The 69,758-nt window shown below is 49.2% G+C and overlaps 2 protein-coding genes across 15 annotated transcripts in view; one reads left to right on the top strand and one right to left on the bottom strand.

Annotated features, from left to right (window-relative positions):
- The window catches only part of JAK3 (Janus kinase 3), a 25,138-nt gene extending 2,328 nt beyond the window's left edge, over positions 1-22,810 (bottom strand). For 2 of the 10 annotated variants that reach the window (XM_083483655.1, XM_083483656.1), the window contains exons 1-22: positions 22,556-22,807; positions 20,485-20,822; positions 20,087-20,210; positions 19,599-19,710; positions 19,271-19,416; positions 17,499-17,790; positions 16,745-16,867; positions 15,902-16,059; positions 14,058-14,169; positions 12,725-12,911; positions 12,452-12,576; positions 11,944-12,108; positions 10,448-10,532; positions 9,289-9,422; positions 8,727-8,865; positions 8,081-8,232; positions 7,022-7,172; positions 6,097-6,221; positions 3,991-4,180; positions 3,113-3,237; positions 1,609-1,781; positions 271-388 (exon numbers count right to left, since the gene is read on the bottom strand). In XM_083483655.1, the coding sequence (XP_083339781.1) occupies positions 271-388; positions 1,609-1,781; positions 3,113-3,237; positions 3,991-4,180; positions 6,097-6,221; positions 7,022-7,172; positions 8,081-8,232; positions 8,727-8,865; positions 9,289-9,422; positions 10,448-10,532; positions 11,944-12,108; positions 12,452-12,576; positions 12,725-12,911; positions 14,058-14,169; positions 15,902-16,059; positions 16,745-16,867; positions 17,499-17,790; positions 19,271-19,416; positions 19,599-19,710; positions 20,087-20,210; positions 20,485-20,692 (3,144 nt within the window). In that variant the 5' untranslated portion in view covers positions 20,693-20,822; positions 22,556-22,807. Of the gene's footprint in view, positions 1-270; positions 389-1,608; positions 1,782-3,112; positions 3,238-3,990; positions 4,181-6,096; positions 6,222-7,021; positions 7,173-8,080; positions 8,233-8,726; positions 8,866-9,288; positions 9,423-10,447; positions 10,533-11,943; positions 12,109-12,451; positions 12,577-12,724; positions 12,912-14,057; positions 14,170-15,901; positions 16,060-16,744; positions 16,868-17,498; positions 18,398-19,118; positions 19,417-19,598; positions 19,711-20,086; positions 20,211-20,484; positions 20,823-22,555 lie in introns of those variants that run through there. The other 8 variants (XM_083483653.1, XM_083483657.1, XM_083483654.1 and 5 more) reach the window with 7 other exon arrangements.
- Positions 22,811-34,585: 11,775 nt separating this feature from the next.
- SLC5A5 (solute carrier family 5 member 5) lies at positions 34,586-69,468 on the top strand. 5 transcript variants are annotated; one of them, XM_083483829.1, is made up of 16 exons: positions 34,586-35,103; positions 40,611-40,722; positions 55,726-55,791; positions 56,210-56,261; positions 56,577-56,644; positions 58,449-58,603; positions 58,723-58,863; positions 60,832-60,961; positions 61,447-61,535; positions 62,741-62,853; positions 63,283-63,353; positions 65,297-65,383; positions 65,715-65,920; positions 67,036-67,139; positions 67,575-67,678; positions 68,187-69,468. In XM_083483829.1, exons 2-16 carry the CDS (start codon positions 40,615-40,617, stop codon positions 68,379-68,381), a joined length of 1,689 nt encoding a protein of 562 aa, XP_083339955.1. In that variant the 5' UTR covers positions 34,586-35,103; positions 40,611-40,614; the 3' UTR covers positions 68,382-69,468. The 5 variants fall into 5 exon arrangements, with proteins under 5 accessions (XP_083339955.1, XP_083339958.1, XP_083339957.1 ...); XM_083483832.1 differs by lacking the exon at positions 40,611-40,722; XM_083483831.1 differs by lacking the exons at positions 34,586-35,103; positions 40,611-40,722 and adding an exon at positions 45,152-45,239.
- The last annotated feature ends 290 nt before the right edge of the window (positions 69,469-69,758 follow it).

The following is a 69,758-nucleotide window of genomic DNA, read 5'->3' as shown; positions in this document are numbered from 1 at the left end:
CAAAAGACCTTTAAACCCACCCCCACTCCCACCCCCGTTTCCCTTGGCCAATTGGCTTGTCCACCACATATGATAAAACGATGATCTGGAACATTCTGGTGGAGCCTCCAGGACCAGGTGCAGTCTGTCTGGATTGCCAGGTTCTTAGATGCATTTGGCCATTGCGAGGACGGGAGACTGGGCTGGGTGAGGCACTGGCCCAATCCAGCAACCTCTTTTTGAGTTCTTAAAGGGTTGCACACACAAACACACACACTCTCTCTCTCTCACCTCTGAGGGGCTGCAGCTTTTGCTCCCGTAGGTGAAAAGCTCATAAAGGACAACCCCAAAACTCCAGACGTCCGACTCCTGGGAGAAGACGTTGTCGGAGAGTGATTCTGGTGCGTACCTGGGGAAAGAAGGGGAGACACCCACTCATGGGCCTTAGATGCTGGTCCTCCTGGTTATAGACAAGGGACTCATCTACACCCAGGAAGCTGCAGATCGTTGGTCTCCCAGAATTAGGAGAGGCATGAAGGGGGCAGAGAAGAGGTTGGCTGCCCTCAGGCACAGCCTCAGATCGCTGGGGAAATGCCTGGGAGAGGAGGAGATGTAGGCAGTTTGTAGAGGAATGGTGAGAGGAACTGGCTGAGGAAACCCCAAGGGAAGCCCCAGGGAAAGAAGGCACAGAGCCCAGGGAGTGTGTGTGGGGGTGTGACAATCAGGGGTCAGAGGGAGAAGCCAGGGAAGTGGCAACAAGGCTTAGTGAGCAGGGAGAGTCTGTGGCAGAGAGAAGTCCAGACTCGGAGGCAGAAGCTGAAGCAGGAGAGGAAGGAGGCCAAGAGGCAGGGAGGGGAAGAGTCACGGCTGTCTCCCCCTCCTGCTGCAACCAGCTCCCCTCCCCACTGGTCTCCCAGAATTAGGAGAGGCATGAAGAGGGTGGAGCAGAGGTTGGCTTAGTCTCCAACTGCTTGGGGAAAACTCTGGAGCAGAGGTGGGGGGTGGATTTAGACGGCTGTGGGGAGTTGGGAACTTTTGGACTCGACAACTGATTTCATGGGGCAAGACCGACCAGAGATGAGGCTCTCTGCTCCTTAGGCCTCAACACCCATGAAGAGCCTGTTTTTGCTAAAAAACCAGTTCACTCCAACTGGCTTTGTGCCTCACTCCTGACATCTACACTGACTGGCAGTAGTGGCTCTCCAGGGTTTTCCGATGAGGGGCATTCCCAGCCCTACGTGGCATTGCCATAGGGGACGTCTGGGGACCCATTTCCCCCGACCAAGACCTATTCAGGGCAGTGGCGGAGCTTCATGCTCCAGCACTGGGGGGCAGAGAGCAGGGGGGGCGCGTCCTGGGGCATGGCGCCCAGCGCGGGGGGTGTAGCCACGATGGCATCCCACTGGGATCGCGCTGCCGGGGGCGGTGCGCTCCCCCTGCCCGCCTCTTCCTCCGCCAGTGATTCAGGGTGGACCCATTGAAAAGCATGGACAAGACTTTGCTGCGATTCCTGCGTTGAGGGGTTGGTCTGGATGACCCTCGAGGTCCCTTCCAACTCTGCAACACATCTCTGGCCAGTTGGGAGGAGAATGAAACACGCCGGCCCACTGATCTCCCGCCCCTCCGTACCAGAAGATGGGGCTTTGGCCCGGCTCCCGCACAACGTAATACTCCTTGTCCTGGGGGAGGATCTTGGCCAAGCCAAAGTCTCCGATCTTGACGTGGTTCTCGTTCTCCACGAGGATATTCCGGGTGGCCAAATCCCGGTGGATATAGCGCTGAGAACCCAGGTAATCCATGCCCTGCAGGGACAAAGGTGAGGGTCAGGATTCGGCCCTGCTCCCCAGGATTCATCCCACTCACCCAAACCTCTCTGCAGTGAATGAGGACCATCTTCCTTTGGCAAAAGGGATATTTCTGCCAACTGCTTAGAGGGCGGTGCGTGTGTGCACATATTTTTAAAATTTGTCTATAAGTCTGGTGCAGCGGTTATATAGTACAGTGGATGCTCGGGTTGCGAATGTGATCCGTGCGGGAAGCACGTTCGCAACCTGCAGCATTCGCAACCCGCAGCGCCGCGTCTGCGCACGTGTGGGTCGCGATTTGGTGCTTTTGCACATGCACCCAAACCTGGAAGTAACCTGTTCCGGTACTTCGGGGTACAGCGTGGTGCGCAACCCGGAATCGTGCAACCTGAAGTGCCTGTAAGCCGAGGTATGACTGCACTGAACTTGGACCTGGGAGAGACCTGGGTTGAAATCCTCACTCAGCCACAAGCTCACCTTGGGAGCCAGTCGCCACGCCTCTCAGCCTGACCCACCTCACAGGGTTGTTGCAGGGGGGAAATGAGGAGGGGTAGGAGAACCAGGCTTGCTCCTTGGAGAAAAGGTGCATTGTGGTGGGGGGGGGGCTGTGTGGGGGGGGCTAGATGAGCCTCCATTTCCCTTCCAACTCTGCATTTCCGTCATTCTTTAGCTGCGGTTCCTGCATTTCAGGGGGTTGGGCTGGATGACCCTTGGGGGTCCCTTCCAACTCTACGATTCTACAAAAGACAATAAATAAATATGAATTTGCCTTCAGAGGCCAGATGAGAGCTAAGAGGCAGAAATGTCCAGCGAGTGGATTTCATTTTGTGAAGCTCCTCGAGATCAAGAGTCATTCACAGAATCAGAGAATTGTGGAGTTGGAGGGGACCCTGAGGGTCATCTAGTCCAACCCCTGGCAAGGCAGTGGTGGAAGGAGCACCGTCAGGAGCGGGAGGGGCGGCTCTTCCGCTGGTGGTTTGCACAGCCCCCCTGCCAGGGATGTTGTGGTTGAGCAGGGGGGTTAGGATAGATGAGCTCTATGGCCCCCTTCCCACTCCAGGATTATTGTTTTTTAACCTTTGGAAGGCTACAGGTTAATACTACTACTATTATTATTATTATTTGTAGTATTAGTATTCATTTCACCTCTCTCTACCGCTTTATAATTTTAAGAACAAAATCTCAAACCTCCATTAAAACATCAAATGAAACAGCTCGGAAAAACACATTGATGAAGAAAGCCGTTTGCATCCAAAGCAGCAGAATTAACAGGAAACGAGGATGTTCTCTCAAAGGCGTCAAAGGTGACATTGCAGAGGAGGCCTCACCTTGCAGACCTGCCAAGCGTAGAGGAGGAGTTTCCTGAGGTCCAGCCTCTCTCTGTTCTTCTGCAGGTAGTTCCGCAGGCACCCGTTGGGCAGGTACTCCATGACCAGCCGGAGAGAATTTCGGCCTGAAGTTGGGCGGAGACACAAAAGGTTTGTGCTAATTTGGGGGGAGACAAACAATGTCAGTTGTGGCCTTGAAAGAAAAGGGGGGAATAGACAGGACCCAGGGTTACGAGAGGCAGGCCAGGCATCGTTTGATGAAGCCTGAAGGCTCAGTGGGAGGAGACTCTGAATGTCAGGGTCATGGCTTCAAGCCCCATTAATTCCATGATTTCATGATAGCTCAGCCAGGAGAGCACAAGACCCTTAATCACAGAATCACAGAATGGGAGAGTCTGAAATCTAGTCCAGCCCCCTGCAATTCAGGAACCTTTTGCCCAACATGGGGCTTAATCTTAATCTCAGGGCTGTGGGTTCGAGTTCCACGTTGGGCAAAAGATTCTTGCATTGCAGTGGGCTGGACTAGATGACTCTCGGGGTCCCTCCCAAGTTTACAAGTCTGTGATTTATTCTATGATTTCATGACAGCTCAGTCGGTAGAGTATGAGACTCTTAATCTCAGGGTCATGGGACTCAGCCCCGTGTTGGGCAAAAGATTCCTGCATTGCAGGGGGACAGACTGGATGACCCTCAGGGGTCCCTTCCAGTTCTATGATTCTATTATACCTCTGTGACCATGCCATCTCTCCCCCACCTTCCCTCCAAACTCAAAAGCCCCAAGCGCTGCCAACTTCCTCGCAGGGCAGTCTCTGCATCGCCCTCTGCTGAACCTTCCCCAAGCAATCGGCTGCCCCCCCGACCCCCCCCCTCGGGGTCACCTCGGTTGCAGCAGACGCCCCGGTAGGCGACCACGAAGTCGTGATGCAGCGAGCGCAGGATGGCGATCTCCCGCTCAAAGTCGGCCCGGTGCTCCGATGAGCTTTGCTGCAGCCGCTTGACAGCCACCAGCTCCCCAGTGCTGTCGCCCAGCGGGTCGTACCGGCACAGCTCCACGCTCCCGAAATTGCCCTGCCCACAGCAATGCACAGATTTAAGGACACGAGAACTGGAGAACCAACTCCGAGCCCCCAAATTTGTGATCCCCTCCAAAAGTGTGCCAAGGTTTTGCAGTGGTTTTGCATTAATAATAATAATAATAATAATAATAATAATAATAATAATAATAATTTATTTATACCCCGCCCATCTGGCTGGGCTTCCCAAGCCACTCTGGGCGGCTTCCAACAAAATATTAAAATACCGTAATGCATCAAACATTAAAAGTTTCCCTAAAGAGGGCTGCCTTCAGATGTCTTCTAAAAGTCTGGTAGTTGTTTATCTCTTTGATATCTGGTGGGAGGGCGTTCCACAGGGCGGGTGCCACCACCGAAAAGGCCCTCTGCCTGGTTCCCTGTAACTTAGCTTCTCACAATGAGGGAACTGCCAGAAGGCCCTCGGCGCTGGACCTCAGTGTCCGGGCAGCAAGATGGGGGTGGAGACGCTGCTTCAGATATACTGCTAGCTTTGCAGCGCCCCACAAACCAAGGAACCGATACATCAAATGTGGAGTTTGTAGATAACACCCCCAATTCCAGCCGTGTCCAAATCACTTCAAACCAGTGACAATCTTCTGACATTCAGCTGTGTTGGATGTGCACGAGTTCCAGTCTTGTGAGAGAGGGAGAAAAACTTTTCTCTGGCCACTGTCTCCAGGCCATGCCTAGTTTTAGAGGCTCCCATCACACTGCCTGAGACTGGAGTTTCATTCACCCCCTCTTCCCTCCTCCTCCCTTTTTCCTTGCCTGCAGTGCGGTTTTTCGATGGCAGGGACTGCCTCGCCTTAACTGGGATTGGATGTAAGCCTCTTTAGGAGCCATTTCGGGGTGCAAATGCTCTTCATTAAAAGGAATGAATCAATACACTTCTCTGACACACAATTCTCCCCAAACTGATGCTGCGATTCCTGCACTGCAGTGGGTCGTGTGATAGGAATTTTGAGGTTTTAGATATACGGTATGTTCAAAGTTCATAAGTGTACTAACCAAGCACGTACATAGATCAGCACAAGAGGACCAACCTGGAACCATTTTTTATTCCCAAACTGTCCCAAACTGACCAAATGTTTTCTCTGCAAGGTCAAAGGAAAATGGAAAAGCCTCCCCATTGTTTTTTCCTTCACAAATCCTGTCTTAAGGGTATGTCTGTGTATGAATAGGGTGAGCCTGTGACCTGACTCAGGAACTAAGTATTTATCATTACAAAAGACTGGCCAGGCTCCCCAGGGTATCCAATCAAGTGAGCATTAACAGGTGACCTGCCAGACAGGAGATAAACAACATTCAAATTTCTGTTTTAGACCGCCTTTTCTGTGATGTATGTATGATGTTTCTGGGGGTGGTCTTGATCTACAGGGTGGCAATTTCAAAAGTCTTTATAAGGCCTTGCACACCGTTTTTCGGGGTTCCTCCACCCTCCTTCATGTGGTGAATGAGGACCCTGTTGCAACAGATCAATAAAGATCAGGCTTCCGAGCTGCTTTGCTTCTCAATATTCTCTGGTTGGCCTCTGTTATTTTCTCCTACCAATAGGGAACCTACGTAAGGACTCTATATGGGCTCTTGGATACCCCATAAGGGAAAAGGGCATTTTTGTTTACAACAGTTGGGCTGGATGACCGCTGGGGGTCCCCTTCCAACTCACTCACAAATCCATTCCCCCGGAGTCTTTGCCCAAATCCATGCATGCAGCAATGAAACTGCTAACCCACTTGCACAGCTAATTAGGGGTCTGGTGTAGTTTCAAATAGGATGGATGGCTGTGGGTTGGGATTCCTGCGTTTCGGGGGTTGGGCTAGATGATCTTTGGGGGCTCCCTTCCAACTCAATGATTTTGGGATTCAACTCCTGGTCCTCTCCAAAGGCCACTGCACTGCAGACCCCGCCTACCTTGCCAAGCACGGAGATGTATTTCAGGTGGCGCTCCTCAAAGAGGGTGGGATCCTGCCACAGCGAGACATCCAGGTAGCCTCCGGGGGTGTCGCTGGTCGGGAGGTCCGAAAGGAGCTCGTAATCTGGGGGAAGGAGAAGTTGAGGACCACTGCTCCGCGGAGAACACCTGCTTGGCCTCAACCCCCGGCAGCAGCTCCAGGTGGGGCAGGAGGCAGCAAGGAGCTGCTGCTGCTGCCAGTCAGTGTGGGTGATACAGGGGGCCAAAGGCATCTTGGTACAACACTACAGTGGTACCTCTGGTTGCGAATGGGATCCGTTCCGGAGGCCTGTTCACAACATAAAAGAGCGCAATCCACAGCGGCGCATCTGCGCACGTGCGGGTTGCAATTCACCGCTTCTGCGCATGATGTCATTTTGCGCTTCTGCGCATGCGCGAGCGGTGAAACCCGGAAGTAACCCTTTCCAGTACTTCTGGGTGCCGCAGGACGTAACCTGAAAGGACGTAACCTGAAGCGGACGTAACATGAGGTATGACTGTACTTGCCGCCAAACCAACAATTCATGTTTTGCTAGCTGAGCCTCAGCCTAGGCTCACAGAGTCAAACTTGCTAGAGAGACAACTCTGTGAGATCACTTCCTTTGTCTGCCTTGGCAGGAAGCTGCAGGGCTACATCCTTCCTTCCTGCCTGGCCATCTCTCTCTGTCGTTGCCGCACTTCCAAGTTGACCACACAGACGCCATTTTTGAACTTAGATTCTGTACTTTTGTAACTGAGATTGCAGCTCTGGACCCGACTCCATTTTGCTGCTGCAACTCCTGCTTTGAGACCCAGACGACGGTAAGTAAATCCTGCTTCTACTTTATCACAAAACATTTCATACTTTTGCACCTTGCACAGCGCTTCTCAGCCGCTGGGACTCACCAGAAGTGATGATCTCGTTGAGGTCGCGAAGGATGCTGCGGAAAGCGGGGCGCCTCCCAGGGTTGTAATCCAGGCAGGGAGCCACCAGGTTGGCCAGCTCTGCCCATTTGAGAGCGGGGAGCTGCTGCCGGTCCTGGTAGAACTTGAGCTTCTGCAAAAAGAAAGAGGAGTTCACAGAGCTGGGAAGGCCCCCAAGGGTCATCTAGTCCTACCCCCCACATTTTTATGTTTGGTGTTTTATCCTGTTTTTACTAGTCTGTTGGGAGCTGCCCAGAGTGATCGGGGAAATCCAGCCAGGTGGGTGGGGTATAAATTACTGCAGGAAGCACAACTATTTCATTCAGCTAAATCTGCTGCTGCCGTGCTGTTCCTTCTTCCTTACTGTGGCAAGGAAGATGGACCCCTTTGAGCCAGAATGGTTGCTTGGGATGAGCTTGGCAAGAGCTCAGCTGCCCATTAGGCTGAGCTTTGCAAGAGCTCAGCTGCCCATTAGGCTGAGCTTTGCAAGAGCTCAGCTGCAGAGCAGGGCGAAAAGACGACATATTCAACCCCTCCTGCAGGAGCCGAAATATTGGTTGGTTTGCTGAACCCTGAAGCGATTTACCATAGAATTGTAGAATTGGAAGGGGGTCCCACGGGTCATTTAGTTCAACCCCCTGCAATGTATGCAACCATGTGGCGATCTCTGGACGCTGGATTGGAGACTGAGGAAAGCCAAATGTCACTTAGAGAAGAATCTGAAATATTTTCCTTAAATTTGCTTTATTCTGGATTGTTTTACTTGGTGTTTTAATGTTTTGAAAACCGCTTTGAGATATTATATAAATATAAAGTGGTATGCTGCTGCTGCTGCTGCTGCTGCTGCTGCTGCTGCTGCTGCTGCTACTACTACTACTACTACTACATTGTGGTGACTACAACCTCGGTTTAAGGTGCCATTTGGCAATTAAGATTATATATCTGAGTTTCTAACACTGCAGAGGCTTTGCAAAGGGTGTCTGCTGGTGTAGACCCCCCTCCTGAACCCCAAAAGTCGGGGGTGTCACCCGGGGAATTTACCCTTTTGGGTTCCATCAGCCTCAGGGCCATGATCCCGCCATTGAAGATCTCCCACAAGGTGGCGCCAAAGCCCCACTTGTCCGACTCGGGCGCCAGGTTCTTGGGATCCTCCAGGCATTCGGGTGCCACCCACGGGATCCGGTCGATCAGCACTGGGGTGCCAGACAGAGAAAGAGAGAAATGAGCAGGATCCTCAGAGATCTCGGGGTGTCTCCTCGCATCCAAGTGCTTGGTCAGCCTTGGCAAGCAGAAACGGGCATTTGTTTCAGCCTACAGTCCAGTGCTGCTTAAACTTTCTGCATGTTTGAAATCGCCATAAATTTCCTTTCGTCTTTTTTCTACAGCAGCCTTGAGGTTCCCCTGCAACCCAGCAGCATCTTAAAATTATTGTTATTTAATTAAAAGTAAAACCAAAACTAAAGCAAAAGCAAACCTTGTGAGAGAAGTAAATAAAGTGTTTAAATATTATTTGGAATAAATGTGTTTTTAAATCAGAGTAATGTTTTTTCTAGGCCAGGGGTGCACCCAGTAGGGGTGGGTTAGGGGGCCAAGGAGACAGCTCCCCCCATTCTTTTGGGAGTCCCAACGTCTCCTGTGAGCGCAGTGGGAGGAGGACGGAGAGGAGGAAGGAGACTCAGCCACTCACAGTCTGTGGGGAGGACGGCGGCGCTGACTCCCGGGTCGCTGAGTTTGATAAAGGGGAGGCACCCGCTGGCAGCGTCCCCCTCCCTCGCCAGCAGGACCTTTTTGGCAGAGACATTCCCGTGCACCAGGGCCTTGTCCTCCTGTGGCCGGGAGAGAAAAAGCAAGGATGTGCCTGCAGCCACCACCCAAACAGTGGAACTCCCTGCCTCTTGACATCTTCAAAGCACCTCTTTTCAGCACCCACTCTGACCATTTGAACCTGCAACCCTGGTGTCATGCGTTGCCACACTCTGATCAACAGAGTGCTCCACTGCTGCCTTCTTAATGACACAGGAGGGGGAAAGCCCTGTTTGGTCCGCCAAAGGGACCCTAGGCTCTGACTGGCAGGCTAAAATCCTAGAATCCTAGACTTGTAGAGTTGAGAGGTACCCCAGGGAACATCTAGCCCAACCCCCTGCAAGGCAGGAATCTTCTGCCCGACGTGGGATTTGAACCCACAACCCCGAGATTCAGAGCCCTGTTCTCTACTCACTGAGCCACCTCTCCTCTGCTGAGGGACCTACCAGGAAGTTGAGGGCATAAGCCAGTTGCCTGGCGACGTGCAGCTTCCAGGTGGCCGTCACTTTGCCACTCGCCTGGTTCCTGCGCAGGTAGCTGTCTAACGTGCCGCACCTGACGTACTCCTGCACCATGACACCTGCCGGGAAGGAAAGCGGCCAGATCAGACCGCGTCCTAAGCACCCCCTCCTTCCCTCTCCGCTTCCCAAACCATTCCCCAGCCGCCTCCCCAAGCTAGGCACCCTTTGGATGCTACAACTCCCATTAGAGGTCTCCTGGTTTATGGAGGGGCATTGTAGCCTAGTGGGTAGAGCACCTGCTCTGTATGCAGGGGGTCCCAGCGTCTGTCAGTCAGTATGGACTATGCTGCAGCTGAGTTCGCAAAAGGCTGCTTCCTTACTCCAGCAGCCTTCTTACAACCCATGAAGACTAGAACCTTTATTTTTAAAGGAATGGCTGAGGATCATGGAAGAAGGTCCCAGCTTCAGCCCCCTTGGGAATGCCTCCTGCCCCAGAGAGCGGCTGCCAGTCAGTGCTGACCAGCTGGGTGAATGCTCTCCGAATGTTCTGATGATGGGAGTTGTAGCGCAAATGACCTTGAGGGTGCCTGCCTGGGAAGGCTGACTCCCCCTCCCCCTCCTGAAGATCTAGGGATGACCAACGGGCTCTCCATGGCCCTCGCGGTCCCTTGCGACTTCTATGCACCAGCTCCTGGGCTCCCAAGCGAGGAGGGTTTTCCTCAGGCCCTCCTCGTGGGCTCCTTCCCAGTCGGCTCCTGGCTCCCCAGGGGGGCCTCTGCTGGCCTCCTCTAGCAGTCTCTTCTTAGGCTCTTATGGAACCTCCAGGGCCAGAGGCAGTCAATCTCCATTCCTAGGTTCTATGAGGCATTTTACTGCTGTGAGGAGGCTGGGCTAGATGCCCCCCCCCGGCCTGATCCAGGCGCCAGGCTCTCTCTAGGCCCATCCTAGCCTCCCCCTCTTTAATTCTTTCCACCCTGCATGCAAATCAACCCCCCCCCCGAATTGCATAGCTTTTGTACCTTTGGGGGAAAGTGGAGGTTGGTGACACAGACTGGAGCGCACATACAGACGAGCAAAGCAAGTTGAGGAGTCCCGTGTGCAGACTGGGGGGGGGGATATGGGGTCGGGGGGGCAGGAGACTCACTTTCTTCTCCCACGCAGACTCCATGGAGCAGGACCAGGTGCTTGTGCGAGAGTTGGCCCAGCATGCTGGCCGCTTCGAGGAAGGGCTGCGGAGAGGAGAGCAGACGCTGCTCTGGTTATCTCCCGCTTGGACTACTGCAATGCGCTCTGCGTGGGGCTGCCTTGGAAGGCGACCCGGAAACAGCAACTAATCCAGAATGTGGCAGCCAGACTGGGGACTGGGAGCGGCCGCCGCATAACACCGGTCTAGAAAGACCTGCATTGGCTCCCAGGACATTTCCGGGCACAATTCAAAGTCTTGCTTGTGACCTTGAAAGCCCTAAATGGCCTCGACCATCTGAAAGAGCGCCTCCATCCCCATCATTCAGCCCAGAGTGGCTGGGGAAACTCAGCCAGATGGGTGGGGTATAAATAATAATAATAATAATAATAATAATAATAATAATATCCTCCCTCGGCGCCTCTCTGTGATCCTTGCACACCTGGAGGGTTTTTCCGCAGCGGCAGCGCCACCTGGTGGACGCTTGCGAAATGACACCCGCTCCCAACTGAATGTGATTTGCCAGAGTGGCTCTGCTGGTGAGGAGAGCAGAACAGAGGGCGGCTCCGGGACAGAGCAGCTGCTGTGCATGCAGAAGGCCCCAGGGCCAGCCTGAGATGGCTACCCATCATGGATAATTTAGTTGAGATTGCTGCATTGCAGGGGGTTGAGCTAGATGACCCTTGGGGTGCCCTCGGCTCTCCTTCCTTGGAGGGTTTTAAGCAGAGGTTGGAGGGCCACCTGGCAGGGATTCTCCATCTGTGATTCCCGCCTTGCAGGGGGTCAGACTAGATGACCCTGGGAGTACTAATTTTTGTATTTTTTAATTAAGATTCCTTTATTTTGAATTAAGGAGGACTCGCACAGGAAGGGCACAGGTAGAGGTGGGAGGTACCTGCAAGAAGGTTTTCTCAGGATGAGAGATTGGGAAGAGAGGTAGAGAAAATACGGGAGCCTGCCTTTCTATGTGCAGATAAATGACGAGAGATGCATGATCTAATTGGGATAAAGGGTCTTTTCAGTTACACTTCCTCTATTCCTTTTCCCTCCCCCCCCCCTGCACAATTGTAAGGATTGTTTCAGTGTTTAATATGTTAAAACAAAACAACTTTCAGTAAAAGTGTTTTACCCCCCAAAAGAGAAAAATGAATTGTTGGAGATGCGACGGAATTGCTACAGATTTAACACATTTGTTTGGGAGTTGTTCTGCCCTTCTGGACAGACGTATGGAAGGTGCAGGATATGACCTCCCAAGAAACCTCAGTTCCCCTCTCCTTCTGATATTTCGCACTGGCGTCTAGGATGGAGCCCTGCCGGATGCCCTGCTGCTGCCGGCCTGTGCAGAGAATACTGAACTATATGGAGCCGGGGCCCTGACTCTGCAGCTTCGTCCGTCTGGCTCAGCTTCTCCCCGTCCCCATTTCCCGGACTCCCCCCTTCCGCCCCCTGGGCCTCACCTCAGCCCAGCTGCAGTGGGCCACGTCCAAGACTTTCATGGCCACTTCCACCTGGCGACTCCTCGAGTCGTCGTCTTCCTCTTCCTCCTCTTCTCTGCTTTCCTTGGGATCTCGCTTGAAGCCCCGGTAGATCCTGGTGAAGGTCCCTTGCCCCAGATTCTCACACTGCCGAGGGGGAAAGAAGATTGGGCACTGCCAGGGTGCAGAAAGAGGGCCACTGGGGGCTGCCAACTGACCAGGAAAAGCTTATCCTTGACTGCGCTTGTGACTTAATGGAGGGAGAAATGATCCATCACAAAGCAGACAGACAGGTTCCTGCCAGCCCGAAAAAATAGAGGTTTGAGGTCAGTTGGCCCCTGCCAGAGATTCTGGGCATTGCAGGGGGTTGGGCTGGATGACCCCTGGGGTTCCTCCCAACTTTGAAGTTCCCAGGATTATTAATTTTTTGTGCAGGCAGATTTATGTGTTTCAGACACATGTCATGTAAGTCCACCTTTCTCCCTCTTACCTGCACCAGATTCTCTGCCTGGATTTTCGGGAACATCATCTGGTTGAGGGCCCTCCGTGAGGCGGATGGTGAGCTGGGCAGCTGGTGGCAGGTGCCCCCCCGGACGACCAAGAGGTTGGATTTTTCTACAGAGAAACAGAGGCAGAAGGAGTCTATGGGACCAGGAAGATTTGGGGCACCCCAGGGCAGAATGGAAGAGGGCAGGATCCCCAAGGATGGGATCTGTGGGGCTGCTGGCTGTACAATGCCATGGTTTCCCTTTGCAGAGCCTACCTTTGGGCTGTGGGGGGCGCTGTGGGCCCAGCTGGATGGCGGCTCCGTCGGCCTGGAGGCTAAAGCGCTGGCAGACACCCAGCATCTCCCGGAGGCTGCAGAATTTCTTGGCTACCCCAGCAGTGGAGAAGGTGCCATCGCTGCCCTTCTGGATCAAGAGGCTTTTGAAGTCGTTGCCGATGTCCGTCTGTGGGGTTTGGGGAAGCGGGGTGACCCCGGGCAGTGGGCAGAGCGGGGCGGGGAGAAGGTCTTTGTAAAAACGGCAATTGCTTCCAAAATTAGTGTACAATGGAAGTTGCAAAAGGGTTTGCAATGTTTTCTGTTGCTTTGGGTCACGTTTTGGAATGAGTTTTAATGGCAAGTGATGGCAAGTGACCCAAGTCACTCAGCTTTCAGATGGGTGAACCAGCAGAACTCTCTGCCACTAGATCCAAGTGCCAAATGATGAAGGCTTTTAGAAAGTATGCATCTGTTGACTTCCCAAAGTTTTCGGATTCTGCCTCCAATGATGGGGGATTCCGACTGGAGGCAGAATCCTGTAAAATACGAGGAAGGGACCTGTCCTTTGAGGAGGGGGCAGGGGGACAGATAACCCTCGTATTTCAGTGGGTACTCTGAAGCAGACCCAGACTCCATTCTGGAGTTGTGCATTCAGGACAGAGCAGAGTGGGGGCCCCCACCTCTGCAGATGGGCTGCAATGGAGCATATGCAGAGTGCCCTTCCCTTTGCTCTCATGGGGTGGTCTCATGTTATATCCAACAAGTGCACACAGGCAGTTGGATCTGTGCACACTCGTATGGCTATGCGCAAGTAATGCTCAAGTAGTATACGGTCAGTGCACACGATATGAGATTCTTAATCTCTGAGTTGTGGGTTCGAGCTCCACATTGGGCGAAAGATTCCTACCTGCATTGCAGGGGGTTGGACTAGATGACCCTTGGAGTCCTTCCAATGCCACAATTCTAACCTGTATGTCTCAACTGGCATGCCTGAATTCACACAAGTGGATGTGTAAAGGCAGCTTGCACATGCAGGTCAGTGTAATGTGTGAATGTGTTAGGGTGTTGCCAGCGGCTCCCAGCTGGTTGCCCAGGAAAGTATAAAGACAAGGAAAAGTTTCCTCCAGTCCTTTTTTATTTCGAACTTTACAGAGCGGCTCTAGAACCGAGCCTCTTGGCTAATGGTGTCCCAAGTGAATCTCCACCCCCCCATCTCTCCCACTTCCTCATTCGTCATCCTCCTTGCCTCCTCTGTGGGTGCCGCTAAGGGCCAAACAATATTTGCACCCCAAACCTCACCTGTGGGACCAGGCTAAGCAAGGGGGGCCCCCACCTTGATGCAGATGGTGAGCAGGTAACTGTCGAAATCTTCTGGGCTTCGTCGAAGGACATGCGCTACGCCTTCGTTCTGAGACGCTTTCAGTCTGTCTTGGGCGAATTCTGACCTGCAATTCAAAATTCGACGTAGGCATAAATTAAAAATAAATAGATCATAGAATCATAGAGTTGGAAGAGACCACAAGGGCCATCGAGTCCAACCCTTGTCATCATCATCAAATGATGATAATCTGCATCATTTGAAGCTGGGATCTAGTGGCAGGAAATTCCGTCAGTTCGCCCGTTTGAAAGCCGGGCGGCGAAACCTCCTCCCCACATTTGACACAAAATTCATGGTTTTTATCTATTCATTTATTGAGTGTGTGTTTCCTTTTCAAGGCGGCAAATGCAGAGCTGCCCTTGGGTGCAATGCGCCCCCCCCCCATAACAGGTTTCCTTTAGGGGCAGGATTCCCTTGGGAGCGCAGGGTGGCTCCCTGTGAGAAGAGGGTGCTGGTCTCCCTTGGTGAGAGCCAGGACTGCAGGGTTAATCCCCGAAAGGGACAGCTGCCTCTTTCTGGACTGCAGGAGGCTGGACTAGCGGATCTTCAGGGTCCCTTCCAACTCTAAAGGTAAAGGGACCCCTGACCCTTAGGTCCAGTCGTGACTGACTCTGGGGTTGCAGCGCTCATCTCGCTTTACTGGTCGAGGGAGCCGGCGTACAGCTTCCGGGTCATGTGGCCAGCAGGACTAAGCCGCTTCTGGCGAACCAGAGCTGCGCACGGAAACGCCGTTTACCTTCCCTCCAGAGTGGTACCTATTTATCTACTTGCACTTTGACGTGCTTTCGAACTGCTAGGTTGGCAGGAGCAGGGACCGAGCAACAGGAGCTCACCCTGTTGCGGGGATTTGAACCGCCGACCTTCTGATCGTCAAGCCCAATTCTATAATTCTAATTCTATAATTCCTTTGGCTCTTCTGGGGCTCTTAGGGAGCTTCTAGGCCCAGAAGCAGACTTCCTGGATCCCGAGGTTGCATGGGGCTTTTGTCCACTGGGGCAATAGGGTGCAAGTGGCCTGATCCTGCAGGCTCTTCCGACATTCTCATGAGTAAAAACCTTTAACTCTCTGTGGCTTTTGAGACGTGGGAGGGATTTTTAAAATGCATTTCCCCCCTCCTTAGTTTTAATGTCTGTATGTGGGGTTTGCTTTGGATTGCCCTGGGCAAGAAGGAGCGGCTAGCAAATTTAAGAAAGAATAACTTCAATTTCGTAAGGCCCCTTGAGCACAGTTTGAACTGCAGAAAGGCAGCGTAGAAATAAAATGATGAGTGCAATAAATTGCCTGGAGAGGGTGTTTCAGAAGGCAGGGCAGGGGGTTGGACTAGATGACCATGGGGACCCCTTCCCACTCCTACCATTCTACAATTCTTTCAATAGCCCTGCTAGTTAATTCGAAAGCAGATCCTGCCCAATTTTGGCCCCGAGTCTTGAGGTGCCTTTTGGAAGACTTTATAATTCCGGGCGAGGCCCACAGCCTTTTTCACGTTGCCCTCAGAGGAAGGAAGAGCGTCATGCGGTTTGCAGGCTGCTGCGGCTCAGAGACGATCTGAAGACATCGCCAGCCCAGCCCTGCCTGACGTCCCGTCCTTCCTCCTTCTGCTGGTGCAGAGTCCCACCTGCTAGTGGGGCTTGGAATCTCTTCCGCCTAAGCGGGGCTGGCTCAGTTGTTACAGCACAAAGCTCCTCCTCTCAGGGTCGTGGGTTCCAGCCCCACGTTGGGTGAAAGGTTCCTGCGTTGCCGGGGGTTCAATTCCATGACTCTATGACCCCCCCCCACTCTGGGGCTTGTCTGTGGCTCACGTGATGGGTCCGTGGCACTGGTTTTCCAGGTCTTCTAGAAGCCTCTTGGGGGCGACCTCCCTGCAGAAATAGTGTTGAGCATCAACTGTCAGGCGGAAGTATCCGTCAACCAGGGAGACAAACGACAAGGCATCTGCCAGGCTGCCAAACTCCATCTCCTGCGCGAAAAGAGGCAAAACCACCATGCCCACCTTTCAATGGATGGACAGACAACAGGAAAGTTCAGCCACGTTGGCATTTCCAAGATGGATTTTTCATGCTTCCTGAAATGCCGCACAGCTGAATTTTTCAGGATAAAATTTGCGATTTTGCCATTTCTTTGGCTACGCAAGCCATTCCAAAAGGCAGTGGCCAGGGGTAGAACGGCAGCGTGAGCCTTGGGAATTCTCTGTCTGTTGACACCAGACCATTTTGTGGATTAAATGTATTTTTTGCAAATGAGGGGAGGGGTCTTAAAAATATGTTTTTGGAGGAATAAGTTAGGAATAAGGAATGGTGATCCTTCTGCATGCCAAGCGAGTGCTCTGGCCTTCAGCCATGGTCCTTCCCTTAACAAGGAAGCAAGATTGCAGTCCTCATGATATGAATATAAGGCTAAATGAAGCTTCCTTGTACAGAGTTCATCTAATTCAATATTGTCTGCACTGACTGGCAGCAGTATTCCTGCTCCTATCCAGAGATGCCAGGACCTTCTACATGCTAGGGAAGCTCACCCCTCTCTGTCGCAAATGAGCCCACGATGAACGTGGTGCAGGGGGTTGGGCTGGATGACCTTTGGGGGTCCCTTCCAATGTCACGATTCTAATTCCATGATGAGTAAAAGCAACATGGTGGTTCACCTACCAGCACCCAGCTGTCTGTCTTCGTCACGCTGACCAGACGGCTCTTCACAGGTTGACCATCGCGGACGGGTTGCTTGATGGTGATGTCGGCAATTTCGGGGAAGTCGCAGAACAGGTGGGTTCCCTGAAGGATTGCAAGGATTGCAAGGGGGGGCACATGCGCCAAAAAGGAGAGATATATCTGGTTACGCTCACCTTGAGGAGACAGGTGGGCTCTGCATATGAGAGGCAGTATGGTGTAGTGGTTAGAGCACTGGACTACAATCTGGGGCAGCCCAGGGTTCGAATCCCCCAACTCATCCCTGAAGCTTGTTTGAGGGCTGGTCTTATCCCACCTCGCAGGGCTGATGTGGGGACTGAATGAGTTGGGGGGGGAGCCTAGTCCTCATTGAGCCCCCATGAGGCCCCTGCGAGGTAGGGAGGGCCGATAGCCAGCGAATGGCCAGAGGTCCCCCGGATGACTGAGTAGGAATTTGAACCCTGCTCTCCCGGGTCCTAGTGCAGCGCTCTAACCACTATGTCATACAGGCTACAAGCTGGGTCTCCCTTTGCCCGGCAGTAAGTGTGGGAAATCTGTGTGCAGTCAGTGGAGTTATTGCCTTGGATTGGACTGGGAGGTAGAGTGCGCCTAGCGCTGGAGGCCCTAGGAAGGGGGTTGGGGCAGGGTCTTGAAAGGTGTTGCTGTGAGAACCCTGTTCGGAGTCTGGGGTCAGACTAGATGGCCTCTGAGGGTGCCCAACGCAGCCTGACCTCACCTTGGCACCGCTGTGACTTGTCAAGATCCCCTTTTCACTGGAGACGTGGATGGTCCAGGCAGATCCTGTTGCTGCCTGTGCAGGGACCCAGGCCTGGAAGGTCTCCTCAGTGGTGGCCCCCTGCAGACCCTTCAGCTCCATGAGGTACTTCAGCTTGAGGAAGCGGACTTCGGTCTGCAGGCTGCTGACCTTGTGCAGCGACTGCCCAAACTGGCGCCGGATCCGCTTCCGGGTGACAAAGTTCTGCGCCTGGAGCTGGAGCCGCATCTGCTCTGGGAGGCACAACTTGTAGCTGCAACGGAAGACGGGAGGGGCAGCTGCGCGTGGGCTGACTGGAGGAGATGCTCCAGGAAGGGCTGAAGGAGCTGGGTGGGCAGCTGAGCTCTTGCACAGCTCAGCTTAACGGGCAGCTCAGCTCTTGCAGCACACACCCAAAGCCACAGCTTCAGCTCAAGGGGTTCGTCTTTCTCGAAGTCCAGTGACCAGATCCTATGGAGTCATATTACTCTCTGCTGCCTTGGTCAGGCCACACCTGGAGTACCGTTCTGGGCACCTCAGTTTAAGAAGGGGATTGGCAAGCGGGAAGGTGTGCAGAGGAGAGCGACCAAGATGATCAAGGGCCTGGGAACGAAGCCTGATGAGGAACGGTTGAAGGGATTGGGGATGTTTAGCCTGGGAAAGAGGAGACTGAGAGGAGAGAGCCATCTCCAAATATCTACTCTGGCGGGAAGGACCTGAATCTATGGGTTCAAGTTCCAAGGGGATTCCAGCTCAACATCAAGAAGAACTTTCCTTCATTTAGAGCTGCTCCGCAGGGGAAGGGCCGCCCTCAGGAGGTGGTGGACCTTCATGGAGGTCTTGAAGCAGAGCTTGGCTTTGCCGGGCTTGGACTAGATGACCTAGTTGGACTTGGGTGACACCTGTCTTGAGAGCAGTACATGTGAAAAGGATCTAGGAGTCTTGGTTGACCACAAACTTGACATGAGCCAACAGTGTGACTCGGCAGCTAAAAAAGCCAATGCAATTCTGGGCTGCATCAATAGGAGTATAGTATCTAGATCAAGGGAAGTAATAGTGCCACTGTATTCTGCTCTGGTCAGACCTCACCTGGAGTACTGTGTCCAGTTCTGGGCACCACAGTTCAAGAAGGACACTGACAAACTGGAACGTGTCCAGAGGAGGGCAACCAAAATGGTCAAAGGCCTGGAAACGATGCCTTATGAGGAACGGCTAAGGGAGCTGGGCATGTTTAGCCTGGAGAAGAGGAGGTTAAGGGGTGATATGATAGCCATGTTCAAATATATAAAAGGATGTCACATAGAGGAGGGAGAAAGGTTGTTTTCTGCTGCTCCAGAGAAGCGGACACGGAGCAATGGATCCAAACTACAAGAAAGAAGATTCCACCTAAACATTAGGAAGAACTTCCTGACAGTAAGAGCTGTTTGACAGTGGAATTTGCTGCCAAGGAGTGTGGTGGAGTCTCCTACTTTGGAGGTCTTTAAGCAGAGGCTTGACAACCATATGTCAGGAGTGCTCTGATGGTGTTTCCTGCTTGGCAGGGGGTTGGACTCGATGGCCCTTGTGGTCTCTTCCAACTCTAGGATTCTAGGATTCTATGACCCTACGACTCCACGGCTCTAATGGTCTGGCTCAGAGTGAGGCAGCTTCTTGCCTCTTCCAGGTTTGGCCACAACGGGCCAAAGAGTCCTCCGCTTTTTCTGGATCCCTCCTCCCCTGACCTGCTTGCTGGGAGAGCTTCCTCTCCTCCTTACCTGATACTTCGGAAGGTCTCCTCCAGGCTCTGCTTTCTCTCCTGGGAGATCCGCAACATGTCCAGCACAGCGAGGCCCAGGCAGGTCTCCTGGTTCTCCATGCTCAGGGATATCTCCTCCCGGCCGCTGAGGAAATCACTGCGGGACTGTGAGGAGCAAGGGGTCCATGGGAAAGTAACGTTCCCAGGGTCCCCCTAAATTCCATGCCCCTTTCCCAGGACTCCCAGTTGCCTTGCCTTTGGGGAAAGGGGTTGCTGCAAATTTGTCATCTCCAGACCCTACAAGTTGTTGCTCCCGCCCCGAATCTCGCAGGAGGAGTTGTACTCACCTGGGCGAAGAGGTAGTCTATGGTTGGGTAATCCAGCACCGGACTGACTTGGTCACTGGCCAACCCACACCGGAACGATTTCTGGGACCCGAACCAGTTGGGGAAGAAAAACCTGCGTGGAGAAAACAAGACTCTTTTGTGGGGAGGTTGGGAAGGTGTTTCACCAGGGCTGATGGGAGTTGTAGTTCAGGCGGCCATATTGGTTGGGGGCTGTTGGGAGTTGTAGTTTAATGCGGGTTGGTGGCTGATGGGAGTTGTAGTTTAATGCGGGTTGGTGGCTGATGGGAATTGTAGTTTAATGCGGGTTGGTGGCTGATGGGAGTTGTAGTTTAATGCGGGTTGGTGGCTGATGGGAGTTGTAGTTTAATAGGGGTTGGTGGCTGATGGGAGTTGTAGTTTAATACGGGTTGGTGGCTGATGGGAGTTGTAGTCCGAAACATCAGGAGGTGCTGGTGGGTCATAGCTGAGTTTCGACAGCTGTGCCCTACCTGATCCGGTAGAGGAGCACTTGGCTGAAGGACTCGTCCACGGTGAAGACATGACTGGGCGCATACCACCCCGAGAGGTCCTCTCTGGCCAGCGCAAAGAGGGAATGGCAGACGGGGAGGATTCCTGAAAAAGAAGAAGGCAAGGTGTTAGCAAGGCTGGGTTTCCCAATCTGTGTTTCCCCTCGGATTTCGATACTGCTGCATGTGGAAATGTTAAAAGTGGGAGAGTAATGTTACTGTTGCTCACTAGGAATCTAATAAGTCAAAATAATAATAATAAAAGGGCTTCTTAGGAGATAGTCTCCTGATGGCCGAGAGACTCTCTCTGTGTTTTGGAATGAGACACCCATCAGAGCTGGCGGAAAGTGACGCTCCAGCTGAGAAGTGTTCAGACTCACCGCATGCTTTGGCCGCTGCGATGCAGAGCTCCTCCGCCGTGTACTCCCCCCCTAAGGGGAAGTTTAGGGTGCCGGCTGAATCCGAGGCCGAATGTGCCGCGTTCAGCTGGTGGTAGAGATATACCTGGAGGCCGTCTGCCTTGGAGAAGGAGAGGGTGCTGCTTCTCTTGCTGATCAAGGGGGTTTCTTCTTCCTTGACGGGAGGCATTGCTGAGGCCTGTTGGAGGGGACAGACACCCCCCCCCAGCTCTCAGTCACAATTCAGGCTCAGAGCCTGTGCAGAGGGGAAGTGAAGTCAGTGTTTCGCCAAACTTTCTTCGGCTCCCATAAACTCATCCCTGTGGAAAGCATGATTCAGAACAGCCGTCTGTACGACCCACTGAGGAGGATAGTACAATAAAACCCAAAACTTTTGCAGTCAATTTATTCAAAATCACTTTCAAGCTCTTAATTTGGGGAAACAGACGAACTTCAGTCATTAATGCCAGCTTTTCAAATACATGCAATGACTTTGTCAGGATCCCAGCGTGGAACGATGCAGCTTGGCAAGAACCAACAGTCTCCCTAAGATTTTACTCACTTGTAATAAGGAGTGGGCAGCACAACACCCTCCCTTCCTGGATCTGAAATGCCTGCAGGGTCCTCTATCTTGGCAGCCCCCAGGCGTTCCCTTCGCCTCTTGAAAAGTGTCTCCGTTTTACCTCCTGTGTGGTTTTTATGGGGTGGGGCGTTCCTTGCATTTTTAAAACTATGGATTTATCTTGGCCTTCTAATAGGATTGTTCTGCTGTGTATTTTAGTTCAGGATATTTATGTGTCAACATTTGTGATTTTATTTTATCATTGTAAATCACTTACAAGCCCTTTCTGTCATTAAGCAGTAAATAAGTGAATATTAATGAAATAAAATGAATAAAATCTCTGCTGCTTTGTCCAAGGGCTAAGACTGGAAGCAGATGCTTGACTTGGAAGAAGGGTAAATATACTGAGAAAGGGAACCCGATTATCCTTCTTTGTTACTGTAAATTTGAATACCACCAGGCATCCGAAGATCAGAGTGGTTCATAAAATTGCAAAATGAGATCATAGATCACATAATAAAACAAAAGCAAAGTCCTCCCCCCCCCCCGGCCCACAAACACAGAATGTTGATCATCTCAAGGCTTGATTGCAGAACAATATTTTTGACTGGTGCCAAGCGAGCTTCCCTGGGGAGCGCATTCCACAAGGGGAGAGACGCTGTGGGAAACGCTCCTTCTGGGGTTGCCATTCTCATGGAGGGGGCACACAAAGAAGCGCCTCAAAATAATAAAATAATAATATTAATAATAATAATAAATGTATTACTTATTACTTATCTGAATGGGTTGCTCCAGCCACTCTGACATAATAAAAACACAGTAAGACATCGAACATTAAAAACTTCCCTATAGGGCTGCCTTCAGATGTCTTCTAAAAGTCGGGTAGTTCTTTATCTCCTTGACATGTGATGGGAGGGCATTCCACAGGGCGGGCGCCACCACCGAGAAGGCCCTCTGCCTGGATCCCTGTAACCTCACTTCTTGCAGGGAGGGAACCCCCAGAAGACCCTCGGAGCTGGACCTCAGTGTCCGGGATGGACGATGGGGGTGGAGACGCTCCTTCAGGGATCCAGGGCCACGTTTATTTAGGGCCAGCACCAACACTTTGAATTGAGCTCAGAAATGTACTGGGAGCCAGTGAAGATCCTTTAGGACCTCCATGGCTTCCCTCCAGAGAATCCTGGGAAGAGTAGTTTGTTCAGGGCGCTGAGAGTTGTGTTAGCTGCGAGGTTTGACTGCTCAGCCACTCTTCTAGCTCTGTGAGGAGGAATGGGGTCTCCTGGCAACTCTCAGCACCCTGTACAAACTACAGTTCCCAGGATTTGGCTGCAATTCCTGCACTGCAGGGGGTTGGGCTAGATGACCCTCGGGGTCCCTTCCAACTCTACCATTCTGTGGTTTTCCATTTGTTTTGCAGCCTGTTTTGCCATTTCAGCACAATCCATTCATTTCATAAGCCACCTCTCTTTGGTTGGTGTCTCTTCCTCTTACCTTTCTGGGAGTTCTCATAGGAAAGTCTTCCAGGATCCCAGGAGAGTCTGGGGCCAGCGCTGGGCGCCCGGTTGGGTGCAGAGCTTCCTTCGAGGGAGCTCAGAGATGGCGCAGGGCAACCTCCCAACGTCTGGTTGCGGAGATGAGATTTGCTGGTACGTCAAAAAGCACCTGACCCCATTTCCTGTTTTCAGAGAATTTCAGAGGCCTGTGAGCCATTTCCTGCTGCTGCTGCTGGAGAAGATGCTGAGGACCACAGTCGAGGCAGGGGAGGGCGAGGGGAGGAGCCGATGGTTTTATTTTATTTTATTTTATTGATTGATTGATTGATTGATTGATTGAATTATATACTGCCCTATACCCATAGGTATATCAAAATAAAAACAACCCAGCAACCCCCCCCCCCAAAGAGCCACATTTTAAACAGGGCAGAGGATGTCAATCAGATCAACCAAAGGCCTGGTTAAAACGGAACAGTTTTGCCTGGCGCCTAAAGGTGTATAATGAAGACAGGGATGCGGGTGGCCCTGTCGTCTAAACCACTGAGCCTCTTGGGCTTGCTGATTGGAAGGTTGGCTGTTCGAATCCTCACGATGGAGTGAGCTCCCGTTGCTCGGTCCCTGCCCCTGCCAACCTAGTAGTTTGAAAGCATGCCAGTGCAAGTAGATAAATAGGAACCGCTGCGATGGGAAGGTAAATGGCGTTTCTGTGCGCTCTGGTTTCCGTCAGTGTCCTGTTGTGCCAGAAGCGGTTTAGTCCTGCCGGCCACATGACCTGGAAAACTGTCTGTGGACAAACTCTGGCTCCCTCGGCCTGAAAGTGAGATGGGCGCCACAACCCCATAGTCACCTTTGACTGGACGTAACCGTCCAGGGGTCCTTTACCTTTTTTTTACCTGTAATGAAGGCACCAGGTGAACTTTCCTGGGGAGAGCACTCCCACAGACAGGGAGCCCCAACTGGACAGAGCCTGGAGACAGAGAGAGAATCTCATAGACCACAGCAACTCCCCCTCCCTGACCCTCGAATCTGGTCTGTGGCTGCACTGAGTACCCAGGTGGGCACAGCTGGATGAGACCCACTCCACCCTGTTCACCCACCCAGGTTTCTTTTTTTAAAAATTAACGTTCTTATGTCACATATGTATACATTAGCATATTACATTACAGGGCATATTATAATATAATTTCCAACATGTATACAAAGTTTATATACCAAATTTATGTACCTAAAGAAAGAAAAAAGAAAAAGAAAAAAAAGAAAGGAAAAGACATAAAGTCATTTCAAAATAACATTTGTACCAGCACTACGAACTTCCTGTCAGTCTCGTATATTCTTTTTTTTACAAATGAATGTACTCTTATTATTGTATATTTCTTTACATTTTATCTAATACATTCCTATATCAATATGTAACCTTAATCTTGTTTCTCAACTCAATTTCTCTCCAATGTCAATTGAATGCTAGCATAGATAGCGAACCTTTACTATATTTTTGAACATATATCTTATATCTATCCCATTTTTCAGTCCCACGGTAGTCAATGGAGCTTACGACCAAGTAATTGGGTATAAAGATTGTGCAGCTTCACACTGCAAGCCGAATCTGATTTCCATAACCTTTCCCAATCTACCATCTGTATTTTATGTCCAAAGTCCTTTGCCCATTTTATCATTAACCTGTTCGCCCTTTGGATGCCACTCACTTGGAATCTAATAAATCTAATAAATAAAAATCAAAGGGCTGCTTAGAAGACAGTCTCCTGACAGCTGGGAGTCTCTCTCTGCATTTTGGAATGAAACACACATCAGAGCTGGCGGAAAGGGCATCTAGCTGTTAATTAAGAGCTTGGTGGTTCAAGCCCACCTCAGGGATGGCTGTGGACAGGATTCCTGCATTGCAGGGGTTGGACTAGATGACCCTCGGGCTCCCTTCCAGATCCACCATTCTATGATTCTATGAATAATTTCCTTTCTCCAGGTTCTGGCAACCCCTGCTATGCCACTGCCCAGACGCCATACTCTCCTTGTGGGAGCAGAAGCTCATTTGCCTTCCAGATGAACATATGCAGCAAAGCCGGAAAACAGACACTGAATTTCTCGCTGGGGTTTTTTGGGGGGGCGGTATTTTCTTCTGGAGAGTTGCCCGCTTGCTGTCAGCGTATTGGTTGCTGTGGCCTCAGGATGAAGCAGGATGAGGCTCTTGCCAGCTGCTCCACAGGTGCAAGAACCCCTTTGCCCTGACCCAGTTACCCATTGTGCCTGCAGGTTTCGCCCTGGGGTGGCGTTTGGGCGTTGGCTGCGAAAGCCAACATCTCCAGACAAAAGTCCCTGTTTGCTTTTGCATCCTTAGCTTTGTGGAAACAAAGAGAGAGAGTGAAAAAGGATAAGAAGGAGGCCTTTACTTGGAGAGACATCAAGGTGAGGTGAGAGTTGTCTCCACCTCCTGAGGTGCCAATCTGAAGATTGAAGAAGGAAGGAACATGCAGAAAACTGTCCTGGGGACTCCCCTGGAAAAATCCTATGGGGAAGAGCGCTTAATCCCACACTGAAAACATATGGGAAGAGATACGTGGGCGAGAAATCATTTTGGGGTTTTCTTTTGCTTTTTTGGATATTTTTTTTTGTAAAACTTTCCCCAAACTGACTCCATTAAGCTGGAACAATCCAGCATTTGGTTTCCACCCAGTCAGATAGGCGGGTGAAAATAAAATTATTATTATTATTATTATTATTATTATTATTATTATTATTATTATTATTATTTCTGGGTGGCTGATGAATAATAGAAGTGGGTCACACAAGAATGAGTTTGCCCAGATTAGCACAAATGTTTTCAGTCGTAGCCTTTGAAGGGTGATTTTCGGAGTCAGTTTGGAAGGGAGGAATGAACATAAGCTTAAAAAGTTTGATGAAGTGCAAAACTTGGTGGTTCCAATATCCTCAGTTAAATGAAATCGATAAAAGGGTTTTAAAGAATGGATTTGCTGAGCAAAGTTCCAACTTTGAGACAGGTTTAGGTGAAAAGGATGAGAAATGAATTTCTGAAATGTAAAGTTTGCTGCTAGCATGGGAAACGAAGGATGAAAAATTTAAAATAACAATGGTTAAGTTAGCTAAGTATATAATACAGATATGGCTGCCTAGGAAAAGCTTGGGAAAATAGGAAGGAAATTTATAGCGTGTCATGGCTTAAAAAAAACTATTACAAGATGCTTTATAGATGGTAAAGGTAAAGGGACCCCTGACCATTAGGTCCAGTTGTGACCGACTCTGGGGTTGCAGCGCTCATTTCGCTTTATTGGCCGAGGGAGCTGGCGTACAGCTTCCGGGTCGTGTGGCCAGCATGACTAAGCCGCTTCTGGTGAACCAGAGCAGCGCACAGAAACGCCGTTTACCTTCCCGCCAGAGCAGTACCTATTTATCTACTTGCACTTTGATGTGCTTTTGAACTGCTAGGTTGGCAGGAGCAGGGACCGAGCAACGGGAGCTCACGCCGCCATGGGGATTCGAACCGCTGACCTTCTGATTGGCAAGTCCTAGGCTCTGTGGTTTAACCCACAGCACCATCCGTGTCCCTTTATAGATGGTATTTACCCCCAAAGAAGCTGGCTCAAATTTACAAAAATGTATCAAATAAGTATTGGAAATGTAAGGCCAGTGAGGGGTCATTTTATCACATGTGGTGGATCTTACATTAAGCCAAAGGCATTTAGGGGCATAATACTTAATAAAATTAAGAAAAGAATAATGTGACTTTCCCCAAGAGGACAGAATCCTTCCTGATGGATGTGATCTTGGGGACCGATCGCTGCCTTTCAGCCCAACCAACCTCACTGGGTTGTTGTGGTGATTAAATGAGGAGGGAGAGAACCATGTGGGTCACCCTTGAGCTCCTTAGAAAAGGAAAGGTGCGCTATAAAGGCAAATGCAATAATAACAGACATATGCATGCAATAAATAAATATAAATCAATGATGCTTTCCGGTCATGTCATGAACTCAGTGGTGGTGGCTCCTCGCTGCCCTCCGTTCAGGCAGGGGAAAGCCAGGATTTATGAGGCAAAAATCCTGGCAGTGTTCCCTAGTGGGTTCTGAGGAGCTCACTGCATCCCGCTGTGCTGCTCAAGCCCGTGTCTGCCAACTTGAAATGCACAGCGGGTGCGACCTGGGAGTGTGTCCTTCCATGTCCAACATAATTTGTGGTTGGTTCCTCCATAATTTGGACAATTGTCCTTAATAAAGAGGTGCTCCTGGGCTGACATATGCTAATGGGCTGTAATCAGTCAGCTGCCGAAAGGACTGGGCTTGGCTCTTTGAGGTATCTGAATGTTTTCATTGAAGCTTGAGAATCGTGACAGCAGCCTGGGAAGGAAGGGGAGGACAAGGGGGGAGGCTTTTGATTTATGCTCAACAAGGAATTTAACAAGGTTTTACTACCCCCCCCCCCGCGACCGAGGCTGAACGGACTTTATTTAAAATTATTCTTGGACTGCACCAGGAATGCTGATGGAGCAATGTAGTGAAAAAAGAATGTACTGCTGCCAAACAGATCTGGCAAAGAGGCTGAATTTGAGGGGAAAAACCTTGTTTCTAACTGTGTGCCAAGGAAGAACTCCAGAGCGGAGTTTTAATGGCGGAGACTGGAGATGCACTCTGTGGGTTATTTATGGCCGCAGCTCATACACTAGTTGGTGAACAGCGGAAGGAACAGAATGCGACCTTGTACCATCCAGATAAACACTGCAAAGAACTGGACAGTGGAAGATAGTAATGAACTCTCCCAGCACACCAGGTCTGGAACAACAACGCATATGAAGGACTACACATGCGAAATGGATCGCTTATTTATAAAATGCAATGGAGGTGCTGTTTGTAAGGTGGAAAAAGCGGCCAGCTGGAAGAATGGTTTAACAGCAAGTGAAGGATGTCAGCTGGACTCTAAATAAGAAATGATGCGGCAATGTGAAGAAATGATGATGGAACAGGAACGGGAAATTTAAGGAACTGTATAAAATTAAATTGATTTTATTTGTAATAATTTGGAAAATTAATAAAAATAATGTGGAAAAATATATAACTCAAGAAAACTCCACCAAATTTCTTGCTCTGGGAGCAAATCCTGCTCCAAATCCATCATAAGCAAACATTACAATTCCTCTGTCCAGTTCAGAGGGATTTTGTTCATTTTTGAGAGACAGAGAGAAAAGTTTAGAGGTGTTTTCTGTTTTAACTGCATTTCTGCAAATTTCAGGGCTTCCGAACTTCAGGGCTGCAAATTTCAGGAGCTTGATTTGGGCCCCAAGTGGTCCTTCTGCCTGATGCAGCAATCAAGGACCCCCCCAACGCCTCTCTTTTCCTGCAGAATGATGTGGCAGCAACACTGAACACCTTTGGAGATGAAAAAGGCAACATAATCTTTGTTCTGTCAGGCTAATGACAGCACCCTTTGTTTGGCTTTCTTCTGCGCTTTTGCATAAGAGATGCAATCCATCATCTTTGGGGAGATTGCCCTTGGGGAGATTGCCATTTAAATACTGTATGTAGTACAAAACCCAGGCTTTTTTAATCACCTGGGAAATGGTGGAAGGGAGGGGAGCAGACAAGAAGCCTTCTGCAGGCTTACTCAGGAGTAAGTCCTATTGGACTCAGAGGTGCTTTCCTCCATGGAGAGATGCATTGCACAGAGCCTCTGTTTTGTTTTATTTTTAGTGGCAAAGAGACTAACTAGTCATAGAATCATAGAATTGTAGGTGACACCCCTTCATATATTTGAAGATGGCTATCTTATCTCCTCTCAGTTTTCTCTTTTCCAGGCTAAAGGTAAAGGTAAAGGGACCCCTAACCATTAGGTCCAGTCGTGGACGACTGGGGTTGCTGTGCTCATCTTGCTTTATTGGCCGAGGGAGCCGGTGTACAGCTTCCGGGTCCTGTGGCCAGCAGGACTAAGCCGCTTCTGGCGAACCAGAGCAGCACACGGAAATGCCGTTTACCTTCCCACCGGAGCGGTACCTATTTATCTACTTGCACTTTGATGTGCTTTCGAACTGCTGGGTTGGCAGGAGCAGGGACCGAGCAACGGGAGCTCACCCCGTCATTGCGGGGATTCAAACCGCCTACCTTCTGATCGGCAAGCCCTAGGCTCTGTGGTTTAACCCACAGCGCCACCCGCGTCCCTTCTTTTCCAGGCTAAACAGATCCAGTTCCTTCAACCGTTCCTCATCAGGCCTGGCTTCTAGGCCCTTGATCATCTTGGTTGCCCACCTTCCAGCTTGTCAAGATCCTTCTTAAAACATGGTGCCCAGAATTTGAAACAGGATATTCCAGGTGTGATCTGACCAAGGCAGAATAGAGCGGCACTATGACTTCCCTTGATGTGGACACTAGGCTTCTGTTGATGCAGCCTAGAACAGTGATAGCTTCTTTTGCTGTTGACTCATGTGCAGCTTGTGGTCCACCAAGACCCCTCGATCCTTTTCACATGGACTGCTAGTAAGCCATTGGCCTGATCCAGCAGACTCTGCTTATATAGCTATATAAAGATGGCTTCCACCAATTGAGGGGCTACCCCAGAGGAAACCCTGCTCCCCCCGTGACCATGGCTGTTGCATTCAGACGGTCCTGCTTGCCTGCTTCCTAGAAGAGGCATGTGGTTGAGGTGGGGATGCTGGATTCGGTGGGACCCATTTGGCCTGATCCGGGTGCTGCAGGCTCTCTCCTGAAAGTCCTACAAATTGCTGTGCATGTGCCAAGGTGGAAGGAGAGAGGCCAGAGTTGCTCCATGGGAGACAAGGAGCGGCAGATGTTGCGCTTCTCCCCACCCTTCCTCCTTCTTCCAGTTTCCTGCTTTCCTGCTACGAGGGCCTTGATTGGGGAATCACCATCCATTCCTTGGAAGAATTTGTGATTACAGATTAGGCACCTGGGATTAGGTGGATCTGTTTTCTCCTTGCAATAACCATGTGAAAAAGGACAGCGAGAGAGAAAGGAGAGAGAGGCAGGGACATGCCCAGTGCCACCCTCTCAATATCCTGGCACAGGCAGCGATTTATCTCGAGGGAAGGCACCCGGATTTTACTCACCCAAAGGAGATTAACCCAGCAACCTACGAAACATCTCATTATTTGGTGTGTCGCTGGACTCGGCTTTCCCTTGTCAGCTGCTTCCATTGTTTTCATTTCGTTCTCAAATGTTGCAACCTGCCCTGGGAACCTGGGCATGCAATGAATACAAATAATACTGCTAATAATTTGTGCTCTGTATTTATCATTCTTGCTATATCTCTATTTATACTGTGCCTTTTTCTGAGGGTCTCCTGGTGGTTCCCTCCATGTGAGAAGACAGGTTTCAAGGAATCAGGGCCTTCTCGGTGGTGGCACCCTCCCAGCAGAAGTCAAGGAAATAAATAACTACACAACTTTTAGAAGTCACTGAAGGCAGATCTGTATAAGGAAGTTTTCAATGTTTAGTATTTTATTTAATTTTTATAAATTTTTTTATTAAGCTTTCAAAGATTTAACATATATCAACAAATAAGAAATTAATCTCTTTCCGACTTCCACCCCATTTTCCACAGTGATTTAATTTCTTTCCCTCTACTGCACACTTCCTTCTTGATACTGTAATCTCTAATTTCTTCTGTTGCTATCATTTCTAATCCTGCCTGCGAGTTAATCAAACAGCAATATTTCCTTAAATAGTCTGAAAAGGGCTTCTATCCTTCCACAAAGCAATAATCATTTGGTTCTCCTGTTTTGGCTGTTAACTTTGCCAGTTCAGCATAGGCAACCACCACTGGCACCAACCAATCAATCTTTATTGCGGTCAAAGACTTGACAGTCAACAACCACAACCACCATTTTATTATTAGTACCCTGCCTATCTGACGGTTGTTCAAGCCACTCTAGGCAGCTTCCAACCTATATCAAAACGTAATGAAACAACCTTACTTATCCTCCATTCTTCTTTGGTGGGAACTTCTTATTCCTTCCACTTTTGTGCCTAGACAATTTAATCATCTTTTTTTGGAATTTCTGTCCCTTTAATCCCTAATTTTAGGGATTGTTATGTTTTTCTATGTGCTGGAAACCCCCCAGAATGGCTGGGGCAACCCAGTCAGATGGGCGGATATAAGAAATAAGTTCTTTTTCTTATTATTTTGCACCAGCTACAACTTCTGGACCAATCTCAAGGGCAGCCACACAGAGAGCACATTGCAGTAGTCCAATAATAGAGGTTACCACCACCGGCCAGTGTGCTTTAAAGGAAGATGGATGGGCACTGCAAACTTTAAATGACATGAAGAAACATCCCTAAGTGATCTAATGTGTTGCGATGAAACATTTTAAGTCTCATGTTATGTACTAAGCTTGGATCCTAGAACAATAGGCAGGCAGGAGCCTAGAATGCAAGAACCTGATTGTCCTGCAGGAGCAGCCCAATCCGGCTCCAGGAGGGAAGCAGAATCAGTCCACGTCCACTTGTAAGCTAGTGTGGTTCACCCCGGTGACGGCTAGCCCCAGTGGTCCAAACCATGCCAATCCCAGTAAGCTAATGTAGGGGCCCTTGACCACAAGCAAGTCCAGTTGCCACGTCCGCCCTCGATATTGCACCCTGAAGGTCCCCACCCCCATTGTGGGACCTGGGGCTCTTGGATTGGTCATCTGATGCCTGGCATCGGGTGGGCCGAGCCCGACACACCTGGGCGATGTGTCCCGATTTTCTGCACTGCCTGCACTCTGCGTTGCGGAAATGGCAGGTCCTCCTCTCGTGACTTTCCCCGCAGCTTGCGCAGTTCCCTCCTTCTCGTCGAGGCAGCTGTGGTATGTGGGCTGCTTGAGTGCGCTGCTGTACTCGGTGCACCTCCTCCCTGTCAGATCCTGAGTCGTCGGTGAGGTCTTCGTGGTGGACCCTCGGTTGGGATGGCAGGCTCGGCTGTGCCTCTTGCGTTGACCTCTCGGCAGCTTCCGCTGCCAGGGCCTCCTCCAGAGCGACCTGGAACGTTAGGTTCTTCTTAGCGTAGAGGCGTCGTTGCAGCTTCTCATCCTTCAGGCCACCGATGAGGCGGTCACGAAGCATGTTCTCCAGCTCTGAGAAGTTGCAGAACCGGGCGGCAAATCAACAAGGAGGGTCTGGCAATCGTGAAGGGAGTAAAAAAATTCCATGATTTCTTGGTGACCACAAGCCGTTGCTTGGCTTGTTTGCCCCCGAAAAACAGACCCCCCCCAAGTGCTGTCTCCTCGCGTCCTCAGGTGATCAATTTTCCTTGCCAGCTACCAGTATGCACTGATTCACCGACCTGGGAAGGCGATGGGCCATGCGGACGCCCTCAGCAGGCTACCACTACCGGAAACAGGCCCCGACCCAGCACCTGCACAAGAGGTTATGAGCCTGGAGCTGCTTCCCGACCACCCCATTCAGGCACAAGAAGTTGCACACCATTCCAAGAAAGATAGGGTCATCTCCCGGGTCCTGGACTGGGTGTGGAGGGGATGGCCCAGCAGCAGCCCCGGGCCAGAATTCGCTGGCTACACAACCCGCAAACATGAACTGTCGGCCCACAAGGGGTGCCTGTTATGGGGAAGCAGGGTCGTTGTGCCCCAGCCTCTCCGCAAAAGGGTCCTCACAGCCCTACACGAGACACACCCAGGGGTAGTAAGAATAAAGGCCCTTGGAGTTATGTGTGGAGTTATGTGTGGTGGCCGGGGATCGACGGAGAGATAGAGGCCTGGGTCAAACACTGCCAGGCCTGCCAAGAATCCCGCCCAGATCCCCCAAGGGCCCCAGTCCAGTCCTGGGAGTCCGCCCGAGCACCATGGTCACGCCTGCATGTGGACTTCGCTGGCCTCTTTCAGGGGAAAACATTCTTCATAGTGGTGGACTCCTACACCAAATGGCTGGAAGTCGCACTGGTACCGTCCACTTCCACGTCCGCAGCCATCCGGGTACTACGCAGGCTGTTTGCAACCCACGGGCTCCCTGACACTCTCGTCTCAGACAACAGGACTGCATTTACGTCAGGAGAATTCCAAACCTTCACAGCGCAGAATGCCACCCGCCACATCCGTTCGGTGCCATTCCACCCTGCCACCAATGGCCAAGCAGAACGCATGGTGCGGACCACCAAGGACACCCTTCGCCGCATGACGCAAGGGGATTGGGAGTACCGCCTTGCCACATTCCTTCTAGCACAGCACAGCACCGCCAGCTCAACGACTGGCCGGAGCCCCGCTGAACTACTAATGGGTCGACGCCTTGCAATCAGATTGGACCGCCTTCACCCCGATAGAGCTCAGGATGAGGTAATGGTGGAGGAAGGCAGGAACCCCCGGACCTTCGAGGCCCAGGACTCGATTGTGGTCAAGGGGCCCTAGGCCAGCTTAGCCATCACTGGGGTGAACCACACCAGCTCCTATGTGGATGCCATATGCAAAGCATTTCCGGAGGTTTTTGACAGAGCATTGGGATGATATACTGGCCCCCTGTTGGCCTACAACTAGATCCTGCCAAGTCAAGGCCTGCTGAGTCCCATTTGCCCTGAAACCCCGCACAGACAAGGAATTAAACCAGCTTGTGGAACAAGGAGTGCTTCAGCCGGTACCCAACGCCCCCTGGGAAACCCCGATCACCATGCCCATCAAGCCCAACGGCCTGGTCCACATCTGCGCAGACTACAAATGTACCACAAACAAGGCCCTTACGGCTCATGCATACCCAGTGCCAGTGGTCAGCCATGTCCTTGCCACCCTGGCAGGGTCTAAGATTTTTGGCAAGCTAGACTTGGCCCAGGCCTACCAGCAGTTGCCAGTTGACGAGGCCACCGCTGAGACTCGTACTCCAAATGGCTGTCACTCAGTCTGTCAAACGGGACCCATTGTGTTAATAATGTATATAAAGCCAGAAGTTTTTTTTGGGGGGGGGGAATTCCTTCACTGTTTTACAAGCTGCAATAAAGAGCATGAAATCACTACATGACTCCGAGGATATTTCACCTCCTCAAGCCATGTGCTGCTCAGTTGCTGAATCTGGGCTTGGCTTGGAGAAATCAGGGTGCAAATAAAGGAACAAGCCCACGTGCAATTTGGCCCTGGATAAGATTAAAAAGGGGATTGGCTCAAAGGGTGAGCGGGACTAAAATCTGTGGCTGGCAGGGAGTTCCGTTCACAAGGAGGAAAAGGGTGCAAGAGGTGAGAGTCCTCTACCTTCTGAACATTTAAATTTGGATGGCAAGCCACCCTGGGACAGAAATGATGACGGGCTAGTTCATACCCTGGGACGAGGGTGGCGCTGTGGTCTAAACCATAGAGCCTAGGACTTGCCTATCAGAAGGTCAGCGGTTTGAATCCCCACGACAAGGTGAGCTCCCGTTGCTCAGTCCCAGCTCCTGCCAACCTAGCAGTTCGAAAGCACGTCAGAGTGCAAGTAGATAAATAGGTACCACTCTGGTGGGAAGGTGAACGGTGTTTCTGTGAGCTGCTCTGGTTTACCACATGACCCGGAAGCTGTACACCGGCTCCCTCGGCCAGTAAAGCGAGGTGAGCGCCGCAACTCCAGAGTCGTCTGCGACTGGACCTAACGGTCAGGGGTCCCTTTACTTTTAGTTCATACGCTACAACATTTCTCTGATGAAAATAGGGACATCCTAAGAAAAAAACAGGATCAAATTGGAAACTGGGACGGCTTCTGTAAATCCAGGACTGTCCCTGGAAAATAGGGACACTTGGAGGGTCTGCTGGTCATTGTCATGGAGGTGACAAATTTAATTATTGCAGCCCCCTCTGACTCTCAGGTCCTCTCCAGATTCCCAGTTGCTGCTTATAGCTCTCCTTGGCAAGGCTCCATTATAGAAACAATGTCATGTGACCAAGACCCCTGAGAGCCGAAGCCGCAAGGCAGGCGGGGAAGTGCTGGGCCTGCCCAGTCCTTGGGGCCGAGTCAAGGTATCCAGGCCTGACTGCTAACTGGGGTCATGTGACCCTGTCATGTGACTCGGCAGCCAGTTTCTCACTCTTCTCTGTAAGATGTCGGTCAGTCAGTCGCCTCAGTTCTGAGCAGTATGCACTCTCAGTCAGACTCTTTGGAAGCATGTTGTTTAGGAAGAAGTTGATTTTAACTCAGTAAAGCTCTTCTTCTCTAAAACTCTGCCTTGTGAATTTACGCTGCGCGTCAAACAAAGGGGTTCGTTTTTGCAGCCCAGCTCCCCAAGGGACTCCCCTAAGTCCATGATGGTCAGAGAAGAATGGATGGAGGCCGGAACCAGCAGAAGGAAAGCAAAGAAAACCTTTATTTTCCTGTTGCTACTGAGCCTCCTGCTCTTTTGCAAGGAAGTGACCACCCCCAACAAAGCTGCGCAGGAACTTTTAAAGACTTTTGCATTTGCCTCGCCTCTTAGCCAAAGACCACCCAAAAGCCTCACACAGAAATCTGCATCTGCAACAGAAATGTGAGAGTGCTGCTTGCCTCCTGTCTGTCAAGATACCTGACGATGGCCCCTCATTCCATTACCTGGCCAGTCTTTTGAGATGGCAAATACCTTAGTTCTGGGATTCAGGTAACAGACCTCCTCTATTCATACACAAAATGTGTCCTTAAGACAAGATTTGAAGGATTTGTCTAATGGGTAAGGTTTCTAATGAAGGAGGACAGGTTAGGATACCCTAAAAACCTGTGTAGTCACCCCCCCCCAACTGGCCTCAAGCCTCAATTTTTTTTTTATAATCTCTCTTCCCACCCGAAGGCAAAGCCTCAAAAGGCTACACTACAACATGTTTCCTTCTGCAGAGGAAATATTTGGAGTTATTAGTACAGCAAACCCTCCAGTGCTCCTGTTTTCCAGGGACAGACCCAGAAGCCATTTTGGTTTCTGATTCGATTCCAGAATGTCCTGTTTTTCCTTAGGATATTCCTATTTTCATTGGAAAAATGTGGGAGGGTCTGGAGTTATCAAGCACCGAGACATCTAAAGGTAACGCTGTATAGAGAGGTTTTTTTGGGGGGGGAAACACATTTCATGTTTCATTATTATTACTAAGTTTTACATTGCAAATTTAAATTCAAACATTAAATATTAACATCATCATTTAGGATTTCCTGAATCCTTTGACCCCCCTCCGCCCTTCCATGGTTACCATTATCAATATTTTTCAACAACTTCACTTATTTTCTCTGTTTAAAAAATAATAATAATCCATTCTTTCCCTTAGCTTTTTAACACAATACAAGTGTTACTCAAATCCTGCCAAAGTTTTTAGTTGTTTACAGTGTTCTCTTAATACATTATAATTTTTCCCCATTCCTTCTTAAAGTTCTTCTCTTCCTGGTTTCTGATTCTCCCGGTCATTCTCGCCATTTCAGCATAATCTATAAACACCATCTCCAACTCTTTGAAAGATTCCATCAACAGTGTCTCTGAAAAATTGTACACATCACTTGGGAAGACAGGCGAACTAATATCAGTGTACTGAAAGAAGCAAAGATCACCAGTGTTGAAGCAATGATTCTTCAACATCAACTTCGTTGGACTGGTCATGTTGTGCGGATGCCTGATGATCGTCTTCCAAAGCAAATACTCTATTCCGAACCTAAAAATGGAAAGTGCAATGCTGGTGTTCAACAAAAGAGGTTTAAAGACTCTTTCATGGCAAATCTAAAAAAAAGTAGTATCAACACCAACAATTGGGAAACACTGGCCTGTGAGTGCTCCAATTGGAGAATAGCCTTTCTCAAAGGTGTCATGGGCTTTGAAGACACTTGAACTCAGGACGAAAGGGAGAAACGGGCTAAGAGGAAGGCATGCTTGGCAAACTCTCACCGGGATCAACTCCTGCCTGGATACCAATGTCCCCACTGTGGAAGGACGTGTGGATCCAGAATTGGCCTCCACAGTAACTTACGGACTCACTTTTAAAACCGTGTTTATGGAAGACAATCTTACTTGGCTATGAGTGATCACCAAAGAAAGAAAGACATAAATAGTCGTTTCTGCTCCTTTGGTATCTCTGGTTTTTTTTTTACAAACATCATTTAAAACATTTTTTCAACTCATTATATTCATTTCCCAGAAGGCTTTTGTTATCTTGTACGTCCACCACATATGGTAGAATGTGCCTTCCTTCTCCTTACATTTCCAGCATACATTTGAAGCAATTCTATACATCTTTGCTAATTTTATAGGTGTTAAGTACCACTGGTACATTATTTTCATATAATTCTCCTTCAACCCACATTCTCCTTCATTATGTTTTTTATATATGTTGGAAGTTGCCCAGAGTGGCTGAGGAACCCAGTCAGATGGGTGGGGTGTAAATAGTAAAATTATCATTATGGAACGGGATGTCCCTATTTTCAACAGAGAAATGTTGGTGGGTCTGGGAGTTGCCAGTACAGCTTCTGCGTGCTAAAATAAAGCGTGATTTCCTCAGAGAATATTTCATAAATTCTGAAAGGTGAAGGATTGGTTTCCTGCGGATTTTGTGTCTGTTATGTGTGCGCACCCTCGTGTGTTTTTTATAGCACCTCCCTCCTGGCCTCTCCTTGCATGTGCAAAACATCTGGGTGCCTCCAATTTATCGCCTTGGCTCTGTGCACCTGCCTCTAGTGGGTGTCAAAAGTTCTTTGGGTGTCAGAGGCACCTGGGTGTTTGCATCGCCCAGGGGGAAAAAGAGGTGTCAGATTTTTTCAAGTGGCACCTTCCCATGTTGACTCTGAACCACGACCAGGAAGAAGGCAGCTGCATTGTTTGATTTCATCTGTTTGCAAAAGGTGTTTTTCTTTCGTTAGGAAAGGAATCGAAAACAAAACTGGCAGCCTAGCAATGCAATTATGCAAATCTACGGCGAGGCTGCATTGGGATGTATGCTGTGGTCAGTTTTGGTCGCCTCCTCTGGAAAAGGATATTCAGGATTTGAAAAAAGTTTTGGAAAAGAGCAGCCCAGATGATCCAGGGATTGGAGCAACTGCCCTATGAAGAAAGGTTAAGATTAAAAAATAAAGTAATTAACATCAAAGAATTTTTCTGTACGGTCAAGTTAATTGTTTCTATTACCCTCTCCATACCCTCCAACATTTCTCTGATGAAAACAGGGATGTCTTTAATAACAACAACAACAATACTACCCACCCATCTGCCTGAGTTGCCCTAGCCATTCTGGGTGGTTTCCAACATATATAAGAGAATATCAACAACAACAACAACAATAATAATTTATTATTTATACCCCCGGAGGGATGCGGGTGGCACTGTGGGTATAGGACTTGCATAGGACTTGCCGATCGTCAGGTTGGCTATTCGAATCCCCGCGGCGGGGTGAGCTCCCGTCGTTCGGTCCCAGCGCCTGCCAACCTAGCAGTTCGAAAGCACTCTTAAGTGCAAGTAGATAAATATGTACCGCTTTATAGTGGGAAGGTAAATGGTGTTTCCGTGTACTGCGCTGGTGCAGGCTCGCCAGAGCAGCTTCGTCACGCTGGCCACATGACCCGGAAGTGTCTTCGGACAGCGCTGGCCCCCGGCCTCTTAAGTGAGATGGGCGCACAACCCCAGAATCAGACACGACTGGCCCGTATGGGCAGGGGTACCTTTACCTTTACCTTATTTATACCCCGTCCACCTGGCTGGGTTTCCCCAGCCACTCTGGGCGGCTCCCAACAGAATTAAGAAACTTATCTATACAGGGCTGTCTTCAGACGTCTTCTAAAGGTTGTATAGTTATTTACCTCCTTGGCTTGGGGGTCACATAACTCCATAACCTCCAACATTTCTCTGATGAAAATAGGGACGTCCAATGGGAAAGTAGGATCAAATCAGAAACCGGGATGGCTTCTGTAAATGCAGGACTGTCCCTGGAAAATAGGGGCACTTGGAGGGTCTGCCTCCCCCCAAAATTGCCAGTGTGGGACATTGTAAGAGCAGATCACACAGATTCTTGCAGAATTCCTCTAAGAGCTTTGATAACAAAACAGTTGGGGGCTGATTACAACATACGGTATTTGCTTCTAGGCAGCCAAGAGAATGCAAGAAAAATGACACCCGTATCTCTTGATACTTCTGTGCAATAGCAATGGCTTGAGCTCAAACAAAAGGACTTTCACATATTTGCTCAAGGAAACTTCTTCCACTAGCCCAATGGAAGTTTCTTTCTTTTTAAAAAGAAAAACTGACCGTTGACGACCATGCCAAACAAACCAAGACGTCCCTTGGTTTCAAAATCAATTGGCAGGAGTGGCTGCAGTTTAAGGAAACTTAGGTCTAGGTCCCCCATAGAATCCTAGAATCCTAGAGTTGGAAGAGACCACAAGGGCCACCGAGTCCAACCCCCTGCCAAGCAGGAAACACCATCAGAGCACTCCTGACATATGATTGTCAAGCCTCTGCTTAAAGACCTCCAAAGAAGGAGACTCCACCACACTCCTTGGCAGCAAATTCCATGGGCTTATGAAGCCAGTTTTGCATTTCTGTGGCTCCTGATTGCAATGAGATGGGATTGAAATCACAGGGTTGCGGGTTTGAACCCCACCTTGGGCAAAGAAATCCTGCATTGCAGGGGGTTGGACTAGATGACCCCTGGTGTCCTTGTCAGCTGCATGATTCTATGTCTATGTCTGAGGCACAACAAAAACCACCCAGGAAGCTTCAGAAAAGGGGGGGTCAGAACCTGAGACCGAGCCCTGGGTTAATCCGCAACATGGATGTACATGCCCCAAGAATGTGAAATCACACGTTTCCCATTGTGTAAAAACATAATATTGCTTTAAAAATAATTGGTGCAGCACTCGCAGTTCAGAGTTCGTGCCCTGGCATGCCCTGCTCTCTCTTGCTCGACTTAGCGGGATCTCCGCCTTTTGGCCCTGCTGACCCAGTTTGGTTTGACCCAGATTGAGCGGGGCTTTCACATCACTGAATCTGGGGGTGTTTGTTTGTGCCACATCCGCTTTGCCCCTGGGCAGAGGAGAGAGGGTGATGTTGCATCTGTCTTCAGCTTTTTGACAGGCTCCCCAATCTGCAGATTACAAATTGCAAAAGCAGGAAACCCGATAGGTCTCTGCCCCCAGGGAGCCTACAGTGTGATGCAATTGCTGGGAGGAAGCAAGGAGGCGACGAAGAGGCAGGACTTGGGAGCAAGAGGGCTGAGCGCCCAGCTGAAGTTTCATGGGATTTTGGAGTTGTAGTGCAGGGCTGAGTTTGTGAAGAGGTAATCCTGGAGGATAATAATAGTAGTAATAATAATAATAATAATAATAATAATAATAATATGCCTCCCATCTGATGGGGGAGTAGGGAAGCTGCCTTACGCAGAGCCACACCATTGGCAGATTGGTGGCTGTGGAGAGAACTGGATTCATAGAATCGTAGAAGTGGAAAGGAACCTGAGGGTCATCTAGTCCAACCCCCTGCAAGGCAGGAATCGAACCTGCAACCTTGGCATTATCAGCACCACACTCTCACCAACTGAGCTATCCAGGCTTTGAGATGCCATGTCCTTTGCTAATCTTTTTCATATGCAGGTAACGAAAGGTCTCTGGCTTGGAACGCCCACGCCCCTCACACCACCTCCTTGGCATCAGGTCACTATGCCCTTGATCGCTTCTCATCTCCTGCCGGGGCGAACCTCGGCTTTCCATGCAAAACAATCAGATCTTTCTCCCAGCGTCTGCAGGCAGGGGCAAAGTTTTGGGCACAGCAAACTCCCCTCCCTGCCTTCATGCCTCTTTTTCTCTTTTCGGACTGGAGATATTAAAAGCTATTGAAAGAGGGTGCCAACAGACGGGTGCAAAGCCCTTTGCTCACAGAGCATCCCAGAATGGGTGGTAATTTGCCCACCACCGCTAAAATGAAAATTTAAAAATCTTCTTCTTCTCCTCCTCCTCCTCCTCCTCCTCCTCCTCCTTCTTCTTCTTCTTCTTCTTCTTCTTCTTCTTCTTCTTCTTCCTGCAATGCAGGGAAAGGTCGTTCCAGAACATGGAAAAGAATAAACTGTTGGAATCTACGATGTCCACGATATGCATGAAAAGAAAATCAGCTAGCTATGGCAATTGTGATTAATCTTTGAATTGTTTTTGTAGATGAATGAAAGAGGATATTGCAAGACATTTAGTGAAGAGGAAGATTTGTCAAAGCCAGCTTGTCAACATCCTTCTTAAATTGTGGAACCCAGAAATGGACACAGTATTCCAGGTAGGGGCTGACCAAGGCAGACTAGAGCGGCACTATGACTTCCCTTGATCTGGACACTAGAATTCTGTTGATGCAGCCTAGAATAGCATTAGCATTTTTTGGTGCTGCATCAGACTGTGGACTCACGTCAAGTTTGCGGTCTACTAAGATCCCGAGATCCTTTTCACATGTCCTGCTAGTGAGCCAGGTGTCCCCGTCCTGTATTGGTGCACCTGGTTCTTCCTGCCTAAGTGCAGAACCGTACATTTGTCCCCATTGAAACATACCCTCCAAGAGTTCTCCAGTGGAAATTGGGACGTCCTATTCAATAATAATAATAATAATAATAATAATAATAATAATAATAATAATAATAATAATAATGTATTATTTATACCCCACCCATCTGACTGGGATGCAGCAGCCACTCTGGACGGCTTCCAGCATACATAAAAACATAATAAAAGATTGAAAAATTTCCCTATCCAGGACTGCCTTCTGGTGTCTTCTATAGGTTACTCATCTCCTTGGCTCAGGGGCTGCAGAACTCCATACCCTCCAACATTTCTCCAATGAAAATAGGGACACCATAAGGAAAAACGGGACATTCCAGGATCAAATCAGAAACTGGGACAGCTCCTTTTGGGGTTGGACTAGATGACCATTGGGGGCCCATCCAACTCTACAATGATTTGATTTTGTAAATCTGGGACTGTCCTGGAAAACGGCCACTTGGAGGGACAGCTGAAATTCATTTTGTTAGTTTTGGCCCAGTTCTCCAATCTGTTATGGCCATAGAATCATAGACTGGTATTTGGCCACTGGGCTAGATCACAGAATCATGGAAGAGGTGGGAGGGACCGCGAGGGTCATCTAGTCCAACCCTCTGCAATGCAGGACTCTTTCACCCAGTGGGGCTCGAACCCACAACCCTGAGATTAAGAGTCTCCTGCTCTACTGACTGAGCTGTCCAGGCCCTTTGGGTCTCTTCCAGCAGCCAGGCACTTCTTGGGTTCTTCTGCTTCTTTATCATAGCAAAATCTCGAGCAATGAAAGACGTCCACCATAAGGAATGTGGGGTTCTCAGTCTCCCCGCTGCCTCTGACACCCTGTTCTTTGTTGCAGGGTTAAAAGTATTTCCTTGTGAGGCAGGCATACCCTGCGTGTAAGTGCCCCTCATGGCTTTCCCACCCACCCAGCCTGGATTATGGATTATGCAAGCGCTATTGATCTTGGCACCTGGGGAACAAAGGTGGACAAAAGTGATGCAGCAGAAAGGAGGGAGATGCGTTTATTCTCTAGGGTGTGGAAGGGAAAGATGATTAAGAGACGGGAAACTCAGGGGGAAGGAGGAAATGTTTCTTCATGGCGACTGAGGGAAAATGAAAAGAACATTTAGTACAGAGGTCGTCCGTGAGCCCTAGGCATGATGCGTCAACATTTGCTTTCTCATAAGGACTAGCGACATGGGGATTAAAAAAAGAGAGAGAACATTTACTTCGGTAGACTGAGGAAAGTCTGCAGACCCTGATCAATGACTCAGCGACATTTGCTTTCTCATGAGGACTAGCGTCAGGATGTGGTTCATTACATCATGGCCATAAGTTATATCAGACCAAAGGCCTTTCTAGTAAATGATGCTCAATTTCGTATGTGGCTGCCGAGACCATATAACACCGGTCCTGAAAGGCCTTCTCAGTACACCCTGTGGAAAGCCCTTCCGTCAGATGTCAAGGAGATAAACAACTATCTGACTTTTAGAAGACATCTGAAGGCAGCCCTGTTTAGGGAAGCTTTTAATGTCTGATGTTTTATCACTATCATCATCACCATCATCATCATCATATGCGGAAGGACAAGCCTGTCAGTTTCAAGGACTCTCAGTTCCACGTTTTCCCAATCCTCCATTTTGTTTGCCAGATTTTTGGGAAATGTTTGCTCCATTTTTTTAAAGTCCTTGTGAAAATCCATCAGAATTCCAGCCTGCCTTTCTCCTAATAAGCACCTTCCTGCAAGCCCATATGCAATGCATTCCTGTGTTATTTTTGCAGATCCCTACCTGCATTTTTAAATGCACATTTCCCCCTAACATTTCTTTGGCTGCAGAGATGCATTGCAAAAATTCAGAGATGCACAATTTTTTTCCTGAAGGATAGAGAAGTTTTTGGTTCATGTGTTGTTTTGGAGAGGGCCATGAATCCCGACTTCTTCTCCATCCTCCGCATCCTCTGCTCCACCAGGCTGATGTTCTTCATTCAGATTCTACCTGCAGGGTGGGAGAGATCCTGCCATTCAAGCCCTTCCCCAAGTGCCCTGTTGCATGAAACCAGCATCCTTCCTTCGCCACCTGCTGTTCCTGAACGGGAAAAGCAGGCTGCTCAAAGGGCAGGTTGCGCATGGCATCATGGAATCAGAGAACTGTAGAGTTGGAAAGGACCCCAGGGGCCATCTAGTCCAACCTCCTTGCAATCCTGGAACCTCCCTCTGCTTAAAAACCTCCCAGAAGCAGAGTCCGCCACCTTCCCATCCCATGGTCGAACAGCTCTTTCTGTCAGAAAGTTCTTCCTGATGTTGAGTTAAAAACTCCTCTCTTGTCACTTGAAGCCATGGGTTCGAGTCCTACCTTCCAGAGCAGGAGAAAACCAGTTTGCTCCATCTTCCCTGTGACAGCCCTTGAGCTATTGGAAGATGGCTCTCCTGTCTCCTCTCCGTCTCCTCTTTCCCAGGCTAAACATCCCCAGCTGCTGCAACTGTTCTTGGACACATCATAATTGTGAGCATTCATTCTATCACATGCGGCTGCTTGGACTGAGTTTTTGTCTCTCTGTGTGATGAAGGTTGTTGGGTCAAGCTAACCATGCTGTCAGGGGGCTTAGGCTGTTGTCTTTTGGGGCTGTATAGATAACAAAGGAGCCACAACAGGGTGACGCCATCCTCTTTCATTTGTGCTGATTTCAGTTTGTTGGTTAGCTTTTACCATTTGTTTCTGATTTCTGTTTGCTTGTTAGAGTATAAAGAAAAAAGGCACAAAAATATCTTTTCCCCACCCCAAACGAAAACTTGAATCTAAATATCTTATCAAAGGAAAAGAGGGAAGAAAAAGAGTAAGAAAGAGGGAAGAGAAAGAAAGAAAGGGTAAAAAGGAATGCCAAGGTTGCAGGTTCGATTCCTGTAAGGGACAGCGGCCTATTCCTGCATTGCAGGGGGTTGGGCTGGATGACCCTCAGGGTCCCTTCCTACTTAGATTCTGTGGATTATGTCCCCCTCTAGTAGGGTTGTTTCTCATACAGTCTTGTACCAGTGGCCCATGTTCACTCCTGACAGGTCTCTCCAATGTCTAGTTATGACACTCCTATCTGCAAGTAGCTTATGATTATTTTTTTTTAATGTTAGTGTGCATTGTCATCTTGAAAAATATTTAGTAGGGCCGGTTCTGGAGAGGCTCCTAATACATGCTTAGTTATTTTGCAGATTTCTCCTCAGAATGAGGTTCAAAAGCATTGGATTTCTGAGCTGAGGCATCCAGAACTACACACAATATTCCTTACTCTCCATATACTCATTGTATGGAAATTGACAACAGCAAAAATGGATTCTACGCTGCCCAGTGGTGGCCAAGAGACTGATATGGATGAATTGGAATAATAATAATAATAATAATAATAATAATAATAATAATATTTTTTTATTTATACCCCACCCTTCCCGGTTCTGAAAACCGGGCTCAGGGTGGCTAACAACAAATTTAAACCACTTAATTGATGCAACAAAAAACAGTATAAAATACAGTATAAAATGTGAATAACAATAAATGCAGAATTCAAAAATCAGTTTAGGGGGAAAATCCATCAAATAAACATTAGATGTTTATTTAGCCAGGGCTAGCTGGCTAAATTAGTCCTATTTGGGCCTGTGAGGAGACCAGGGGAGAATTAGCTGTGGGGTCTCAGAGCGGGTAATGTTCATAAAAAGGGGAGAGGGAGGGAAGGAAGGGGAATAAAAGATCAGGCTAAGTTCAAATTGAAAGCCAGGCGGAATAGCTCTGACTTACAGGCCCTGCGGAAGGAGGTTAAATCCTGCAGGGCCCTGGTCTCATGGGACAGAGCATTCCTCCAGGTCAGAGCCACCACTGAGAAGGCCCTGGCTTTGGTGGAGGATAGTCTGACTTCCTTAGGGCCTGGGACCTCTAAACTATGGTTATTCATGGACCTTAAGGTCCTCTGTGGGGCAGACCAGGAGAGGCAGTCCCGTAAATACGAGGGCCCTATTCCTTCATCAATGGCTCAACAACATGACAATACTGGCAGCGTATGAATGGACTTCTTATAGAGGCAGACTTCCTTTGGATAAATACCATGATGTTGGGAATGAGTTTTACACAGAATATATTAGGTTACTGACAATTATTGCAGAGGTTGGCTGGCCATCTTTCCTGGAAGTTTGAGCTGAGATTCCTGTATTGCAGGGTTGGACTGGATGACTCTCGGGGTCCCTTTCAGCTGTACAGATAATAAGAATATACACACCTGCATATTCAGGTATGTTAATGTAACAGCCTTTTTTCTTTTCTTTTCCAATCTCATTGTTTAAAAAAGCTCTCAAGTGACCTGGTCCCTTCCAGTGATTATAAGTGATGATAAGTGTGCCAAATCCATGCATGCCGCTTGACCGCGTGGGCCTTGCAGCAATTGGGGAATTTTCCAGCCCGTGTCTAGGATGACACATTTCTCTCCACAAACTTTCTGTTTTGTTTTGTTGGGGCTGTTTGTGTAAGGAAGGGATTTCAAAGAGAGGCAGGCACACAATTCAGCAGCTGCGGGCAAGACGTCATGTGAGAGTAGGGCTGGCATATTTCAAAATATGAAAATCCAGACAAAAAGTTGGCAAAACTGTTGTTGAGCAACCCTAGACTTAACTGTTCTTACTGATTTGGGGCCTTTTTGCAGGTTATTCAGGTGGCAGGGAGTGAAAGGGCAGGTGCTGGGAGAGCAACAGCCAGTAGCCCCCAAGGGACCCCCAAGGGTCATCTAGCTGAACCCTCTGCAAGGAAGGGATGTGTTTGCATTAAAAAAAAAATAGAGTACAATATTTATTTGCAGGTGACTGGGTCCTTTCTGACAGATGCAAGAAGGCTTGCAGTGTGTGCAGAAGGAAAAGAGAAATTTCCTGGTTGCACAATAACACAACCCAGAGATGTGGGGCTTTTTTCTCTTGCAGGTTATGCGGGTATGGGGAGTGCAGAGAGCTGGCCTTCTTCTGAACTCCCTCATTTCCTGAAGGTGTGTGTGCCTAAGAGATGCCAGTGGGCTGGCAGGCGATGGGTGATAGGAGATGCCCCATGGAAATGCCCCTAAGGAACCATAAGGAATCAAGATAGACTGCCTCTGGTGCTGGAGGTTTCATAAAGGCACAAGCCAATGGTGGCCCATCTGCCCACAAGCAGGATTCAAACACGAGACCAGCCTCTGATAGACCTCTCCTCCATGAATTTATTGAATCCTCTGCTGAAGCTGTCAGGGTTGGTGGAATGTGTTCATAATCCCCCCCATAGACTATTTGTTTATTGGTAAGTGACTTTCTCAATGTTTTGCGACATCATTTCACTTGAGGCAGATCTAAATCATACATTTGAAGTTCATACATCATTACCATGGGAACTGCAGTTTTCCCTCTCACAGAGCTGCAATGCCCAGCTTGCTTAACACACTACAGTTCCCAGGATTCGAGAATCCTGTGCTTCAAATATCCCTGCATTGCAGGGGGTTGGACTAGGTGACCCTTTGAGATCCCTTCCGTCGACAAACGCCAGCTCCCTCAGTCTGAAAAGTGAGATGAGTGCCGCACCCCCATACTTGAATTTGCCTGGACTTAACTATCTAGGGGTCCTTTACCTTACAATTCTATGATTTTATGAAATTTGCTTTCAAAGTTAGATGTTAGTTAGGACACAGTTCTCCCTAACAAACTCATCTTTCTCTCTTCTGCGAATTTCATTTGCAAATAGGTAGCTCTGCTTTTAAATGCCCGTAAAATGAAAATTCTACCCCATACCTGCAACTGAGCAGCTTTGCTTGTTGCTTCTATAGGATATTTTGTGTTTTTATATATGCTGCAAGCCACCCAGAGTGGCTGGGGAAATCCACCCAGATGGGTGGAATATAAATTTAAAAAGAAAGGAAATAGCTGGTGTTCAGCCCTTGTAAACAGCGTCTGAGTGGAAATCACTGACTGTCTGAGAAAAGAGCTCAAAAACTCTTTTTGTGTCCGGATTTTCACTTTTTGAAATATGGCCGCCATGGATGCTTGACAGATGTCAAGGTTGGAAGGACCCCCGGGGGGTCATCTAGTCCAGCCCTCTTGCAAGGCAGGAATCTCAGCTCAAGCACCCTTGACAGACCCAACCTTTGCTTAAAAACCTCTCGGCAAGCATTCCATTTTCCAATATTCTGATCATTTCTACTTTTAGATAAGTATTTTTATTTGTTTCCTTGATTTAGGGGGTGGCCAGCTGCCCCCTGCCTACGCCCATGACCTCGCCCTCTGGAAGACTTCCTCTTGCAGAAACCCCAGGTTATTTTTGCGCCCGGGCTTCCTGATCTCAGGGCTGAAAGGGCGCAGAGAAAAAGAGGGGGGGGGAGAGAAAGAGAGGGAACCTGGAGCCAGAATTGCACGTGCCCGGGTCCTTCTTTCCACCAAACAGATCACCTTTGATAAAGAAGAAAGGGATGGGGGGGGGGGGAAAGGGTGACGCCTCCCTCTCTCACCCCCGGCTTCATAAAAGTCCTGGCAGGTGGCTGCAAGGAAACTCTGCGAACAGCTGATCTCGCCTTTGCAACCCGGGCAATTCCTCTCTTGGCTTCCCCTTTTGCTTCTTCTACGCCGAATTTCTCTTTTTCCTCTCACCTCGGGATCTCAGCCTCTTCGCTGAACCTCACAGGACAAATCGCTCGCTTTCTCCCTTTTTATCCACCTGGCTCCTTTGCTCGTCTATTCATTCATTTCCTTTTGAACTGTTGCTATCACCTAAACCAGATTTTCGTTTTTTCAAGAGACAGTGACAGAGAGGATAGAGTAGACTCTATAATTGCAAGATATAGGTTATCTTCTTATTTGATTCCTACTTTACAGACACCAATTCTGGTGGGGCTGTGTGTGGGGGTGTGTGGGGGTGTCTCTGCTGACTTTTTATTCCTGAGAGATTTTGGGTGGTTTTATTTTCCTGGCTTGATTCCTTCGCCCTTCCTTGGGGGGGGGGGCGGCTCTCCTTCTGCTTTCCACACTTTTTTTGTTTCTGTTTAAATAAAACCTTTGCTCCTTTCTTCCTCGCCTGCAAACTTTTTGTTATTCCAATGTATCACATCTTGTGGTTAAGTTGTTTGCTATCCAGGCACCTCCAAATCTTGTAAATAGTAATTTGTGGAGACTTTCTCTCTCTCTCTCTTTCTCTCTCCATCCCTCCCCCCTCTCTTTCACCCCACTTCCTGTACCGAGCAGAGTTGGACCTTTACTCCCTTCTCCCCCAAGGACTGAAGCTCATTTCTCTTCCCTCTGCTGTTGTCCTTCCAACCCTCCAAATCCTCCTCCTTTGTCTTTCTCCGCTGGACCCACCAAGGGTTGCTCTCTCCATCTGCTGTGGTGCTGGTCCTCTCAGCTGCCCAATATGGCGCTAGGAGGTGGTTTAGAGGTCTTCCGAGCAGAGATGCTCACCTTCAGTTTATGGGATTATGGGGTCTTTGCCTTGATGCTCCTCATCTCCACCAGCATCGGCCTCTTCTATGCCCTCTCCAAAGGAGGCCAGAAGACTTCTGAGGACTTCTTCACAGGCGGGCGGCAGATGTCAGCCATCCCGGTGGGGCTCTCCCTGTCCGCCAGCTTCATGTCGGCCATCCAGGTTCTGGGGGTCCCGGCCGAGGCCTATCGCTATGGGGTGAAGTTCCTGTGGATGTGCTTGGGGCAGCTGCTGAACACACTCCTGACCGCTTACCTCTTCCTGCCGGTCTTCTACCGCCTCGGCCTCACCAGCACCTACGAGGTGAGCTCATTGCTTGGTTTGCTTTATTGCAATTCTTTTAAAAAATGTATTTATCAGTTTTTTAGTTTTACAATTTTTTGCAGCAAATCACAGTGCATAAAATACCATGAAGCATACAAAACCATGTAAAAGGATCAAACATGTCATGCATTTTAGTTATCCTTTCCCACTGCATGTTCCAATCAATCTGTGTTCTTTTCTTTTTCAATCTTCTCGGTTAGGTTTACACTGCTGAATTTACTCTAAACCTACTAACGTCTTAATCCATTCAAAATATTTTTTTTAGATATTCCAGAAAACTTTTCCAGTCTTGCTTAAAGACTCTTTCTTCCTGATCTCTTGATTGCTTTGTTGCATTTCTGTCCCAAGATAAATTGATGCACATGGTGGTTCTTCCACTCCTCATATAGTCCCCACAGCAGCCCTGTGAGGTAGGGCAGGCTGAGAGGCAGAGGCTGCCCCCCAGGGTTGCTTCCACTGAGCTTCATGGTCGAGTGAGACTTCTTCCTAGCTCAGTCAGTAGAGCAGGAGCCTCAGGATTGCAGGTTCAAGCCCCACGTTGGGCAAAAGATTCCTGCATTGCAGTGGGTTGGGCTAGATGACCCCCGGGGCCCCTTCCAACTCTACAAGTCTAGAATTCTATGACTTGAACCCAGGTCTCTTCCAGCTCCTGATCCTCATTTAATCCCCACAACAACTCTGTGAGGTAGGCCAGTGCCCGCAAGGTCACGCCTAGTGGACTTCATGGCTGAGTGGGAGGACTTGAGCTCTTCCAGGTCTTAGATTGTGCTGTGATTCTTGCACTGCAGAGGACCCTTGGAGCAATTTATGGTTCTATGATCCATTGAAGGTTTTTAAACAGGGCTCCTTCCAACTAGGAGATATCTATGAGAGTTTGGACAGGCATCTGTGAGTGATTCTTGGCAGGGAGTTGCCAGACTCCTGCTTGTGGGCTTCCCATCGGGGCAGGAGGAAGGGCTGGGTGGGCCCCTTTGGCAGGTCCAGCTGCTGCCCGGCTCCTGTGTCCCTAAGGAACCGCCCAGGCCAGAGGCAATCTCTCTGGATTCCTAGGTTCTATGGGGTATTTGGCCCCTGTGAGAACAGGGGCTGGGCTCTGTCCAATTCTGCAGATTGGAGAGGTGAAGTGTTTATTGTGGTTTGACCATGTGAAGCACCTTGAGACTTCCTCCCTGACATCTCCACCATCCGGGGATCCCTGGATCTGGACTGTTTTCACTCACTGATACCCCATCCTGTAGAATTTTATCAGTTATATTTCATCTGCACAATTGGAACAAATTTCTGGAACCAAAATGCCTTTTCTGTGCAGCCTGAGCAAGATCAGTGAACAATGCAATAGTGAATTGTTGTTGCATGTCCCCCCCCCCCGCCCTGCTCAGAGTTGAGAAGAATATTCTTACATTATGAATGGTCCATGTCTCCGGTATAGAGGCTAATATATATGCAGACTGTTCCTGGATCAAGTGACTTTCCTTTAAGTTATCACAGCTCTTAACCCAGCAGTTCAGGGTCGTCCTCGGAACTAGTCAGATGTTTAACTGAGAATCAAGCACTGTCAGCCCATCATTTGACAAAATAAGATTTTAGAGCCGTCTTGCCCCAAAATGGCAACTAGACATTCCATTTTGGTTCCTGCAACCTCAGTTTAGGGGGCTTAACTGGCTGCTGCTCTGCGGGGGAGAGAAGGAGCTCTGAGCGAACTTCAGCTGCTTTGCACCCAGCCTTCCAGCAGCAAAGTGACCTCAGGATAAACCGAGGTCAGTCCTTTTGCACAGCACTAATCTTTGCACCGTCTCCTGTGGACCTTGTGGTTTTGTTTGGGTGCTTGTCACTTTGGCACAGTTAAAAACATGCCAGATGATTTGTGTTGCCTGCTCAAAACAACCTGAAACAAAACAGAGTAAGAGGCAAGGCTGTCCATCACCTTGACCCTAACACTGGGTGATCCTCGCACTCGCATCCCACTTGCGGGTTTCCCATAACAGGAGGCTGGACTAGGTGGACCATTTGCCTGATCCAGCAGGGGTCTTTTTATGTTCATAAGGGCATTAGGAACACAGGAAGCTGCCTTAGAATCATAGCATTGGAAGGGCCCTGAGGGTCATCTAGTCCAACCCCGTACAATGTAGGAATCTCGGCTAAAGCATCCATGACAGGTGGCCACCCAACCTCTGCTTAAAAAAGGAGGAGTGTCCTGAGGGAGACAGTTCCATTGTTGAACAGCTCTCACTGTCAGAAAGGTCTTCCTGATGTTTAGTTGGAATCTCCTTTTTTTGTAACTTGAAGCCATTGGTTTGGCACCTACCCTCCAGAGCAGGAGAAAACAAGCTTGTTCCCTCTTCCATGTGAGAGCCCTTCAGATATTGGAAGATGGCTCCTGTCTCCCTCCAGTCTCCTCTTCACCTGGCTAAACATACCCAGCTCCTTCAGCCATTCCTCATAAGGCCTGATCATCTTGGCTGCCCTCCTTTGCACATGCTCTAGTTTGTCGATGTCCTTCTTAAATTGTGGTGCCCAGAATTGGACACAATATCCCAGGTGTGGTCTGACCAAGGCAGAATAGTGGAAATACAAATCTCCAGGATCTGGACACAAGGCTTCATGGAAGATGAACCCCTTGGGCCAAGCTATTGTTTTGGATGCGTGTTGCAAGAGCTGAGCTGGCCATGAAGCTGAGCTTTGCAAAAGGTTGGCCGCAAACCCAACTCCCTCAACCATTCCTCATCAGGCTTGGCTTCCAGACCCTTGATTATCTCAGCTGCCCTCCTCTGCACACCTTCCAGCTTAAATTGCGGAGGGTATTCTAGTGTTCCCTGAGTTCTAGTGTTAGGACAGAGGAAGAAAAATGCTCCTCTGCTCATGATCTCCAGGCCCAGCTTGGTTTTACAAACCCACGTGACCACATGCATGTTTCCAGTGCACATGCCCATGCGCTGCAGAGGCCTCTCCCGAACCAGATGGCAGGATAAGGGTGTTTTCCTAGCGTATCTTGAGACTCCCAAAACAAACCACCTCTTGACTTTTGAATCAGCCCTGTCTGAGCACCCTCTTGCAGAGCAAACATATCCAGACCAGCTGAGAAGAGATTTTGGCAGCAGAGGCAGCCTTGTTCTCACTCCGGGAATGTTGGCCAGGAATGTGCCAACGTGTGTAAAATTTACAAAGCAAACGTAGCCCATTGGAGCTCTCTCCTCAGTTAGGTTCCTCGTGCTTCTGATCTAAAATCCCGTTTTTGCATCAATTTGCTGTTTTCTTTTTTTTTTAACCCTACCACTGCATGCAATTTTACTAATACTTTAGAGCAGATTTCTCCCAATAAACATATTTTTGCTATCACTTTTAGAATCATAGACTTGTAGAGACATGGTCTTGAACCTACAACCTTGAGATTAAGGCTTTCATGCTCTACCTGCAGAGCTATCAGAATACATTTTTCTACGTTATATTCACCCATGAATTCATGTGGCTCAGTGGGTCTGGCTGTTCACCCAAAGGCTGGTGGTGCATTGAAGGGGGTTGGACTGAATGACCTCTGGGGGTCCCTTCCCTTCCACCTCTTCCATTCTAGGATTCTGTGATATAGCAAAGGTGTGACTAGGTGTAATGTAGCTTCCTGTGTTCCAGCTAAGTACAAAACCTCCAACATTTCTCTGATGAAAACAGGCATGTCCTGTTAAATAATAATAACCATAACAATAATACCATAATAATTAATTTTATTATTTATACCCCACCATTTATATCACAGGCACTCTGGGCAGCTTCCAACATATATAAAACATAATGAAACATTACACATTAAAAAAAGCTTCCCTATCCAGGGCTGTGTTCAGATGTTGTCCAAAGGTTGTCTAGTGACTTATCTCTTTGGCTCGGGGGTTGCATAACTCCAGACCCCCCAACATTTCTCCAGAGAAAATAGGGACGTCCTAAAGAGTGGTGGAGTTTCATGCTCCGGCACCGGGGGGCAGAGAGCAGGCAGGGTGGGGCTGGTGCGCGTCCCAGGGGCATGGCGCCCAGCGTGGGCGGGGAGAGCAGCCGCGATGGCAAACCCCCCCCCCACCGGGATTGCGCTGCCGGGGGCGGTGCACTCCCCCCCCACTCCTCTTCCTCCGCCACTGGTCCTAAAGGAAAGCAGGGCATTTCAGGATCAAATCAGAAATCTGGCCAGCTTCTGTAAAACAGGGAGTTTCCCTGCAAAAAGGGACACTTGGAGGTCTGAAAGTACACAGTGGATTACATATAGAGGAATGTTGCATATACAGGATTATATTGTTTGCCTCGGAGAGGTTTGATGCTGTCAGGCAGATCAACAAATGACTCAAGGAGTGAACCTCGGGTCTGAGTCACCTGTTGACTGATTTCAGATTTAATCCTCTGCATCTGGACTAGATCCCTGGGATCACACTGCGGTGTCCCAAAGCCCTGCAGTCATGTTTGCATTGCATAGCAGCCTGCAGTTAGCTGGGATTATTACTATTTTTAAAGAAATTGGGGTTTAGGAACTGCCAATCTTGCAAAGTGGTTTGGATTGTGAAAGAGAAGGGCTGAGAGTTTCCCTACCTGTCGCGCAACACAAGAACTTGTAGCCAACGGAAACTGAGGTCAGATAAATGAAGAAACCGTCTGCACACAGCACGTAGATGAACTGTGGAACTCCCTGCCACAGGGGGAGTGAGGGATTCCAAACTGGATGGCTTTAAACTGTGCCTTTTTTTTCTAAAAATAATGCTTAGGGGTATTCTCATTTTCCTACTCATATTGAAATACTGCCCCTCAATGAGGCCAAACTTAGATTCACAAAATGTTTGGCGGTATGCGTACCTGTTTGGAGTCAGCCATGCTTCTGAGTTCCCATTGCTGGAAGCCGCAGGAGGGGAGAGATGCTCTTGCATCCTGCTTGCGGGTTCCCTTGGGGGCATCTGGGGCACCACTGTGAGGACAGGGTGCGGGGCCACGAGGACCATTGGCCTGATCCAGCAGCCAGGCTTTTCTTGTGCTCTTGTGGAGCCTCCAGGCCCAGAGGCAGTCTATCCTGATTCCCAGGTTCTATGGGGTCTTTGGCCACCGGGAGGACAGGACGCTGGGCCAGATGGGCTTCCCCTGGCCTGATGCAGCTGGCTCTGGTTATCTTCTTATGGGACTTCCAAGTCCAGAAGCAGTCTACCCAGATTCCTAGATTCTTAGGGGTCTTTGGCCACTGTGGGGACAGGGTGAAGGACTAGATGGCCCCTTGGACCTGGGTTCTGACATGAAGCCCAGGCAGCCAGGCCTCACCTGACGCAAAAGCCCCCATCACGGATTGGATGCTTTTGCTTGCATGGCTGGGCAGGGAGCCAAGAAGCACCATCAAGGGCTTTCAAAGAGGCAGAGAGCCTTGTAGCTTTGGAGTGAAGGCGTCTCAGGTGGGGTGAGGAAGCCAGCCGTGGAAGGATGAGGTGCGCATTTGCGCATGGTAGTGCCGCAGGTGAGCCGATGTGGAAGCTTGGTTCCACAAGGAGCTCTCAAGGACATCACAGCAACCTGGAAGCTGCCTCATAATCCAGGTGCACCTGTAAGAACATCAGAGGAGCCCCTGTTGGGTCAGGCCAAAACCGCAGACCTTTGAGCTAGAGGTGAGAGAAGGCTCAGGGGCAAAGTCCCCATCCCTGCACTTCTTGACCTCCTGGAAATCATCAGAGGTGGGGTGAAAGGCGAAACACACACACACACACACACACACACACACACACACAGGGGTGTCTCTGTGTGTTTGCAAAATCAATAAACAAAAGGTGTCTGCGTGTTTTGGAACAAGGGAGGCAGTCAGCTGAGATGCTGCCGGGAACGAAGTCTGCGTACTATCTTTGGCAGGGAATGGCTGAGCTGAAAGAATGATGGAAACAGCTGGAATCCTGCCATAGAATCAGAGGATTGTAGAGCTGAAAGGAACCCTGGGGTCATCTAGCCCAACCCCACTCAAATCCATGACTGAGATTTGGAGTCTCTCGTGCTCTGCCCGAGCCAGACCACTAGGCACATCTAACCTAGTGGGGCCACACTGACTGGCAGCCGCTCTCAAGAGTTTCAGGACAGGAGTCTTTCCCAGCCTCCCCTGGAGGGGCCCTTTGGGACTGAATCGGGGACCTTCTGCTTGCAAGGATGCTGAACCGTGACCCTTCCACTGAAAATATTTTTTAAAAAAGATTCTAGTCCACACCCTTATTAGAATCATGGAACTGTAAAGTTGGAAGGAACCCCAAGGGTCATCTAGTCCAAGCCCCTGCGAGGCTGGAATCTCAGCTAAAGCAACCATGGCCTGTTGATTCAATAGGAACAAAGAAATCTCCCTTGTAGCCTTGACCCATTCACCACAGTCTTGTCTAGACAGACTGGCAGCTATGGCTCTTCAGGGTCTCTCCCTGCAGCCCGTCCTGGAGACGCCCCTGGGTGACCTTCTGCATGCAATATAGGGGCTTGACTGCTGAGCGAAGGTCCTTCTTCTCCATGCCCTGGGCTCAGTGGATAAGAGCACGAGGCTCTCTATCTTAGGGTCATGAGTTCGAGCCCCATGTTGGGCAAAAGATTCCTGCACTGCAGGGGGTTGGGCTAGATGGCCCTTGAGGTCCCTTCCAACGCTACAATGTTACCTGAATCTACAATTCTGGGAATCTTCTTAAACCAAGATGAGGCTCCTGCCCTCATGTTTCTGAAAAAAGGAGGGATTTAATTGCAATCTGCGTCATACCAGCTTAGATTGCTAGTCCATGTAGCTCAGTACTGTCTACACTGGCTGGCTGCCATGAACCAGCAGGACTTCAGAGAAGAGGTCTTTCCCAGTCCCACTTGGAGATGTCCCCATGGGACTGATCCTGGGACCTTCTGCCAGCAAGGCAGTCACTCTTCTGAGAGGAATCTCCTGTGGAGACTCTTTGGAAAGATCCCAGGAGTCCTTCTCCCTCTCCTCTCAACTCTCCATCTTCTCTCGACAGTACCTGGAAATGAGGTTCTCCAAAGCAGTCCGCCTGTGTGGGACGATCCAGTATATCATTGCCACGGTAAGTTGCTGGGGGTCTGCTGGGTGGGCAAAGAATCTGTGGGAGAGAGGAGGGCAGAATCAGGGCAGAAGCTGAAGCAGGAGAGGAGGGGTCAAGGGGAGAGAGGAGTCTGGCTGGTGAAGAAGGCAGGGGGTCTCCCCCCTCCTGCTGCAACAAGTTCCCCTCCCCGCTGGTCTCCCAGAAGCAGGAGAGGTGGGTTTAGGGTAGCACAACTGGGCGCTATGCTGCAGGGGACACCAAAACTACATACACTGTAGAACGGAGTGCAAGAAGTGGGGGGGGGGCACCAAATTTTAACGTTGCACAGGGCACTGTTGAAATTTGAAAGCCCAAAGTCCACCCCTGTTTCCTCCAAAGTTCCTTCTTCTAAGACATGGATGCCGATGTTGAAACAATTCCTTCTCCCCATCCAACACAGATGCTGTATACTGGGATTGTCATCTATGCTCCAGCCTTGATCCTCAACCAAGGTCAGTCTTGTGTTGTCTCTCGGGTCTGGAGAGCAAGCCAGATGAGGAGTGGTTGAGGGAGTGGGGTTCGTTCAGCCTGGAGGAGACCTTGGACACCGCAAAGAGCGGAAGAGCTCTCACATGGAAAGTGGAGCAAGCTTCGTAGAATGGCAGAGTTGGAAGGGGTCCCGGGGGTCATGCAGGGATCTCAGCTGACAGGGGGCCCCCAGCCTCTGCTTGAAAACTCCCCCTGAGCTCACAGTCCTTTCCTTTTGAGGAGCAACACTTTTTGCTGGCAGCTTCAAGACCAACCTTTCCTCTTGGTTATGTCTCTAGTGACTGGGCTGGATATCTGGGCCTCCCTGCTCTCCACGGGGATCATCTGCACCTTCTACACAACCATTGTGAGTACGATTGGATGGGCTCATTGATTTATTTCCATTAATTAATTTCTTTCTTTAAAAAAAATATTTTTAGTGCTCAATTTCCACATAACAAATTATCAAACTATACAATCACCTACGTAATCTGCCCCCCCCCCATGGACTTTCCTCAGCTCCTCTCCCTGATTTTGCTGCACATATTTTCTCTGCATATTATAAAATTATATATATCCTTACATATCTGTCCTTCATGTTATCAACAATAAATTTGTGTATGTTTATTCAAAACCTGCCAAGGAGTCCAGTTCATTTTGCTGTATTTTTAAATAATTTGTATAAAGTTCCCATTCCTCTTTGAAGTCACAGTTGTCCTTGTCTCGCAAATTGTATGTCAATTTAGCCAGTTCTGTGTAGTTCATCAATTTCTCTTGCCACTGTTCCATTGTCGGGATTTCTTCATTCTTCCATCAAGACTCTTGCCACTGTTGTAGCATACATAAATAAGTTCCTTAGTTTCCTTGGTGGGGCTTGTCCTACAATCCCTAACAAAAATGCTTCTGGGTTTTTTTTGTTGTTTTTTTTGCAAATGACATTTTATTCAATTCATTATATATCATTTCCCAAATTTTAAAAATTTCTTTACAATTAATTAGTTTCTATTTATGCACATTCAGTTTGTGCGCAACCATAGACACACACACTGATCCTGGAAGTGACCTGGAAACATCACCAAAAGGGGCGGGGTGGGGCATGTGCTTAGCTTTGCAAATGTGCTAGCAGTTTTATCGTTACACCACCTGGAGGGTAAAAATGCACAACGCTGCTTTAAAATAAAAATACTAAAACTAATTACTATGACCTCTTCTTAAGGTAGGCTTGGAGAAAAAAAGGTTGTTTTTAGCAGGCGCCAAAAAGGGAGCAGGGAGAGCGCCTGCCTGATGCCAAGAGGCAGGGAGTTCCAAAGGTTAGGCACTGCCATCCTAAGTGATTGATGTGCTTGGGGGCTCCCTCTCCACCCGGGGGTGAGCCAAAGTCCTCCCTGACCCATTCCGGTAGATACCTGCTCTCCAAGTGGTTTGCAACAAAAGTACCAGTAAAATAAATAAAATAAAATAAAAATATAAAATGAGAAAACCACTCTTAAAAATAAGAAATCAGTATGACGCACTGTTCCTGGAAGAATGGAATATTTGAAATAATATTTTGGAATATTTGTAAAATATCACAATCAGATGACATTATGAGCAGGATTTGGAATATGAGCAGCAGCAGAGAACTGATAATATATGAAAAAGGAGAATATGTCTTGGGTGAAATGCAGTATGTCGTTATTTGATATAATTATGTTTTATCTACATGCAGGCATTGGTAAAGGGACAGCTTGAAGGACAAGGAATTTGCTTTAAAATGGGTGTTAATTTGAGATATATCTGTGAAATAGGCAGCATGTAAAAGGGTATGAACTGGAATATATCTGAGAGAGTGGGAAACCAGTTTTTGCAGAAACCTGTATGAAATTAATTTTAATTTGGTTTTGATGTGTTTTAAATTTGAAAATGAATAAAAATTAATTGGCAGAAAAAAATAGAATACATTCTGTAAATGGGATGGGATTAAGAATGGAGAGAAAGACCAGAAGTTGAAAGAGAAACACATAACAAATTTGGAATGTAGAATTTATATGTAAAGATGTTAGCAATTTAATTAAATAATTGACAGAGAGAGAGAGATTTGAAAGAGGAAACCAGCCACGACACGTTTATTTCTCTGTGCGTTCTGCAGCCAGGCGACTTGGGCGCCCCTAACTTTCCCCTCCGTCTTCCAGGGAGGAATGAAAGCCGTGATCTGGACGGACGTCTTCCAAGTGGTGGTGATGCTTTCGGGTTTTGTCGCCATCTTGATCCAGGGGACCATCCTGGTGGGGAGCCCCGCACAAGTCCTGGCCATCGCCTACAACAACTCCCGCATCAACTTCAACGAGTACGTCCTGGGTTGTGGAAACTATAGCGCTATTGGCGCCATCTCTGGGGGGGTCCAGAGGCAGTCTATCCTGATTCCTAGGTCCGTCTTCCCACAATCCTCCCTCTCTGTTTCCCCAGCTTTAACCTGGATCCTCGCAGCCGCTACACTTTTTGGACCTTCATCTTTGGCGGGACGATGGTCTGGCTTTCCATGTACGGGGTGAATCAGGCCCAGGTCCAGCGCTACGTGGCCTGCAAGACAGAGAGAGAGGCGAAACTGTGAGTCGGGTGGAAGGGGAAGCCTGAAGGGAGGGCTCATTTGAGCATCGCCCTTAGACGCCGGAGGGAACTGAGAAGGAATAACCTGGGGCATCTTTTCTCCGTGGAGCAGCAGAGACCCCCAGCCCCAAAGGGGTGCATTTTTGTGTCTGGTTTTCCTAGAAGCTGCATCTAAGCAGCTCCCCAGTTCCCCGTTTCAGAGGGAACTAACAGAAAATAGAGAAAAGCTGCCCCTATTTTCATTGAAGAAATGTTGGAGGGGCCAGAGGGAACTGAAGCCCCAAAGCGGTGGAGGCTGATACACAGCATAAGGAATATCAATCAATCCAATCAATCAATCAATCAATCAATCAATCAATCAATCAGTTAGTCATAGACCAGCAGTTTAAAAAAGGCTAAGAATACAATAGTTGTAAGAACAAGCTGGATAAAAGCAGGGAGACGAGTCACCAACCAGCTAGAATTTTAGTTCCTACTAAAATGATTCGAAGAAGAGCCATGTGTCTGAAATACAAGATTTCATAAAAGGAATTATAATAATGCCTCTCTCAGGCTTGCTGTCTTGATTTATCATGATTTTCCTGCGGGTAACAGCAGATGCACAGAATTGTGCTCCGTTGTGTGTAACCAGAGGGTTTCTATCTGATAATAGGTACCTATTTTAAATAGAATGCTTCAGATCTCCCTGAATTGGAGTAATGAGCTGTTTGTGGAGGTTGTAATTAAAAGGGCAGTGGAATAATACATTGGCACTTCCCATGTCACAGGGAAATTACCACTTTTCAACTTATTATTTCTGCCTCTGAGGAGTAGGGAAGGTAGAATTTTAAATCTGGTTAGCATAAAAGCTTTCCTATATTTGGGGATGGGTAAATTTGACATCTATTTTGGCATTGTAAATGCTCCCACATAACCCTTAATAGGGAATAATCCGAGGTGACTTTTGCACTGGGGCGAACAGAGACTCCCTGCCCCAAAAGGGCTGCATTTTTGTCTCCTATTTCCTCGGAAGCTGCTGGCTGTTCCTCTGGCCGAGGCTTCTGAGATCCCCATGAGATCCCCATAGCAGATCCCGGGGCACCTGCCAGGTAGTTGTGTTGCTCCGTGTCCCTGAGTCTATAGACTCAAGCTGTATTCCTGGGGAGGCTCGATAACCTGGGGGCACCCTTTTGGCCACCCCACCCAGGTGCCCATCCCACAGCCCCACAAAGCTATCAGCAGCTGGCTGGGCTGTGCTGGGCTGATAAAAAGGTTGGCTGGGGACAGACTGGGAGATCCAGGGCCTTCCTGCATAGACCAGGCAAGGTGCCAGACCTCAGTGTTTCATTTAATCAGGGCATTTACATCACAGCCTTTTCTCCAAGGAGCCCAAGGCAGCTTGCCTGGGTCTCCTCTTTTAACACCCCCCCTAATGACCCTGGGAGGTGGGCTAATGCCACAGGAGGGGAGAGAGGGCTCTTGTGTTCAAATCCTGCTTCCCTTCAGGGCACCTGGTTGGCTGCTGTGGAAACATGACACTGGACTAGAAGGGGCCATTGCCCTGATCCAGCAGAGAAGCCCCTTATTACAGAATCACAGAATTGTAGAGTTGGAAACCCCCTTCAATGCAGAAGTATGCAGCTGGCCCACGCGGGGATTGAACCCACGAACTGAGAAGATAGCTCAGTCAGCAGAGCATGGGACTCTTAATCTCAAGGTCGTGGGTTCAAGCCATGCATTGTGCAGAATATTCCTGCCTTGCAGGGGGTTGGACTAGATGACCCTCAGGGTCCCTTCCAACTTGACAATTCTGTAATTCTACAATTCTACCTTGGCACCACACTCTGACCAACTGAGCCACCTTCTGGGCTCCCCATCCCTCTTCCAGACCTTTGTAAGCTCCTTAATTGCTTGATTTCCCCTATTCTCCCTGTCCTGGGTTCAAATTTTATTTTTGTCCTCTCTGCTTCCCCTCTTCTCTCTCCCCAGAGCTCTCCTTGTCAACCAGGTGGGCCTCTTCTTCATCGTCTCCAGCGCTGTGGGCTGCGGGATTGTCATGTTCACCCTCTACAAGGACTGCGACCCCCTTTTGGCCGGATACATCTCTGCACCTGACCAGGTACCTCTGCCTCGCAGGGGTGGGGCTGGGGCTCAGAGGGGGCTTGGAAAGCCAAAGCAAACTGCTTGCCGTAGGAAAGAACAAAGGGTCAAACAGGCAAACAAACAACCCCCAACAGAGAAGTTCTTGTGCTGCAGTCGTGCAAAAATGTTATGGGATGGCGGGAGGTAGAACACACATTGGAGAAATGAGAAAGACAGCAGACGGGGTGGAAATTGCTGAGGTCTGCTTGTTTAATTTAAGAAATGTATTAGTTACCTTGCAGGGGGTGGGCATAGAATCATGGAACTCTTCCAACTTTATGATTCTTTCATTTTCCCTGTTAACAATTCCTGCACTGCAGGGGGTGGACTGGATGACCCTTGGGGTCCCTTTTGACTCTACCATTCTTTGTGCATCTTGTGGCCAGCTTCAAATCATGGCCATCTCCCTGCCCTCCTGCTGCCCCTGAAACAGAACTGACACTTTCTCTCCTTTTCTCTCAGTACATGCCTTATTTGGTCTTGGATATCTTTGAGAAATACCCCGGGGTGCCTGGACTTTTCCTGGCTTGTGCATACAGCGGGACTCTGAGGTGAGTGTGGGAGACCCCCTCTTTGCCCCACGCAGAATAAACCCCCCAAAGAAATTACATTTCCTGCAAAGGAGACACAAAAACTTTGATTCCTGAGTATAGCTAAAGCTATCTAATATTAGAAGCTCTAGGAAAGTCAACAAAATTTATTTTATTGCATCTGCTTCTGGGGTGGAGCATGCTGCCCCCAAAGTCCCCAGCTCCACCTGGAGGGAGATTGTGGTTTCTCAGGGAGCGTTTCCATTTCAGTTTTCTGAGTATTTCCAGCACTCTGGTTCAGTGCAGGATGCTGACCTGAAATTCAGCAGCCAGCCTGGTTAGGTTTTGTACACAAATGGCAGTGGCAAAATGTCCTGGGCTCAGGCTGAGGATCTCTAGGGGCCTCAATAGGGGTGGCCCCGTGAGTTAGGAACACCAGAAATACACGCCTCACTTTCTTCTAGAATGGGACGGGTGTTGGTTTACGCAGATTAAAACGCTGCAGGTGAGATGCAAAAAGCGAGGAACATATAAAAATAATCATGAATTTAATAGAATTAAAACAATATTTCTACATTGCAGGGGGTTGGACTAGATGATCACTGGGGTCCCTTCCAACACTACAGATTCTAATATGAAAAAGATCTATTAAAAGACACATAATAAAAACAACACAGCACTCTTAAAAACCGTTTCCTTTTTTTAAAAAAGACCCATCAAAATAGAACAGGATTCACTTGCCAGCAGAAGGTCAGCAAGGAGGGAGCCAGCCAAGCTTCTCTAGGCAGGGAGTTCCAAAGTTGTCTGGGAGGAGCCACCACCAAAAAGCTCCTATATGGGAAGATATAGACCTTCAGCTAGCCTTCAGGATCAGGCCAAAGGATCATCTAGGTCTGCATTTCATCCCTGGAGGGGCCAAATTACCCCAAAGAACCTAGGGATCTAGATAGACTGCCTCTGGACCTGGAGGTTCCACAAGAGTCGATGGCACCCACCTGAGAGGTGCTGGAAGTGCACTCTGGCATTCTCTGGCTGGGAAAAAAAGCACTGCCAGAAAAGCATGGCATGAGCTGAACAGCCGTCTCTTGGGATTGCTTCCCTGGCGCATTTGATGATAGACTGCTCTTGAAGCTGGAGGCTCCTTCCTAGCTAATTCAGGCTGTTGGTGGCTTTGTCCTCCGTGACACGTCATTGTAGCAGCTGCCCCGTCTTCCCTCCCTCTGCAGCACGGCTTCCACCAGCATCAACGCCATGGCCGCCGTCACCGTGGAGGACCTGATCAAGCCGAACTTGCCCAGCCTCTCCCCACGGAAGCTGACCCTCATCTCCAAAGGGCTCTGTGAGTGAAGGTGGCCGGGGCATCCTCCAAAGCGTGGGGAGGCTGGGCTGGGCATCCCAGGAGACCCCTTGGGAACAAGCATAGTTCCGTCAGGAGATTCTTCATTTCGGGGTTGGGGGTTCGAGCCCCACATTGGGTAAAAAGATTCCTCCATTGCAGGGGGTGGGACTAGATGGCTCTCGGGTCCCTTCCAGCTCGATGATTCTACCACCCTAAGCCAATTGTTTTCAACAGATCTACTCCTGAGGATTTGTTCATTTCGTAAAATTTATACACTGCTTGATTGTAAACAAACAAACAAGCAGTCTCCAGCAAGGCCAAAACACTAAAATGGCCAATGAGAAAAATTAGCAGTAATAATAATAATAATAATAATAATAATAATAATAATAATAATGGAAATTGTGCTTTTATTCTTAACATTTCCAGCACTGATTTATGGGACGTCATGCATCACCGTTGCAGCGCTGTCTTCGTTACTGGGAGGTGGGGTGTTGCAGGTAATAATAATTTTATTATTATTATTTTGTTATTTTTACTATTTATGCACTGCCCATCTGGCAGGGTAACTGTCTCCGCTTATGACCCCTCCCTCAATTTCTTCTCTTTCTTCCACAAGGATTTGGCTCATGTGTTTTTTCCTGAAAGCACAATCTGCATTCGAGATAGCAACAGGGTATTTTGCAGGCCACGCTTCTCCACTATTTTCTTCAGGGAGCCAAACTACTTAAGAACCCAAGAAGAGGCTGCTGGATCAGGCCAAAGGGTCCCCCCCCCCCCAGTTCAGCATCCTGCACTCACAGCGCCCAAATGTCCTTAGGAATCTGGGAATTGAGATAGACTGCCCCTGGACCAGGAGGTTCCATAAGAAGATCAGAAGAGTTTGGCTGACTGGATGAGGCCCATCTAGCCCAGCCTCCTGTTCTGACAGTGGCCAGCCTGCAAGGGAAACCCACAAGCCAGATCTGAGCACAGCTGCTGTTTCCCCATCATCTAGTATTCAGAGGTAGACTGCTCTTGGGCATGGAGGTTCTGCTGTCACAGTAGTCCTCCTTAAGAAGAGCTTGGCTGCTGGATCAGGCCCATCTCATCCTGCACCTCTTCTCACAGGTGCCCCCAAAGGAAACCCAGAAGGAGGTCCTTTTATGATTCCTGTTGCAGGGAATTCCCCTAACCCTTCTTTTTATCTGTAGCTGTAGAGTCTAGGAACCACTGATAGCCTCCTCCTCCTCCATGAATTTGCCCCGCCTCTTTCGAAGTCCTCCAAGTCATTGGCCTCTTGTGGCAGGGAGTTCCGTAGGTTAACTACAAGGTTAACCTACTCTGCTTGGTGTAGTAGTTCCTCAACAAGCTTGAGAGGGTGGGCTGCGAGGCTTTTAAAAGGACAAATCCAGCCCTTTGCATCAGGCCCTGGGAATGTACTGAGGACCAATGCAGGCTGATATGCGTTCTTGCCAACAGTCTCCAAGGGGCAGCCCCGTATGTGGTGCATTGCAGTAGCCTTCCAGTCATGTGTGTCGGTGGCTGGTTTTATGACGTAGGGAGTTGATTCTCACCCTCGGCCCAGTATTGTCTCATCTTGTTTCAACAAGGAGGCCACTCCACCCGCCTTTGTAGCAACCAGGAAAAGTTTGCATTCACAGATGTGCGCGCACACGGCTTATCGGTTTCTGCATTGTATCTCATATGTTAACAACTCGAGCTGCATAGTTGCATATCTGGGAGCTGATTGGCACTTTCAGATTGCAGCTGCTACTCGTGTCTTAGAGGTGACGCGATAAGAGGTTTGCACAATTGTGCGTGGCGGGGAGACAGTGGACAGAGAAAAGTGTTCCTCCTTCTCTCGTGACATGAGACTCTTGGACAGCCAGCAGAGGATTAAAGACAGATAAGAGAAAGTCATTCTTCACAGAGTTAATCTGCGGAACTCCCTCCCACAGGCCACCAACTTTAAAATTTGACCAGAGGCAGTTTTAGGGCAGTGTGACAGCTTGCCCTGCGTTGGGCGCCTGGTAAGCAGTTGCCCGGCTTTGGGAAGGAGGTGTGAGGCCTCTAACAGAATCATAGAATGGTAGAGTTGGAAGGGACCCCGAGGGTCATCCAGCCCAACCCTCTGCAATGCAGGAATCCCAGCTAAAGCATCCAGGACATCCTTGTGACTTGAAGCCATGGGTTCGAGTCCTACCCTCCAGAGCAGGAGAAAACAAGCTTGCTCCCTCTTCCATGTCATTGAAATATTGGAAGATGGTTCTCTCTCCTCTCAGTCTCCTCTTTTCCAGGCAGAACTTCCCCAGCTCCTTCAACCGTTCCTCATAAGGCTTGGCTTCCAGACCCTTCACCATCTTGGCCACTCTCCTCTGCTGCACACCTTCCAGCTTGACAACCTCGTAACAACAACATGCTTACCCTTGCCTTCTCTGCCCCGCTTTGTGTTTCTGCACAGGGTTCGTTCACCGTCATGGGCGTCATCAGTGGGCCCCTTCTGGGAGCCTTCATCCTGGGGATGTTTATCCCAGCTTGCAACACCGTGGTAAGTCCCAAAGAGGACCCGAGAGGATGCTTTTGGGTGCTGGAAGAAAGGTGCTGTGCCATGGAGGGGCCTTGCAACAAAGCAGTAGGACTGGAACGAAAGAACACAAAAATACCACTAACAATGCAGGAATCTAGATAGATAGACTGCCCCTGGACTTGGAGGTTCTATAAGCACATCAAAGGGTGCCCATGTATCCCAGCATCCTCTTCTCACAGTGGCCAACTGGAGGCCTGTGGGGAATCTCCCTTCCTATGCAAAAATTCCTGGGGGGGAGGTGGGACTTTAAGCTCAGCAGCATCATAAAACCCGACCTCTCCTTCCTTCCCAGGGGGTGTTGACTGGGCTTCTTGTGGGATTCGCCCTCTCTTTCTGGGTGGCTGTGGGGGGCACCCTCTACCCGCCCAGCGCCGCCACCATGGGGGTGCTCCCATCCTACGGAGACTTGTGCCCGCTCTACAACGCCTCCGAGGGAGCCAACGCCACCATCACGCTCGGCCCACTGCCGCCCCGGAACATCACGGAAGTCGCAGACAGGTGAGATGGTTGTTGATCTCTGGTGCAAATTCAAATAAGTGGCTGGGGCAGCCCAGCCAGATGAGCGGGTATAAGTAATAAGATTATTTTAACACTAAAGGAAAACACAGCAAAACAACATTTCTTTGCCCAGAGTAGAATTCAGGAGGATTCAGTAGAATTCAGTAATGGGAAAAGATCATTTATGGCCTGTAAGAACTAAGGACATTCTACAGCGCGCCTCAACGCGCTTTGGTGCTGTTCAATGTGCTTACAAGCCCAGGAACAAGGTACTGCTGAAGGTTCATAACAAGCATAAGAAGATCTTGCTGGATCAGGTCAAAGGGAGCCGATTTGGTCCTCACAGTGGCCAACCCCCCCCCCCCAATAACCTGCAAATTGTCTGCCTGCGGAGCTGGAGGTTCCATGAGAGGAATCTGCCTGCTGGACCAGGCCAAAGGGGGCCACTGACCCCAGCACCCTCTTCTCCCAGGGGCCAACCAGGTGACCCTAAAGGGACAAGCAGGGACAATGTCAGGTTCTGCGCTTAGGCAGGAAGAGCCAGATGCACACACCTGGCCCACTTGCAGGACATGTGAAAAGGATTGAGGGATCTTGGTGGAATCTTGGAGTTGGAAGGGACCCTGAGGGTCCTCTGTTCCAACCCCCTGCAATGCAGAAATCGTAGTTAAAGCATCCATGAGACATGGCCCCCAGCCTCTGCTTAAAAACCTCCAAGGAGGTTTCTGGGTCACTGTCCTCTCCCCCCAGAAGTCCCTTCCTCATTGAACAGCTCTCACTGTCAGAAAGTTTCTCCTGATGTTTAGTCAGAATCTCCTTTCTTCTAACTTGAAGCCATGGGTTCGAGTCCTACCCTCCAGAGCAGGAAAAAGCAAGCTTGCTCCATCTTCCCTGTGACAGCCCTTAAGATGGCTCTCCTGTCTGCTCCCAGTCTCCTCTTTTCAAGGCTAAACATCCCCAGCTCCTTCAACCGTTCCTCATCAGGCTTGGTTTCCAGACCCTTGATCATCCTGGTCACCCTCCTCTGTACTCCTCCCAGATTGCCAACACCTTCTAGGAGCCAGAACTCAATTATTCCCCTGCCCTCGGATCTCACCATCTCACTTCCTTTGCAGGTCGGCCATTGTGGATGACTTCTATGCCATTTCCTACCTCTACTACGGTGCCTTAGGAACGCTCACCACGGTTGTAATTGGGGTTCTGGCCAGCTGCCTAACCGGTAAATTGGTGGGGTGGAGCCATTAGCTATCTATTAATTTGCTTCATTTGTGTTTTTTTTTAAATAAGTTGATTCCATTTTTAAATAATATTTTTTATTATATTTCCAATTTTAACCAATCCTTTTAAAATGCAACCAGAACAAATCTCTCATATCTGTTGACACATTCCACGGTGTTCTTTTATTCCCTTATAAAGCTTCTATATTACTGATATTTTATCCATTCTGTACATCAATTCCAAATTTTTAAATGACAAATTCTCATCTGTTGCTATTGTTCAAATCCTGCATACATTTTGACATAACTATGATGGTCCCTCCCCCCTAATATTCTACAAAAGAATACCATTTTAGAAGTTGATTTCAATACTTCATGTTTCATTGCCTTAAAGTGTGCAAATTCTCTCTCCCTCGTGGTTCTGGGTTTTGCTGCAGGGCCTGCGAAAAGGAGCTCAAAGAAGCCAGGCGTGCTCTGGTGGGACGTCATGAAGCAGACCGCCATGGTCTCCCCAGAGGGGCTGAAGAAACCGTTCACCAAGGTAGGGCAGTGGGGAAACTGGGCACTCTGGTAATGGTGGGCAGTGGGCAGTGCATCGGAGCTGCCTTCACTCAGCGTAGAGAACAGGGACCACCTGAACCCTCATATTCCAGCTTGATCATCGCCATCACCTGCAGCTGGCCGTTCTCCAGTTTGGAGAGGCTCATTTGACAGCAGCCTTTAGTGTCATTGTTCCAGTCCTGTGGAGCTCTCTGCCACTAGAGCAGCATTACCTGAATTTGGGTCTTCAGCTGTTTTTGGACTACAGTTCCCACCAACCCTGCCCACTGGTCCTGCTAGCTAGGGATGCCTGTTGGTCAATTCCTGCTCATATACCCTTACAAGAAAAACAGAAACAAAACAAACAAGGTTACTCTGCCCCTTGCCTTTCTGCCTTAAATCATTATTTGTATTTTCTTTATCATTTCTTTCTTTTTATCTTGCTTGGGTGTAAATCTGGATCCATCCTTTCTCAATGGCTTCCTTCCATTTCTCAACCGCCCGCACAGGATGCAGGGAACTCTCCCAATCTGCAGAAGAAAGCCTTTGGCTCAACGTCTCTGGTGCCCAGCTTCCCGGCCGAGGAGAAGACCCTGATGGCCAAGGAGGAGAAGGCATCATCAGAGCCCTCTGAGGAGAACCTCTGCGTCTGCAACGCCTTTGAGAGCAGCCATTTCCACCTGCTCAGAGAGACCAACGTGTAAAGGGTTGGGCACTTGGAGACTAGAAGCCTCCTGGACCAGCTTTACTTGGGAAAGGACCCCATTTTGGGAGGGATGGACCTCATTCCACAAAGAGATATCTGTAGATCTCTGGCCAGGCCAAGCTGCAACCTCTGGAGAAATTTGGGCAGGGCATTCCTGTCCTGTTATCAAAATCTGGCCAAGTTGTGCCAACAGCACGGGGCGACGTGGACCCTTGGAGGCTTCTGTTTGTCCTTTTAGAGGACACGCCTCCCCAACTGGGTCCTGTCACGAAGGAAAGTTCATTTCATCAGTTCATTTATTAGTATCAAACAGAAGCACAGGAGATCCATCAAGGCTTGAGCTGCTGCCCAGGGGGCCTCTCCTCTCCCCAGAAGCTCGCTTTCTCCATATCAGACCCGTCCTGCTGTCTACGGTGGCTGCCAAGGGACTCCTGTCGATGTCTAGTTTTCTGCTCTCTGACATGGAGGAAACACCGGGTTTTAGGGGAAGGAGGGGGATTTATCAGGCTCTCAAGGGACATCGTATCAACTGGCTCTGGTACTCTCCCTATCACACCTGGCTCCTGTCTCTGTTCAGGGCTGGTGCGTCTGCTAGCTCACCCCTGTTCCTTGCCCTCCAATATTTCCCACTTCTCCTTCTCCTTCTCCTCCTCCTCCTGTTTCCCACCACCAAGGACCTGGGTCCACACTATCTTCTTCTGCCCCCTCCCTGGGCGCCTCTTAGGGTGGCCGTCTCCACTACTCCTCCTCATCTAGCCTGATATCTATTCTCAATTTTCACCTGGAAATGGAGGAGTTTGAGATTGGCAAAGATGAGAAAAAGCAGATGTTGCAAACTGGAATAATAATAATAATAATAATAATAATAATAATAATAATAGTAGTAGTAGTAGTAGTTTTATTATTTTACCCCGCCCATCTGACCTGGTTGCCCCAGCCACTCTGGGCAGCTGATGTATATTTTGCTCTAGGAGGCTTCATTTGGTCAGAATTGAGTCAGCACTTCCAGAGTTAACACTAAATACATCTCTTCTAGTTAAGGAACCACCATAGCTGCTAGAAGGCTGTGGAAATTTGTGTCCTGGGCTTTTAGACTCGTCTACCCATGTACTGGGACACGGGTGGCGCTGTGGGTAAAAGCCTCAGCGCCTAGGGCTTGCCGATCGAAAGGTCGCGGTTCAAATCCCCACGGCGGGCTGCGGTCCCGTTGCTCAGTCCCAGCGCCTGCCAACCTAGCAGTTCGAAAGCACCCCCGGGTGCAAGTAGATAAATAGGGACCGCTTACTAGCGGGAAGGTAAACGGCGTTTCCGTGTGCTGCGCTGGCTCGCCAGAGCAGCTTTGTCACGCTGGCCACGTGACCCGGAAGTGTCTCCG

The sequence above is a fragment of the Podarcis liolepis genome (assembly GCF_965112155.1).
Source record: "Podarcis liolepis genome assembly, chromosome: 18".
Taxonomy (NCBI): Eukaryota; Metazoa; Chordata; class Lepidosauria; order Squamata; family Lacertidae; genus Podarcis; species Podarcis liolepis.
The sequence above is the reverse complement of the archived record's forward strand: the minus strand, read 5'-3'. Positions and strand labels throughout refer to the sequence as shown.

Excerpts from the sequence above, each read along its gene's own strand:
- SLC5A5 (XM_083483828.1), top strand. The coding sequence starts at position 48,362 with ATGGCGCTAGGAGGTGGTTTAGAGGTCTTCCGAGCAGAGATGCTCACC. Across the intron at positions 55,792-56,209 it reads TCCAGTATATCATTGCCACG|ATGCTGTATACTGGGATTGT; the intron begins GTAAGTTGCTGG and ends CATCCAACACAG. Across the intron at positions 62,854-63,282 it reads CCTCATCTCCAAAGGGCTCT|CACTGATTTATGGGACGTCA; the intron begins GTGAGTGAAGGT and ends TAACATTTCCAG.